Source organism: Nycticebus coucang, chromosome 13 (assembly GCF_027406575.1).
Source record: "Nycticebus coucang isolate mNycCou1 chromosome 13, mNycCou1.pri, whole genome shotgun sequence".
Lineage (NCBI taxonomy): Eukaryota > Metazoa > Chordata > Mammalia > Primates > Lorisidae > Nycticebus > Nycticebus coucang.
The window spans coordinates 49,119,391-49,191,479 of record NC_069792.1 but is presented as its reverse complement, the minus strand read 5'-3'; the positions used below and the strand labels follow the sequence as shown (position 1 = coordinate 49,191,479).

At 39.9% G+C, this 72,089-nt stretch overlaps 1 long non-coding RNA gene across 1 annotated transcript; it reads right to left on the bottom strand.

The window, feature by feature from the left end:
- Positions 1-31,478: 31,478 nt before the first annotated feature.
- On the bottom strand, positions 31,479-59,363 carry LOC128563142 (uncharacterized). Its single transcript, XR_008373749.1, has 3 exons — positions 58,951-59,363; positions 32,391-32,448; positions 31,479-31,511 (listed from the first exon to the last, which is right to left on the bottom strand). It is a non-coding gene; the product is annotated as an uncharacterized LOC128563142 (long non-coding RNA).
- Between the last annotated feature and the right edge of the window lie 12,726 nt (positions 59,364-72,089).

Sequence of the window (72,089 nt, the reverse complement as noted above, 5' to 3'; positions counted from 1 at the left end):
TTTTTCTTTATTACAGTGTCAGAGATGCAGTCATTTAAAGAAATTAGAGCATCCACTATGTTTTACAATGCCCTAGGCACGTATTAGATTGTTGCAGGGACAAAAATAAGATCCAAATGTTGCCCTTAAGGTTAGCGTCTATAGGAGGATCAGATATATAAATCGATAAATATAATACAAAGTGTCTAGAGATGTAACTGAAGAACTATGGGAACCCAGCTAAGCCTGGGAAATCAGGGAGGGCTTCTGAGAGGAGATGGAAACTGAGATGGATCTTGAAAGATGCCCTAGTATTTATTGAGAACAAAAGGGTCAAGGGCATTCTCAGACATGACAACAGCAGGTGCAAAGAAAGGCATGTGTGCCTGGAACAGGCGTGATGTGCTGGAACTCCCCAAGGAGTTTGATCCAAATGAAGCAGAGACTGCAAAGGAGGGAGGGTAGCCAGGGCACTGCAGGGGTACCTGGGCTGGGTCAAGGGGTCCACACCAAGGTGCATGGATCTATTCTCAAAGTTACCAGGGCCCATGGAAGTCACTGAGCTGGAAATCACGGGAGGGCAACTAGAGTGGGGACAATCTCTTAGAAGAGAATGACATTAGCTAGCTCCAACAACTGATTGGCACAGAGCTCATGAGCCCAGAACTAGACCAGCAAAGATGGAGATAGAGGAGTATTTCAAGAGTGGAAGAAACAGTATCCAACGTACTCAATACTATTATGAAACTAATATGACTAATATGTAATCACTTACACTTTCATACGAATGATAAAACACAAATATAGTCCAGTAAGAAAGAAGGAAGGTGGTAGAGGGGAGGGAAGAGGGAGGGTATTTGTCAGGATCTCACCTAGGGTACACAATGCAAGGGTACTTTGCAAACAACTGAGAGTATATTATAAATGTATTACCACAAAAATAAGTGAGGTGATGGTTGTGTTAATTAGTCTGGTTCAAGCATTCCACGCTGTATCCCATAAATGGAATGTGGATACAAATCATCACATTGTCCCCCGTAAATGTTTACAGTTATGATTTCATAAAAACGAAGTAAAAAAAAAAAATCTTAACAATTAACATTGTGACAGCTGGCAGGTCACCAAGCGCCAGTCACTGTTCCTGGAACTTTCATATGTGGTTTTAAATCCAGAAGCTGGTATAGACTGAATGAGGAGAGTGAGGCAATATCAGGAAGGAGACTTCTGGCTTGCATTAGTAGGACTACAGAAATGCCAGTTAATTGAAATATTAATTCCAGGAAAAGAAATCAGTGTTAAGCTGAGGTGTGAAGGAGGCAGGGGAAGACACTTGTATACCTATTAGTTTTGAGAGCTGCTTGGCACATACAAGTGAAGTAACCAAAATGCTGGGGACAGGCAGGAAGAAAATTGGAAATTCAAGTTAAAGAAAGAAAAAAAGAGGCATAAAAATATCTCGATAGTTAGATGCAAGCAGTCACCTATACATCAAAAAGTACCACAGTGCTTTCCAGAAAGTAGGAGGACAATGACGCCACTACAGCAGCATCCAATACCAATTTTAAAACATACAGACTCTCAAGTTAAATCTTAATTACCCCCAACTGGAAAATGTTCTATGTTTGGGGGCACGAATATAATGTGTTACGGTGAGCAGCTCTGGTGGAAATGGAAGTGCATTAGAGAAAACAATGTCTAATCCTGAATTGAGATTCTTGTCAAATGCTAGGAGATCAGAGGAAGACATTTTTGGTATGTGGATAATCAAAGCTCTTAATACATTGATTCTTTAGTCTAGCAAAAGGCAAGCTGATATCCAGGATATGCAGTTACATTTGGAAAGACTGCAGCCTTGAAAGGAGAACCAAAATGACCCTGACATAGCTCCTTGATCCCCTAAGAAGAAAGGGTTACTCTGGCAAGAAAAAGAATTTCTTGGTAAGTGAAAGGAAAGATTTAATTAAAAGACAGTGGGAAAAAAAACTCGGGAAGTTCAGACCAGTTGTACTCCTGTATTTCCAGCCCATAGAGGAATTGGATAATGATTTATGGTGGATATCCGTAAGTAAGGGCACAGAATTAGAGGTCTGTAAATCTTTTAAAAGTGTAGACACAATGCTTCGAATCTAGGATTCATCACAAAAGTTGATAACTCTGTAGTAAACTATTAATAACTACTAAAGTCAAATTTAGAATATCACTATTTTTACTTGGTCATTAGATTGAATGATTTTTTTCTGTATTTGGTCTGTTCACAGAAGATGGATCCAAAGTCATTAAGGAATTACTGATAGAGCTTTTATCATCAGCACAAAATGAGATTACAAATACCACTAATCATGATAACCACAAACACAGCCTCATACATTTTTGGTGATGGTGATGGCAGTGAGCACTGTATATACTATTAATCCCCCCATGAGGCTATTCAATCATTAGCCCCATCTCAAAGAGGAAAGAGGCTGAGAGAGGGTAAACATTTGTTCAGATTCCCAGAGGCATTACAAAGCAGAACCTGGGATGTGCGGACCACTATCCAGTGGGAAACACCATGTTGTCGGAAGCACACCCACTGGTGTCTCAATCTCTATGGCAGAAGACTCACAAAGCAAAATTCAAATTAGACTAGCGCAGACCTTGGAGGCGTTTCATCTTGCAAGCTGTGTGTCTGTAGACATATAACCCAAACAGAGCCTTTAATCAATCACTGATGCCTCCACACAAAGTTAAACTAAAGCCTCCCTCCCATAATGGACAATAATACAGAATAAATGAGATAAATGAATACCTTGAAATCACACTTTCCCAGCAACGATGTTGTGCCCAACTGCTGAAATAAGAGAACGGCTCTGTACTTTCTGGAAAGGAAATGTAAGAGGAAACAATTTCAAAATTATAAACCGGATTTCAAGTGTAACAAATGTAAAATAATCTTTTCATTTACCTATTTAAGTTTTGGTCAGTAAAGGAAGCAACTGAAAAGACTTGCTTAAACTTTAGCACATTAAAACTATCAAAAAAGAAGGCTAAAAAGCAAAAGTTAAAACTTGCTCTTAAAGTAGTCACAGACCTATATATTATCACAAATTGTATATATAGAAAAATAAAGGGGAGGGGAGACAAGATGGCGGACTGAAGCCAGCTTTCAACAAAGGCTCCCGTCCAGAAGGAGAGTTAAGGGACAGGAATTTAGTAAGTATCCTGGTGGACTTGAGCCTCACCAAGAGAGAAGGCTGAAGAACGCACATCAACACCGCTGAGGCAAGTTGTGATCACAAGGACGCAAACAAAAGGTACAAAATCCACCACCAAGCGGACGGGAGTCCCCCTCCCCCATGAGACCGGCTCTGGAACCCCACAATTGAACAAGCGGGCAGAAATTAAAGCCCCTCCCACTACACTCCACGGGAGAGACCTTCTAAAAACTGGACCTACCTCCCCTACTGGGGTGCCGTGGCGTTCTCCTGCCGGACATAGGGCTGAATAAAACTTTGGGAATCCTTTGCCGGCAACCCTGAATCCCCGGCGCTCCCCTCCCGCCCACTGAGGTCTGGAGGCCTGTCCCCCAGGACTTCGGATCCTTGAGAAATCATTCTCAAGGGGATTGGACAGTCCCCGAGTTGCGACTGGTCAGCATTGACTCTGAGGCGCGCGAGTGAGGAGAGGGCACCGGGCTGAGGGGGAGTCATGCCTCGCGGCAATTCCCTGCGGTGCAGTGCACCAACCCTCCCCGGGCATACGGGGCCCAAGACTGAATCAGACTCTGGCCTCCCCGCTGAGAGCTGAGAACCCCTACTCTCACTCGGGGTCTGAGGGCCTATCCCCCAGGAGTTCGGCTCCTTGGGTGATTTCTCGAGGGGAGTGCACAGTGCCTGAGCTGCGTCAGGTCAGCGCTGACTCTGGGATACGTGAGCGAGGAGAGGGCACTCTGCTGAGGGGAAATCAAGCCTTGGCGGCACTTCCCTGCGGTGCAGTGCAGCAACCCTCCCCGGGCATACGGGGCCCAAGACTGAATCAGACTCTGGCCTCCCCGCTGAGAGCTGAGAGCCCCTACTCTCACTCGGGGTCTGAGGGCCTATCCCCCAGGAGTTCGGCTCCTTGGGTGATTTCTCGAGGGGAGAGCACAGTGCCTGAGCTGCGTCAGGTCAGCGCTGACTCTGGGACACGTGAGCGAGGAGAGGGCACTCTGCTGAGGGGAAATCAAGCCTTGGCGGCACTTCCCTGCGGTGCAGTGCAGGAGCCCTCCCCAGACCGCAGTATTGCGTGAAACTGAATGAAACTCTAGCTTCCCCCCGCCCCACTCCCAATCCGGGTCTGGGGGCCCATCCCCCAAGAGTTCTGATTCTTGGGGGATCTCTTAAGGGGTGTGGACCCAGCACAAACTGCGGCCGCTCAATGCTGACTCTCGGGCACGGGACAGAGGAGAAAAGGGTCGCCTGAGTGCCCACACCAGAGCAGCAGTTCCCTGGAGGTAGATCAACAGCCGTTTTTTCTTTAACGGCAGAACGCTCACTTCTGGATATTCTGAGGCCACACCCCCTGTCTCCCTGGGCAACCAGAGGAGGCCACCGGTGACACGGCTCACAAACCCAGAAGCCTCCAGGGCGGGGCCGACCCAGAGAGGTGTTCAGACGCAATTCTCCAGCAGCAAAGACGTTTGAACTCAAAACAGCCCGTCTCCTGTAGGCGACGACAGGAACAGAGACAGAACCTCACAAAGTTGTCTGTTCTGTTCTGTTCTGTTAGCAGCATCCATCAGGGACGGGGCTAAGCCTGAGTGAACACCTCCTTCCCATCACCTGCATCAAACACTCAAAGATGTCAGGCCCCATCTCCTCCTGCTAGATAGCGGCAGTCTGCGGGGGCCTGGCAGACTTCCTCGCGATTCAGGCAGGTGCAAACCCCTGGAGTGTCTGTTCACTGCAGGCAACTGGGTTAGCCATCTGCAGAGATACCAGTGACTGGGTCCGACGGAGGGGCAAAGTGGGGAAGGAGACGTCAACCTTCCCAGACTGCTCTGTTTGCAGGGTGGCTCCTCCTGACTCCACGCTGCATTGGGGTGAGCTGTCTCAGAGGAGTCACCAGGCCCCTGTGATCCAGTTCCCAGAGACCTCTTGAACCCTTCCACCCGAGACAAGTGCCGATTGAGACAGTTGATTCGGACCTTTTGAACTGGGCTAATAGACTGAGGACTTTTCAGGTGGTGCCCTGGGTGTGCGATTGCAGGAAGGTTTGATTCTCCTTTTCCAACTGGGGCCAGAGGTGGGAAGGCGGGGTGACTTAATTGCTGATTTTTCCACACAGCTGAGACTTCAAGCCAGAGTAGAAGTTGCAATAGGATCGAACAGAAACCAGCTGAAAACAAGACAGAACCACTTTGCTCCACCACACCAGACAGGGCCCCAGTTTCTCAGGCCACAACACTGTACGGGCCCTCGATAAAACCCCAGGGGAAAAACCAAAGGGAGTAAACCATGGGGCGGAATCAGCGGAAAAACTCTGGTAACATGAATAACCAGAATAGATCAACCCCCCCAAGAAAAGATACGGCAGATGTGATTGAAGATCCCATTCATAACCAACTGGCTGAGATGTCAGAAGTCGAATTCAGAATTTGGTTTGCAGACAAGATTAATAAAATGGAATTAGGAATTCGAGGAGAAATTCAAAAACTGTCTCAAGAATTTAACGAATTTAAAGACAAAACCACCAAAGACTTAGACACACTGAAACAAGAACTTACAGCCCTCAAAGATATGAAAAATACAGTAGAATCCCTCAGTAACAGAATGGAGCAAGCAGAAGAAAGGATTTCTGACATTGAAGATAAAGTCTTTGAACGCTCCCAATCTCTCAAAGAGGAAGAGAAATGGAGAGCAAAAACGGATCACTCACTCAGAGAGCTCTCAGATAATTCGAAAAAAAATAACATAAGAGTTATAGGAATTTCGGAGACTGATGAAGTGGCAGCCAAGGGCACAGAGGCCCTTCTACATGAAATTATGAAAGAAAATTTTCCAGACATGCCTAGAGAATCTGAAATTCAGATAGCAGACAGCTTCAGAACCCCAGCACGATTCAACCCCAATAAGCCATCTCCCAGACATATCATAATTAGCTTCACTAAAGTTAACATGAAAGAGAAGATTCTCAAAGCAGCCCGGTGAAAGAAAACTATAACGTACAAAGGTAAGAATATTAGAATAACTGCAGATCTCTCTGCTGAAACTTTTCAAGCAAGAAGAGGCTGGTCATCAACTTTTAATCTCCTAAAGCAAAAAAACTTTCAACCCAGGATCTTGTATCCAGCTAAACTGAGTTTCATCTATGATGGAGAAATTAAATACTTCAATGACATTCATATGTTGAAAAAATTTGCCATAAGTAAACCAGCTCTTCAGGATGTTCTCAGACCTATCCTCCACAATGACCAACCCAATCCTATACCACAAAAGTAAACTCAATCAGAAACTTCGGATCAAACTCCAACTTCCACACTGGCGAAAGGATTAAAAATGTCCACTGGACCTTTGAAAAACTCGATACCCAAAATTCCACCAGACTTATCAATACTCTCCATCAATGTGAATGGCTTAAACTGTCCTCTAAAGAGGCATAGGTTAGCTGACTGGATACAAAAACTTAAGCCAGATATTTGTTGCATACAAGAGTCACATCTCAACTTAAAAGACAAATACAGACTCAGGGTGAAAGGATGGTCATCCGTATTTCAGGCAAATGGTAATCAGAAAAAAGCAGGTGTTGCAATTTTATTTGCAGATACAGTAGGCTTTAAACCATCAAAAGTAAGGAAGGACAAGAATGGTCACTTCATATTTGTTAAGGGTAATACTCAATATGACGAGATCTCAATTATTAATATCTATGCACCCAACCAGAATGCACCTCAATTTATAAGAGAAACTCTAACAGACATGAGTAACTTGATTTCCTCCAGCTCCATAATCGTTGGAGATTTCAACACTCCCTTGGCAGTGTTGGATCGATCCTCCAGAAAGAAGCTGAGCAAAGAAATCTTAGATTTAAACCTAACCATCCAATATTTAGATTTAGCAGACATCTACAGAACATTTCATCCCAACAAAACTGAATACACCTACTTCTCATCAGCCCACGGAACTTACTCCAAAATTGATCACATTTTAGGTCACAAGTCTAACCTCAGTAAATTTAAAGGAATAGAAATTATTCCATGCATCTTCTCGGACCACCATGGAATAAAACTTGAATTGAGTAACAACAGGAATCTGCATACCCATACAAAAACATAGAAGTTAAATAACCTTATGCTGAATGATAGCTGGGTCAGAGATGAGATTAAGAAAGAAATCACCAATTTTTTGGAACAAAATGACAATGAAGACACAAGCTATCAGAACCTCTGGGACACTGCAAAGGCAGTTCTAAGAGGGAAATTTATAGCACTGCAAGCCTTCCTCAAGAGAACGGAAAGAGAGGAAGTTAACAACTTAATGGGACATCTCACGCAACTGGAAAAGGAAGAACATTCCAACCCCAAACCCAGTAGAAGAAAAGAAATAACCAAAATTAGAGCAGAATTAAATGAAATTGAAAACAAAAGAATAATACAACAGATCAATAAATCAAAAAGCTGGTTTTTTGAAAAGGTCAATAAAATAGATAAACCTCTGGCCAACCTAATCAGGAAAAAAAGAGTAAAATCTCTAATATCATCAATCAGAAACAACAAAGACAAAATAACCACAGACTCATCAGAAATCCAAAAAATCCTTAATGAATATTACAAGAAACTTTATTCTCAGAAATATGAAAATCTGAAGGAAATAGACCGATACTTGGAAGCACGCCACCTTCCAAGACTTAACCAGAATCAAGTGGAAATGTTGAACAGACCCATATCAAGTTCAGAAATAGCATCAACTATACAAAACCTCCCTAAAAAGAAAAGCCCGGGACCAGATGGTTTCACGTCAGAATTCTACCAAACCTTTAAAGAGGAATTAGTACCTATATTACTCAACCTGTTCCAAAATGTAGAAAAAGAAGGAAGACTACCCAACACGTTCTATGAAGCAAATATCACCCTGATCCCCAAACCAGGAAAAGACCCAACAAGAAAAGAAAATTATAGACCAATATCACTAATGAATATAGATGCAAAAATATTCAACAAGATCCTAACAAACAGAATCCAGCAACACATCAAACAAATTATACATCATGACCAAGTTGGTTTTATCCCAGGGTCTCAAGGCTGGTTCAATATACGTAAATCTATAAATGTAATTCAGCACATAAACAAATTAAAAAACAAAGACCATATGATTCTCTCAATTGATGCAGAAAAAGCTTTTGATAATATCCAGCATCCCTTCATGATCAGAACACTCAAGAAAATTGGTCTAGAAGGGACTTTTCTTAAACTGATAGAGGCTATCTACAGCAAACCCACAGCCAATATCATATTGAATGGAGTTAAATTGGAATCATTTCCACTCAGATCAGGAACCAGACAAGGCTGCCCATTGTCTCCATTGCTTTTCAACATTGTAATGGAAGTTTTAGCCACCGCAATTAGGGAAGAAAAGGCGATCAAGGGTATCCATATAGGGTCAGAAGAGATCAAACTCTCGCTCTTCGCAGATGATATGATTGTGTATCTGGAAAACACTAGGGACTCTACTACAAAACTCCTAGAAGTGATCAAGGAATACAGCAGCGTCTCAGGTTACAAAATCAACATTCATAAATCGGTAGCCTTTATATACACCAACAACAGTCAAACTGAAAAAGCAGTTAAGGACTCTATCCCATTCACAGTAGTGCCAAAGAAGATGAAATATTTGGGAATTTACCTAACAAAAGACGTGAAAGATCTCTATAAAGAGAACTATGAAACTCTAAGAAAAGAAATAGCTGAAAATGTTAACAAATGGAAAAACATACCATGCTCATGGCTAGGAAGAATCAACATTATCAAAATGTCCATACTACCCAAAGCAATATATAATTTCAACACACTCCCTATTAAAGCTCCACTGTCATATTTTAAAGATCTTGAAAAAACATTACTTCGTTTTATATGGAATCAGAAAAAACCTCGAATAGCCAAGACATTACTCAGAAATAAAAACAAAACAGGAGGAATCACACTACCAGACCTCAGACTTTACTACAAATCGATAGTGATCAAAACAGCATGGTATTGGCACAAAAACAGAGAAGTAGATATCTGGAATAGAATAGAGAACCAAGAGATGAATCCAGCTACTTACCGCTATTTGATTTTTGACAAGCCAATTAAAAACATTCAGTGGGGAAAAGATTCCCTATTTAACAAATGGTGCTGGGTGAACTGGCTGGCAACCTGCAGAAGACTGAAATTGGACCCACACCTTTCACCATTAACTAAGATAGACTCTCATTGGATTAAAGATTTAAACTTAAAACATGAAACTATAAAAATACTGGAGGAGAATGCAGGGAAAACCCTTGAAGAAATTGGTCAGGGTGAGTATTTCATGAGGAGAACCCCCCGGGCAATTGAAGCAGCTTCAAAAATACACTACTGGGACTTGATCAAACTAAAAAGCTTCTGCACAGCTAAGAACACAGTAAGCAGAGCAAGCAGACAGCCCTCAGAATGGGAGAAGATATTTGCAGGGTATAACTCTGACAAAGGTTTAATAACCAGAATCCACAGAGAACTCAAACTCATCAGCAAGAAAAAAACAAGGGATCCCATCGCAGGCTGGGCAAGGGATTTGAAGAGAAACTTCTCTGAAGAAGACAGGCGCACGGCCTTCAGACATATGAAAAAATGCTCATCATCTTTAATCATCAGAGAAATGCAAATCAAAACTACTTTGAGATATCATCTAACTCCAATGAGACTAGCCTATATCACAAAATCTCTAGACCAGAGATGTTGGCGTGGATGCGGAGAAAAGGGAACACTTCTGCACTGCTGGTGGGAATGCAAATTAATACATTCCTTTTGGAAAGATATATGGAGAACACTCAGATCTAAAAATAGATCTGCCATTCAATCCTGTAATTCCTCTGCTGGGCATATACCCAGAAGACCAAAAATCACAACATAACAATGATATTTGTACCAGAATGTTTATTGCAGCCCAATTCATAATTGCTAAGTCATGGAAAAAGCCGAAGTGCCCATCGATCCACGAATGGATTAATAAATTGTGGTATATGTATACCATGGAATACTATGCAGCCTTAAAGAAAGATGGAGACTTTACCTCTTTCATGTTTACATGGATGGAGCTGGAACATATTCTTCTTAGTAAAGTATCCCAAGAATGGAAGAAAAAGTACCCAATGTACACAGCCCTACTATGAAACTAATTTGGGACTCTCACATGAAAGCTATAACCCAGCTACAACTTAACAACAGGGGGAAGTGGGAAAGGGGGGGGTGGGTAGAGGGAGGGGAATCGGTGGGATCACACCTGTGGTGCATATTACAGGGGTATTTGCGAAACTTGGTAAATGTAGAATGTAAATGTTTTGGCACAGTAACTGAGATAACGCCGGAAAGGCTATGTTAACCACTGTGATAAAAATGTGTCAAATGGTTTATGAAGTGAGTGTATGATGCCCCATAATCATATCATTGTATACAGTTATGATTTAATAAAAAAATTAAAAAAAAAAAAAAGAAAAATAAAAATGATGACACTAATCACCTGTGATAATCATGCCCCAGTTTTGTTTTAACTCACCAGCACCTCCTTTCTTTCTGACAGTAACTATGGGTTATCTTTTGCTAGCCCTGAAACCTCACACCTCAAACATGGACCCTTAGAGTAGTTCAGGCACGTGAACTAAGGCAAAAACAAAAATGGTTGTATGCTTCAAAAAGATGATACTCATGCCAGGGAAGAAAAATTGTAAAACAAAATTATATAGTAATCATATTACTTAGCTATATTATTTCATGTCTTCATCTTGAAATGTGCTGTATTTTTGTTAAGCATGGTTTCCTATGCTTAAAATAAAGCTACATCACTTATAAAGATCACTTCCTCTGAGAATAAGTCTGATTTGAGTTTGAGGAATTCAATCTCAAATCTAAAATTCTGTTTTTGTAGAACTGTAATCTAAGCAGACATCTTAAAAATATTCTATGTGGAACTAAAAAGCATGGATAGTAAAAGAATGACCTAATAACTAGACTGAATCCTCTCAGGAGAAATAGCCACTGAGGCAATTTGGTTAAGTTTAAAAAAGAAAAGAATTAGAAAGATATTTCTTAGAAAGAAATGAAAAGCAAAGCAGTGCTAGAGAGACCAAAGAGAAAAACAGCCAAGATGCCAGCAAGTCAGGTGAAGATCCCTCCAGAGCTGCCAGTGCCAGACTCTGCAGCAGCCAGAGACAAGAGCCCCCAGCCCCTGTCTTACCCACAGATCCCTGCCCATGCGGTCTGAGGGCCTGTTAGATGTGAGCAGCAAGAGAAAAGTGCAGCAGCAAGTGAGAGAACATTACACACCAGGAGAAGCAGGGAAATGGTGAGGATCAATCGTTACTACCTGCTTGCAACAAAGAAAGACAAAGGAAATTCTCTCCCTTTGGCTTCTTGTTGGGAAATTGCCCATCTAGAACTGTGAAGCATTCAGGTTCAACAACTTTGTGAGTTTTGGAAAGTTTCCATACCAGCCCTAAAACCCATCATTTATAAAACCAGGAGGATTCATTTCAAGCTCTAAGCAACTGAATCAGAACTCAGTACTTGGCAATGATCCTATTCAAAAAAGTAGAGACATAACTATTTTGAGAGGCTGCTAGTGGTATGCAAAACACTGCTAATTCTGTTTAATAAACACTCCCTGATAAACCTCTGTGCTACGGAGAAGAGGTACACAAAAGCACAGACGACAAGGCCCAGTCTGGGAGGCCAAGTTACAAGTAAATAGCACAATACAGAGAGACACCAATAATGAGGGAAGTGTGCACATGCTGTGAGCACAACAGAAAAGGGCAGGGTAATTTTGCCCTGGAGGGCCTCCATACATGCAGCTCTCTTGGGGTAAAACTCCAGTCCTGGGCACAGTGACAATCTCCCCATCACGGTGTCTGCTAGCCTGTCCAGTGTCACTTCATCATCCTTACCCTCCATCCTGAGTCCTCCATGCCTCTGCCATGGAGTCCGTATGTAGTAACAAATATCTAATAAGCACTGGTTTTTCACCTGCAAACTGCAGTGCCTTTGTAAAGTGTAAGTGGATCCAGGTACCTGGTATGTGGGTCCTTCAACTTGTCCCAACTTCCTATCCTACTGTGTCCTTAGCCAGTCACAGTCTTCTCAATCCTCTTCTTCCTTTAGAGTCTGGCAAAGAAACAAACAGTAAATACCAGTGTAAAGTACACATATGCTGTGAAACAGGGGTTTTCAACCTTGGCCCTGCCGGCATTTGGGGCTGGAAAGTTCTTTGTTTCGGAAGTATAGCATCTCCCATCCTGAACTATAACAACCAAACATGTCTCCAGACTTTGACAAATGTGCCTTAGTGACAAAATCACCACCAAGTTGAGATCGCTAGTCTAAAATGAACGACTTATTAAAACAGAATAATGTTCATATCATAACTTCCATTTCATGTAGGAAGATGGCAGTACATGCGGAGAGGGGCCAGGGGAAAGGGCACCGAAGGGGAGCAGTGAGGAAGGAGGTGCATGTACTGAGCACCTGCTGTATTCCTAGCCTTATGGGAAGTCAGTGTGCTCTCCACCCCCCAGAATCAGAGCTTGCTCAAAACCTTGACAGGCAATGGGTTAGTATGTGCTAACAATGTCATGAAAAACAAAACTCCTCAGGATAAAATTAAAATAAATTACTGCTAGAATTTCATATAGACATCAACCTGCCTTTCCTCCACTTTTAGTGGGCTAAATGCTTAACTTATCCTCCTTGAGAATGACCAGCAGGACATTCTTATGGCAAGGGTTCCATTTTGTGACTTCTTAGGACATTTCCTCTACCAACTTAAAATCCTGCAGTGTTTTCATGGTGGTAGGCCCACATGCAGTCACTAGAATGGCCAAAACCTCTCTTCTCCTGGAACCATAGTGAATGAGACATACTTAGCCTTTGGAACTATTAAATGCTCACTGGTGACCAGTCCTTGCCAGAGTCCTACAAGTTAACAACCCAGAGCAGTCCAGGACAGTATGGGCTGGTTAAGTCCTGTCTTAAACTATGAACCTCCCTGAAAGTGTTTAATGAGACAAGGGATAGAAATTCTCCGACACAATTTGATCTTGGCCACTTTCCCTCCTCATCTCTGAAGGTCCCGGAAGACTCAATCATCTTTATTAAATTCAGCACATTCAGGTCCTAAAGGGTCCCTGTCTATTCAGAAAGGACTGGAGTGGCTTTTTTTTTTTTTTGTAGAGACAGAGTCTCACTATACTGCCCTCGGGTAGAGTGCCGTGGCGTCACACGGCTCACAGCAACCTCTAACTCTTGGGCTTACGCGATTCTCTTGCCTCAGCCTCCCAAGCAGCTGGGACTACAGCCGCCCGCCATAATGCCCGGCTATTTTTTTTGTTGTTGTTGCAGTTTTGGCCGGGGCTGGGTTTGAACCCGCCACCCTCGGCATATGGGGCCGGCGCCCTACTCACTCAGCCACAGGCACCGCCCATGGAGTGGCTTTTTAAATACATGTGTTATATGTAGTTTTCCCTAATTGACCTTCTCTGATTCTGTTCTAATATAATCATATTGTCTACTCTCTTATCTATTCAAATACTTTATTTAAAGACAGTGTCTATATGTCAGCCACTATTGTCGGTGAGGTTTCAATATTGAACAGGACAAAATTCCCCGTCCTCATGGAGCTTTCTAGTGGAGGTGGGAAACAAACCAAACATCTGGCAGAACAGCGGAAGGAACCAGAAGCAGTGGGGAGTAGGACGGCTGGCAGGAGTGGGGCTCTTCTTTAAGTGAGGCTCTCAGAAAAGACATCACTGACAAACTGTTGGGTGAGCAGAGACCTAAAGAAGGTGGTGGAGACGTAGGTCAGAGAGGGGCTCATCCTGCTGGCCCTGCTGGCCCCTCTATGTGGCCATTTCATAGAGCCAGAGCATGCCCAGGGCTTCCAAGGCCACAGCAGGGGTGGGCTTAGCTGGCTGAAGGCACACCTGCACACATGGGCAGATCTATGGAGGCAAAGGGAAGAAGTTCTTCTTTTTCCTTTCCTTTTTTTTTTTTTTTTTTTGTTTGAGACAGACTCTCACTCTGTTGCCTAGGCTAGAGTGTCATGGCAGCAGCCTAACTCAAAGCAACCTGGGCTCAAGTGATCCTCCTGTCTCAGCCTCCCAAGTAGGTGAGACTGTAGGTGCCCCCCACCCCTAGGTCACCTGGCTAATTTTTCTATTTTTAGTAGAGACAGGGTCTCACGCTTCTTCAGACTGGTCTTGAACTTCTGACCTTATGCAATCCTCCTTCCTCAGCCCCCAGAGTGCTAGGATTACAGGCGTGAGCCACAATGGCCAGCTGAAATTTCTTTTCAAAGTCATGATACAAAGAAGAAAACAAGAAGCAAGGTTATCAGCTGAGAAAGCGGATGGAGAAGGGGGTATTTGAGGTTTAAGGAGACAATAGGAAGAGGTGCTCCAGAAGAGGAAAGGAATGACCAGAAAAGGGAACCAGCAGCCCTGGGGACTCAGTGAGATGAAAGTGAGATCAGTTAGCCCAGTGGTGTCTGCTGCTCAGACATACCCATCAGTAAAGGGGAAGATGCGCAGTGGAGAGAGTTGGGTTATGCAGGGTTGGGGTTTTGCCAGCTGAGCATAATAAGGAAAGAGAGAAAGAAAAAAAAAAAGGCAGATGCAAAGGCGTGCTTAAAGAAGAAATCAGGGACTTTCAGTTGGGTAACCAGGAAAGGAGAACTGGAGGGGTGACAGTAACAAGAAGTAGGATCAAAGGATTTTGAATACTGGCAGAGTCCACGATGCAGTTAAAGTCCAGGTGAGGGAAAGACAGGAGAATGGGCTGCTCGGAGAGGGAGCTGTTTAGACAATTGCTGTTGCAGGTTCTGCACTATTTAGGACTTATTAGAAATGCAGAATCTCAGACTCACCTCAGACCTACTGAATCAGAATCTGCATTCGTGTGTACACTACCTCTGGGAGAGAACTGCCTTGAACCACTGTTCCATCTGAGCCAAGGTGGCTCAGTCTCTGCTTGACTGAAGCCACAGACACCATATAAAAAGGTGTTAGTGAATAGGATTCTGAGGTTAGGGAATTCCCTGGGGCTCTGCTTCCCATTTTAGTTTCATAGGTTTCCCTCCAGCTGCCCCACGTCCTCACTCTGTCTTACATTCTTGCAATGTAGTTGGCAGGCTTTTGACTACATTTACCAAAGAACACTGCCCTCCCCTCTAATGCTGGCTTGCCTTCCTTCCCATCTGTAGGCAAAGGACATCCCCTACTTCCTGCAACTGAGTTCCAGACACCTTCCTCCATTCTCATCTGCTGCCAGGGGCCCTCAGTCCAGCCTGCAAAATTCCGTTCACCCACAAACATCTTTATATGACACTAATGCAAAAGGCATAGTATTGCCTTTAGCTTCCCGCTGTAATGTTGAATGTTTTGTATTTTCTTAATATGAGTAGACTGACTTCACTCTTAAGAGTTAACAGCTGTATGTGACATTACAGAATGGAAGATGAGGCTGAGCCCCGCCAGTGGAGGCTTTGCTTCCACACACCTTTACTCCTAATAAACAGAGGGTGACATTTTCACTGACCCAGACACAACCCCCCATAGAAATACCTGCATATGAAATAATATAAAAACAGCAAATTTAGAATCTCTAGCCCTTCTTTCCAGACAAATATTGCAGATGCTGCCACATATAAGAGTTTTACTATGAGTACCAACAATAATCGGCCGTAATCTCTTACTAGTCACAGACACCATGCTACACATTCCATACATCCTCATCTCATGGAATGCTCACAAGAATTCCATGGGATCCAGATTATTGTTATGCAGGTGGGGAAACTGGGGCTTAGAAAGGTATATAGCACAGAAAATGAGAGGTGGAGCTGAGTTTCAAACCCGAGTGTACCCGATTCCACGGAAGTTCCCCACTCACGCACACATTCTGGATGATACACAGCTACAGCCTAAGAGTGTGGCATGTACGGTTTCCTCTGTGTCTTTGTGCCTCTGAGCACAGTCACTACAAAATATTCTACGTGCTTGCTTGAATCAAGAAAGTATAAACCAAAGGTCTCTAATCTCATTATTGGTAAATACTTGATACTGGTTAGATGCGACCAGTTTTTAGATCCATAATAATCCTTTTAGCTCTCACTGAGCTAGAATCATCCATGAACTGGGCTATTCTGGCATCACTCTGCTAAACTGTGATATGGTTATAGCAAACTGGGGGGAATGGCATGGCCTCCAGGAACAGAACCTTCTCTGCTGTCAGGAGAAAATGCTGGTAATAGCCACTCATCTGGTCCCTTCCCACAGCAAAGGAGCCCAAGTCCTTGGGTAAGTTCAGCAAGTGCATGTGTGCACAGAAGAAATAGAAGTGAATGCAAACTTTCCTGTGTGAGTTTTCATGAGGCTTCGGACACACCAGTTTCCTTCTCTGCATCACTTAACAGCCCACCATTTGAAGATGACAATGTCTCTGTCTCCTTTGCTTCCCAAAGACACTGTGAGGGTGACTTAATGGAGCTAAGGTCCTTGGATAAGGAGAGCTGAGGTTAATTTAATGGTCCTGTGTATACACACAGTGCTGAAGACGCACTGTCAGGCCAAGGTACCTTGCAATGGTAATCAGGGTCAGGCATATGGAGACCATAAAATAATTCTTTTTCATGTGGTGAGGCCAAAATAAAGCAAACAACAACAAAAGCAGCATCAGAAACTGATGTTCCCATTCCCAACCCCCCTCTGCAAAAATCTCTTGTTTTAAAAAATATATAGGACAACCTTTTCAGTTTTAAAAGGAATAAAAGCTCAAAGAAAATAAATATCATAGAACCCATGCTAAATACATACCCTTTTTATTTTAACATGTATATTTGGATGAATATTTATCACTCAATGTTTATTGCTGCCTCGATATTTATTACTATCTCTCTCTCTCTATTTCTCCGTCGCAGGTTGTCAAGTCTGATAAGGCAATGACCAAAACTGTGTAGTTCTTTTTGTAAAGCATATGAAACCGTCATGCATAATTAGGCACTTACAGGGTTTTTGATGAGGATGATTATGAAGCATGAGAACAGCTAATACTATGGTAGGCATGTTTCCTGAAACCTTCCTGTATTTTCTGAAATGTGAGATGATCATGCTTTCACAGAATGGTAGCGTTAATGGAAGCCTGAGCTTAGAAATCGTGCAGAGCCTGCTAAACAGCATGTGGTCTGTGGAGCAGCACCAGCAATGCCTGGGAGCTTGTTAAAAATGCAAACCCCAGGCCCTACCCCAGAACCACTGAGTCAGAATCTGCAGTTTCACAGGATGCCTTGGTCATCTGTATGTGCATTAAAGCCTGAGCAGCACAGACCAGAGAATCATCAACTTCAGTGCTTCATCTTACAGCTGAGGAAGTGAAAGACCCAGACAGTGACTTGTAAACCGTTACTGTACAGATCCTGACCCAGGACTCGCCCCACCCCCCAACTCTAGTGCTCTCCAGCCTCCTCTTCTTCAGGAATATTCCTCCTTACATTACTCATACCTGGGTGGGTCAACAGGAATTAAACTGTAAGTAAATAACCACCTACAGCTTGCAGGGAGCACTGCAATACTGGGTGTATGTGTTTGCCTGGTGGTCTTTAGTTTTGAATACACTTGTAGAAACATAGAGAACCATTTTACGTACAAGCTTGCTCATCACACAGTGTGAGACAGGAGACCACGCTGTGACAGTGTGCGGATGTGGACACTACTTTTTGGTTGAGCTCTGGATCCCCACATTTCTGCCCATTTCAGGTCCAGTGAGGCTGTTCTCTAACCTCTATTTCCCTTTCATTAAATGCTCCTAAATTCTAACTTGCATGGGGCTCTGCCTTGGAGTTCTAGAGTCCAACCAAATGAACATAATTCTAATCCTCAAGGATATGTAATCCAAGAAAAGAGAAAATAGAACCATTTTAGAATCCCCCAAAACTTCTTTGAACTGCTGTTGATCTTTTAGCTTTTCAATTTGTCTTTTGAATGAGCTCCCTCCATGCTTTGCCAGTCTGGCTACGTTACATATTCTCTAACAAGGATTAGGAGCCATTAATGTATGATTGGGGGAATTTTATTATGGAATTTTCCCCTAGACTTCAGCCATCAAAAGTAGTCGGTAAAGAAGATTCAATAATATTCAAATTCCATCACTGTTTCCCAAAGCTGAAAAGGGCCAACATGTACTTTATTCAGTGTCTCTATATGGCAGACATGTTTTAACTCACACATGAATGCCAACTGGTACCCTCCCAACACACGGTGACTTTTGTGGAAAAAAACATTAATCTCTCCAGGGTTGACAACATTAGCTATACTTACATCCACAACTAAGTTTTCTTCTGCATACTTAGAAATCACAAAGGAACTTGTTGGCTATAAAAGAAAAGTACTGCATTGAAGAAGGTATGCCTTAAAACACAAAGGATTAATTAAATGAATACTTTAGAGCTGGAGTGCAGTTCTGGAAAGGATATGAAAACTTTCCTGCAAAGCAAAATTTTTAGATTTGTTGGACACAAGGACAGGTTGACCTATGTTCTGCCACCTCCTAAATAAACTTTGAGAGAGACAGCCAGATCAAGGCAATGGCCTTCATAAAAAAAAAAAATCAACCCATTATTTGGGGGAAAAGTACACAGCAAATATACTTCTGAACTCCATATGCCATGGAACCTATCATGAATTGAGTTGAAGTATCAAGTTTTAGAAAATGTTCACAGCAAGTCTCAGGTTGTGTTAGGTCAGTATACTTAGAATAGGGCCTTATAAAAGGTTAAGCAGAATGTGAAATCTACATCACTGGGCTCCCACTTCCACACTTTCCAAAAACAATAAGTGAATGAAAGAAACTATTCATCTAATGCTGCCCCATTAGATGAGCACGTGCTCCCTGTTTGCTGCAGTCCTTACCATTCCCTGTTGTCTCCCTGGTACTCTCAGCCAAGTGCCAGCTGCCTTGTATCACTGCATAGCATTGTTGTTCTTCTTTGAGTTAAGGAACAAGATGCAGCTTTGCCCCCGTCTCTCTCAAACAGTTGATCTCCTGAGAGGGCTTCAAGAGGCCCTTGCTGCTCACTTTGTTTATTTATGGTACCCACCTGAGTCTGTGGCTCTTGCTCTGGATACTACCAAGCTGTCACCTCTGCTGGAACTATGATCTCTTCCCCTTTCCCATCTGCCCAACTACAAGTCCTTCTTCAAGGCATATGCGGTCTTTCTGACATCTTCCATCAGAATCTACTGCTTTATTATTACGTGTACAAAAATTTTACAAGTGGGTCTCTGGAATAGATCATTTTAGATCAAGGGTTGAATCTTTTGGTCATGCCCGAACAATTTTAGGCCTTCCATCACTCACAACACCTGGCTACAGTTTCTCGAGCTCCTCTCACCATCCTTTCCCCCACACACCTCAGCACAGGAAGGGGGTCCTGCTAGCAGAGGAGATGGCCAAAAAGGGGGGAGGGTAAGGGGCCTTCCCCCAGTGGCTCTCCTAGCCCCATAGGACCTATTAAGAAATCAGTAAGTAATCAGGGAGACCAGAAAAGGGGAAGAAAAGAGTTACTTTACTCTCTCCAGCACTTCTAGAACATTCCTCCTCAGCTCAAACTCTGCAACCCAGTGGGGAAGTCAGGTCTACATGACAGCAGGATAGGAGTGAGGGGGAGGTGGCACAGGCAGGAGAAAGAAACGTCCCTACCTTTGCTCCTCATGACTTCGCAGCCACTCCCAAACCTTCCTCCCACTTCAGAGACAAAGTCAATAAAGTCAGTTACTGAAAGAACAGGAAAGAAAGAAGGGGTGGGTTAGGCTGGGGCCGGAAAGCTCCTCACACCACCCTGCCATCTCACAAGCATCTTCCTCCTTCACTCCTGTGCCCTCTTCCCAGCCCTGGACCTCCCTGGGCCAAAGGAATCCCTCCTTCCATGACTTATTGCCCCTGCTCCTGAATCCCTAAGTCCATCCCAAAGAGCTGCTTCCCAGGGCTGGAATAGGCCTCGCATCTTGTTCATTCTGTGTGTTACTCTGCCTGTATTCCATAGCTCGTGGCAACAACCCTTGTGAATGGAGCTGGATTCATGAAAATCCCTAAACTCAAAAGTACTTTTCCTAACAGGATCATTGCTGTGAAGGTACTCAGCAAACCTCTTGAGGTACAAAAACAGGAAAAATACAGAAGGGGCCTATTAGTTTATTTCTCTCAGTGCCAGAGTTTCTGGGTCCAAATTACTCAGTTGCGTATTATTTCTTATATACTTGTTCTTTAGGTGACGGTGACAAACTTTTAATTTGCCTTAAAAAATCTACTGCATAAATATTAAAATGTGTTATTAAATATTAAAATGTGTTATTATTGAAAACAAATACCCCAAATCTCCAAATTGAGAGGTTGATCAAATTTCAGTATAATGTGAAGGTTTGTCTTCTCTAGTCCTTAGTTAAGTGGGAATAAGGACTAAGGCATTCTATGTAAGACCAAAGATCTTTCTAACACCTTATAAGCCATAAACAGATATGTTTGGGAAATGAGTAGATATTTGGGTGTAGCACAAAGACACTCTGAAAAAACATGTAAGTTTGAAAACAGGTTTTCCAAAGAGACATCTGAAGCCATGTGTGCACTGACATGGGTCTTGAATGCAGGTTATCTGTCCTTATTTTATCTAAATTTCTTCCCAGGCTCCTGACTCCTTATACTAAGACACAGGATGTTTCAGATAACTTCAGATAACTTTGTAGGTATAGAATAAAAAGAGCAAGTGATAAAGAAAAGCAATTATCCAGTGCAGAAATGTTGTGACTCATGAAGGACTCTGCTACTTACTGCCTGCTCAGCTCAGGGGCAGCAGGCTTCTCTGTCCTTGTCCACCAAGCCTTCCCTCCCACACAGGGGACGCTGCAGGCTGACAACACACCAGGCACCATTCTGTGCATTTTTCACAAGGCAACAACTCTGTGTGGCAAATACTATTGCTCGTATTTTACAGATGAAGAAACTGAAGGATTGACGATGAATTACTTGTTCAAGGTCATGCCATTGGTGGGGTAGGAAGCACAACGCAGAAGCTGTATACAAATGGTCTGGCTCCAGAGTACGCTTCTGACCCTTTGAACCTTTCCTCTATTTTGTACACACCCTTTTGCTCCTCACCTGCAAATGATGGCGTCCCACCCACAGTGGCATTTTAAACTAAGAAGTCGCTAATTTCCTGGTCTCATGAAACCCTACCCAGGACCCAGCCTACACAGCCTCCCCTGTCAATAAAGTCTATGGAGTTCAGGAGCCAGAGGTAGGACAGGAAGAGTCTACCGACTGGATCCCACGCAGCCTTTTCACTTTTACATTCTCCCCACTCTCTTTCTATCAGCTCAAATGCTAATTTCTTCTATTAATATTGAAGCTAAAAAAGTGGTAGCCACTTCTTCAGGAATCCTATGGCTGAAAGGTCATGACACTGATGGAATTTTCAGTCATCCTTTAATCCCAACACAAGTTATGCAAACAAGACAGCCTGCTGTCATCTACTCCTTGATGAGAAAAAATTCCTTCTGATTATAATACAGTTTGCAATACCATTATCCTCAGACAATACTAAGTTAGTTAGGAGCTCAATATCAAACAATCAGTTTAATTCTGAATATCTACTCTGTAATGGAAATGTGCTAGGTCCTTCAAAGCATATAAATATGAATAACTTGTTAACCCTTCTCTCTGGTAAATTCCTCTTCCATGAAATCCTTTTATTTCCATTTCCTTCTTTTTTTTATTAAGTCTTTAGTACATAGATCATAAATACATTTATGCCATTTTCAGTGTGTTGATTATTTGTACAAATTGCTTACATCATACTAATCAACATAGCTTTCACCTCATTTACCCAATTATATAGCATTAGGACATTTGTGTTCTACACATGATAGATCCAAGGAGGGAAGGGGAGGGAGAGGGGAGGGGAGGGATAGTAGGGGATAGTAGGGCTACCACACCTATGAAGTCCATTTCCTTCTAGATTGACTATTTCAGACTGAGTTTATGAGACTCAGAAGAGATACTCAGAGAATCTGTCCCCTTACGAGAGAGATCAGTAGGTGGAGGAAGGGAGCTTTGAGTTGTAAAATTGAAAATACTTAATTAGAAAACCAGACACAGAAAAAATACTTTCTTACTATGCATATCACATGCCATATAGCAGAATGAACTTATAAGCATCTCATTGAAATGGGAAAAACTTCAGCAAAAAAAAAAAGAAACTTCAGATACACTTCTAGATAGTTTTTACCAAGGAATGTTAAAGTAATTGTAACAATTAACAAAGTAACTGCACAATACTCATAATTTCTAATTTAGGAAATGCCAAAGGAGACATTTTTTTTTATTTCATGCCTGTCTCTTTCATTTTAGTGAATAGCTTTCATAGATGGACTAGTAATATCAGCAATTCCAATTCTATGGCGTCTTAAGTTCAACAATTTCAAACTCACTAAAAATGGAGGTTTTCATAACTTTAAGTAGTTTATAATCAGGAATAATATCACCATACAAATCACTAAGATAAAAGGTAGAACATAAAAGTCATGAAAATGGCTTATAAGGTTAAAAATAATCAGTATAAATTAGAACAACAGATTTTTACTAAAAAGATCAGGAAGTGTGCATCAACCTTGTAGTATGAGACCTTTTTTCAGGATGAGACACTTGTATGGAAGGGAAGGAGAACACGGTGCTAACAGGGCTAACAGCTAAAAGTCCCCTTCTCTGCTTTAAGAAAAACAACAGTATTAAAAAAAAGAAAGAAAGAAAAACAACAGTATTATACAATCCTGCAGTTGAGGGTTGGCTGCAGTATTCTTGGAGGCAATAAGGACTGTGAGAAGGACTGTGGTAAACATACACAATCTATAGGGGCTAGTCCCCAAGCATCTACATGTAGCCTGTAGTAGACAAAGGAATTTGGGGATATGAACTCACTGTTGGGTGAGATTTTCTGAATGTTTTCCTAAGAGAAGGCAGAAATCTGGATTTTTAAATGATAACTCACAATATTTAAATATATGCCACTAGAGTCAAATTAAAAATAATACTCAACTGGCTAACACTACTTATGCCAACAAAATGCACTTTAGAATCAGTCTGAGGGCCATTTAGAATATGGCTTTTCTCAGGTGGGAGCAGGATCGGATTTGGATAGGAAAAGTTTGGAATTTCAATGCCAGATCTACCCTATGACCCTATGAAAAGTACTTAAACTTTCTAAAGTGAGTGTCCTGCTCCGGAAAGAAACTTGGATCCTAATGGCCTGTGCGAATCAGCAGAAGAGCGTTGTCATTAAGAAAGGAAGCAGGCTTTGGAATCAGACTGCTCAGTTGAAATGTGGCCCTGTACTCATCAGGGCAAATTATCTCACCTTTCTGTGTCTCAGAGTCCTCTTCTTTAAAATAGTGCTGACTACATAGGGTGTTGGGAGTCAACTACTAACAATTTTTTGATCCATACAATCAATACAGCAAAATTCCTTTCCTTCCTCCCCAATCTCAACCAAATAAAGAATAATTCTACTTTAGAAGAGCCAACTTCATGCTAATGTCTTTATGAATTTAGACACAGAAAGTTCTTTATAGTACGACATAGCATTATGTGGCCAAATTCATATGACTACAATAAGTAATAAAAGTTCCTAACTCTCCTTCTGTTTTTAAATTAATTAAAATTTTTTTTCAGATAATTATAGATTCATAAGCAGATACTTGTAATATAGGGAGATCCCATGTACTCACTGCTCAGTCTTTCTCACTGGTAACTGCTTGCAACATTACTGCACAATATTACATGCAAGATATAGACTAGACATTGAAAGAGTAAAGATATGGAACATTTCCATCACCACAAGGATTACTCAACTTACCCTCTGTAGCCACACCTACTTCCCTCCGGCCCCTACCATAACGTTTTCTCTGTCCACCACTAATTTAGTCTCTCTTTGTATAATTTTGTAATTCCAAGACTGCTGCTATATAAGTGGAGTCACACTACATATAATCATTTGGGCCTGGCCTGATTCACTTAGCATGATTCCGAAAGAGATTCACGCTAGCAGCTTCATGTATCAGTAACTTCTTCCTTTGTATTACTGAGTGGGATCCTACAATATGGATGTATCCCATTGTGATATTTCATTCTGGTTTTAAGTTGCGTTTTCCTAATGGCTCCAGATGTTAAACATCTTTTCATGTGCTTTCCTGCCATATGTATATTCTCTTCAGTGAAATATCTGTTATCATTTCCCCATTTTTTAATTGCAATTTTTTTATTGTTGGGTTTTACTAGTTCCTTACTGGACACATGGTTTGCAAATATTTTCTCCCACTCTGTCACTGACCTCATCCTCTTAACAAGGTCTTTTGCAGGGTAAAATGTTTTAATTTCGATGAAGTCCAATTAATCAGTTTTTCCTTTTATACATTAGGCTTTTGGCATCAAGCCTGAGAACTTCTAGCTTAGCTTTAATTCTTGAATACTTGCTCCTATATTTTTTCCTCAAAAGTTCTATAGTTTCAGATTTACACTTAGGTCTGTGATCCATTTTGAATTAATTTCTGCATAAGGTATGAGACTTAGATCAAGGTTCATTTTTTTCAACCTATGGATATTCAATTGCTCCAGCACCATTTGTTGAAAAGTCTAATGTTCCTTCATAGAATTTCTTTCTCATCTTTGTTAAAAATCATTTGGGCATATTTTTTATGTCTATATCTGTATGATCTATTCAGTTCCATTGCTGTATAGGTTTGTCTCTCTACATGGTACTGACAACCGCTGACCCTACACTAAAATATAATTACCACTCAACTCCATAGTTAACATTAAGGTTCACTCTTGGTGTTGCATTTTCAATTTGCTTACATATTCATTGGTAGCATATAAATAAATCTTAATTTTTGTATGTTTATATTATATCCTATTATCTTCTTGAACTCACTTTAGTTCTAGAAGAGTTTTTGGTAGATGCCTTGGGATTTTCTACTTAGACAATAATGTTATCTACAAATAAGCTAAGTTTTGTCTTTTCCTTTATAATCTGTATAACTTTTATTTCCTTTTCTTGCCTTATTGCACTGGCTAAAACTTCCAGCACTATAGTGAATAAGAATGGTGAGAATGGACGACCTAGCTTTCAACCTCTTAGGAGGAAAACATTCAGTCTTTCACACTGTAAATTTTTTGTTGATGTTCTTTATCAAGGTGAGAATGTTGCCCTCCGTTCCTATTTTTCTGAGAATTTTATCATGAATAGGCATTACATGTTGTGAAAAGCTTTTTATACACTATTGATTTGATCATGTGATTTTATTCTTTAGCCTGTTAATGTAGTAGATTTACATTTATATTGTGAAATTCTATTTGCTAATATTATGTTCTTTGTGTCTATATATTCCTGAAAGATACTGCTGGTGGTGTTATTTTTTTGTTGTTGTTGTTGTTTTTTGTACTACTGTCTTTGGTTTTGGTCTCACAGTAATAGCTTCATAAAACTGAAAGGGAAGTGTTCCATTCCTCTTTCTATTTTCTTAAAGGGATGGTATATAATTGGTGCTAATTACTCTTTAAATATGTGGATTTCACCAGTGAAATAATCTGGCTCTAGACAGTTTGGGAGAGTCAATTTTTCAATTAAATAGTCAACTTTCTTAGTAGTTATAGAAGACTATTCAAATTATCTCTGTCATACTGGGTGAGTTATTGGTAGTTTGTTTCAAGGAATTGATCCATTCCACAAAAGATAACTTTATTATGTAGAGTTTTTATATTATTTCCTTACAGTGCTGGTATCCATACAATCTGTAGTACGATCTCCTGACATTGATAAATTATATGTTCTCTTTTCTTTGTTAGTCTTTCTGGTAATTTGTCAACTTTACTGATCCTTTCAAAGAACCTACTGTATGTTTCATAGTTTTCTTTTTACTTTTTTATTTCCTTGATGTCACTCTTTATTATTTATTTCCTTCTTCTTGCTTTGGGTTTATTTTGGGTTTACTTTTTTAGGATCTTGATGTAGAAGTTTAGTTTCTTGATTGAAATGCTTTTTCCTTTTTAATGTATGCATTCAATGCTATACATTTCCTTCTCAGCACTGCTTTTTAGTTATGTTCCACAAATTTTAATAGCCTGTATTTTCATTTTCATTAAGTACTTAATTAATGTATTTTTTATTTCCCTTGAGATTTTTCTTTTTGATCCACGGATTATTTTGAAGTGTCTTGTTTACTTTTCAAGTGTTTAGAATTCGCCTGTTATTTTTCTATTAATGATTTTTAGTTTGATTTCTTTGTGGTCCGCAAACACACTCTGTATGCTTTCCTTTCTTCTAAACATGCTGAGGTTTGTTGTGTGGCCACAGATATGGTATATCTTGGCATATATTCTATGGGCACTCAAAAATAAAACATATTCTGTGGTTGTTGGAGGTGGTGGTCTAAAAGTGTCACTTAGATCTTGTTGGTTGGTGGTGGCATTTAAATCTGTATCTTTACATATTTTCTGTCTGATTGTTCTATCAACTGTGTAAGGAAAGATGTTGAAATATCTAACTGTAATTGTGGATTTATTAGTAATTTCTTCTTTTGGTTCTAAGTTTTTGCTTCACATATCTCACAGATCTGTTGTTTGGTACATATGCATGCCAGAATTGTTATGTCTTCTGGAAAGACTGATCCCTTTATCATTACACAGCATCCCTCTTTACCTCTGGTAATTTTCTTTGTCTGGTCTATTTCATCTGGTATTAATATACACTCCTGATTTCTTTTGACTGAATTTTTTAAGACTTACCTTTTTCCATCCTTTTAATTTCAACATGTCTATATCTGATATAGTTGTCACGTTTTTCAATCTACTCTATGATTATGTCTTTTAATAGATATGCTCGGGTTTAAATCTGCCACTTTCTATTTTCTGTTGGTTCTGTTTTTCATATCTCTGTTATTATTGTGCCTTCTTGTAGGTGATGTGAACATTTACTGGAATTCTATTTTGATTTGTCCACTGTGATTTTAAATGCATCTTTTGTATAGCTTTTTTCATGGTTGCTTTGCGTATTAAAATATATATACACCATTTATCACTGTCAACAGTGTCATCATTTTACAAGTTTGGGTAAAGTGTAGAACTTTTAATCCCCCCTTTATATTTTTATGTCCTTTTCCACACACATTTGTCTTAAACATGTCCTGTATCTATGTTTAGAACTCCATTAAACATTTATAACTTTTGTGTCAACCCTCAAACAAAATTTAGAAAATTCAAAGAGAAGGAAGGTGTAATATTTGAACACATTTGTCTTCATTGTGTTCTTTCTCTTTTGTCTCATTCTGTTTAGAATACAGGAGTCGGGCAGCACCTGTGGCTTATTGAATAGGGTGCCGGCCCCATATACCAAGGGTGGTGGGTTCAAACTTCGCCCCGGCCAAACTGCAACAAAAAATAGCCAGGTGTTGTGGTGGGCGCCTGAATTCCCAGGTACTCAGGAGGGTGAGGCAAGAGAATTGCTTAAGCCCAGGAGGTGGATGTTGCTGTGAGCTGCGATGCCATAGCACTCTACCAAGGGGGATAGAGTGAGACTCTATCTCAAAAAAAAAAGAAAAGAAAAAAAGAATACAGGAGTGTTTCCCCCACCCTCAATCTGTGGTGTTGTTTTTCTAGATTTCAGTTTCCTGTAATCAACTGCAGTCTGAAAATATTAAATGGAATATTTCATAAATGTACAATTGGAAGTTTTAAATTGTGCATCATTCTGAGAAGCATTACAAAATCTCACACTGCCCCATTCTGTCCTGCTTGGGACGTGAATTGTTCTTTTGTACACACTGTGTACACCACCTGCCTGTTATTTAGTACCTGTCACTACTAGCAGTTTTAAGAATAAAAAACTAGTATATTAGAATTCATTACTATCTAGTTTCAGGCATCCACTGGGGTCCTGAAACGTAACTTCCACTAATAAACGAAGACTAGTATACTTCTTTTTAGCCATATTTTGGGGGAGTTCTTCTGGTGAAAAAAATGACGTCAGCTTTTCTTCATCAGGTATCTTGATTTTTATTTAAGGATATTTTGACAGGAGATAGGATTATGAAACAATTTATACCAACTCTTTCTCTCATAGTTTCTGATGACAAATCTACCGTCATTCAATTGTTGGCCTTTGTTTGTTTTCTACATATGAAGTGTTTCTCATTGCTTTCAAGAGATTTTCTTTGTTATTAGTTTTAGAAGTTTGACTCTGTTGTGTTTTTGTGTGGGTGTCTTTGGGTATATCTTGATTGAGGTTCACTTACTGAATTAGTTTCCTGTTGCTGTTGTGACAAATCACACACTTGCTAGGTTAAAATATCTTAATTTATTATGTTACAGATATGGAGGTCACAAGACCCACTGTATTCCATCCAGTGAAACTAGCATAGAATTTCTTTTCTTTCCTTTTTTCATTTTCTAGAGGTTATCTCAAATCTTGGCTTGGGAGTCTGTATCAACTTGCCTTTTCTTCCCCTAATTCCATCATTACATCTTCCCTAACCCTCTTGCTGACCTTTATATGAATGTTTGTGATTATAATAGGCCCATCTAGGGAATCTAGGATATTCTCTTCATCTCAAAATTCTTAAATTACCTCTGCAAAGTCTCTTTTGCCCTGGAAAGAAACATATTCACAGGTTCTAGGAATCAGGACATGGAAATCCCTGAGGTGGGGAGGGGCATTATTGAGCCTATTACACTCAGCTTCTTATATCTGTAGGTTTATATCTTTTGCTAAATCTCACAAGATTTCAGTTATTATTTAAGTACTTTGTCAGCCCCTCCCTCATTCTACTCTTATGGGACTCTCACCAATGTTAAATCTTTAATATAGTCCTGTCGGTCTATGAGACACTATTATTTTTTTTCATTCTATTAACTCTTGTTCAGACAGGATTGTTCAGACAAGATATTAGGATTATCTTCTAATTCACTGATTATTTTTTTTGTCCTCTTAATTCTGCTATTCAGCCCATTCATTGAGATTTCTACTTAGGTTACTGTATTATTCTGTTCTAATATGTCTACTAGGTTCTTCATCATATTTCCTATTTATTTTCTATTTTTTCATTTGTATCCAACATGTGCAGCATTGCTCAAAGAAGCATTTTTATAATAGCTGCTTTTTTCTTTTCTTTTTTCTTTAGCAGGCCTGGGCCAGGTTCGAACCTACCTGCCCTCCAAGGAGCATGTGGCCAGCACCCTAACCACTGAGCTATGGGAGCCCAGCCTATGATAACTGCTTTAAAATTGTTAGTGGATTTCTAAATTCTCTGCCATTTTGGTGTTGACCTCTATAGATTGCCCTTTTTTTTTCTATTCAGTTTGAGATCTCCTGGTTTTTGGTATAATGAATAATGTTTCTCCATTGAAACCTAGACATTTTGGGTATTATGTTACAAAGCTCTAGATCTTAAGATTTCTTAGTTGCCTTTCTCTGATAATGCTCAGGCAAGGGAAGGGGAGACTGTAATTATTGCCAGGTCAGAGCTGAAGGGTAGAATCACATTCCCCACTATACCAACACAAATAACCAAGGGCATTTCAGTGGGAGAGGAAAAGGGCATACTTTATTAATGTCAGGAGTGGGTGAGGGTAGCTATGCAGGCCCTTCATGTGGTCTCTACTTACACAGGGTGAAGGTGAGGTTACCACTCAGAAGAAATTACAATCTTGGCTCCCCATTCGCAGTTTCTGTGACAATACCCATTGGGGAGGACTAGGGTGCCTCATCATACCTTGGCAAGGAAGGAATTCTAGTCTTCCCAAACCAGCCTTTGATGGCCGGGTGGGGCCACATTTTTTTCTGTGGGGCATGGCTGTAATACAATAGTTATTGTCAGAAAGTTTTCTGTCTTTCTAGGCTGTCCCCTTTCTGTTCCTCCAGCTAGACAGAACAAAGTTTTACTGGTTTTCATTTGCTTGCATGCATGCATTCATTCATTCACGCATTAAGGTATGCTGGTGTGTTTGTGTATCTCTGCCTATTGATGTACACTGGTGTGTTTATATGTCTCTATCTATTGATGTTTGTCTCTGCCTATTCATGTCACTGGTGTGTTTACGATGTTTTCTGCTTGTTACCTTCTTCAACTCATTCACAATCTGAGATACACCGGGCAAATAGAAAACCTGGTTAACTCATCACTGTCTCTGCCTATTCATGTATGCTAGTGTGTTTGCACTTCTCTGCCTATTCATGTACACTGGTGTGTTTGGACGTCTCAGTCTACTGATGTTTGTCTATGCCTATTCATGTTGCTGGTGTGTTTACGATGTTTTCTGCTTGTTACCTTCTTCAACTCATTCACAATCTGAGATACACCGGGCAAATAGAAAACCTGGTTAACTCATCACTGTGTTGTTCCTGGAGTCTGCCTTCTTTTCTCTACCTTTCCCAGTCTTCTTATATTTATTATATATATGTGTGTGTGTGTGTGTGTGTGTGTGTGTGTGTGTGTGTGTGTGTGTTATATGTATGGCTTAGATGTGTTTAGAGGGGGAACCAGGGAAGAATATGTCTACTTCATCTTCCTGGAAGCACAAGTGTTTCCTTTCATTTTGAGGTCAAAATTAGAAATCTTGTTAAGTAAGGAAATTGCATTTGCTATACTGAAAAAGCTAAATCAAATAGTACCAAAAGGTTATATGAAATCAATTTCAAATACTTTCAAAGAACTTTAAGAAAAACTTCAAAAACTATGCAATGACATTTAATCCTCAAGAAACTCAATTAAAAAAGAATACATTTTAAATGTTTGTTAAAAATACCCCAATGATGTTAGTTAGTATTTTGTTTGAAGACATTTCAAGAAAAAGAAAGGAAGTCCTGTACGGGTGATTTTTTGTAATCATTATCTAGAATACAGAAGTTTTGTCTTTTCTCTCTATTGTTAATTAATTGAAGGCTTCTTTCTTTCCTAAGCTATCTGTAAGAAGTAGCTAGCCACATCTTATATTTATTTTACTCAAAAGATTGTCTTCCCAATGGCTTCTTTACAGGATTTAAGAGAACTGTGTACACACTAAGAGTATCAGTCTCTTTTTTTGTTTAAATTTTAGATTAATAAGAGGATACAAATGTTGAGGTTACATTGTTTTCATCCTAAGGTAAAGTTCAAATTGTAGTTGAGCCCTTCACCCAGGGGGCATGCTGAACACCTCACATTGTACACACTGGGTGAGCACCCACCTGTCATCCACCTTCCTTTCTCCCTGTTGGTCACTATTAAAAGAGCAGACAGGGTCCAAATATTACATCTATTTTCCTATAACCAATCCTCAATTATAAAAGAAAAATGCAGAGAAGCAAAAGCACAGCTAAAAGCAAACATAATAGAAGTCTATCTAAAATAGATTGAAATGAAAAAAATATATATTTTGTATGCATTTCAACATGAAAGGTTACTCTTAAAAAGAAATTTAGTTGAGAGAAAGCATCACAGTCAAATAAGATACAGTAAATGGCAAGAAATGTGTAAATGAAAATAACCTTTGAATTGCTAAAGGCACTTTAGAACCGAGTATCTGAGTTAAGATGGTTGTTGGGATTTACACGGAATAGTTCTCAGAAGAATCAGGGCTCTGATCTTACGTTCTACGTACCAATTAGAAGCAGTGATTCCTGAGACTAGACTCTAAATTCAACTACATTATTGCTTCATATAGCTATTTTCTCTTCCTTGGCTGAACAGAAGGAAACTGCATGGTACAGTACTCAGTGAAATGTAAAAATAAGGATTAACAAGCCATTCTGGAGATTTAACCAAATTAGGCTCCATCAACCAGCTTGACTCACAGCAAAAAGCTCCCTAGAAAGAAAACGAACAGTAAAGTGACAAGCAGCACAAAAATTTAAATAACTCAGGCATTAAAAATCATGAAAAGGTGCATTGTACCCTCTGATCAACCAAGCCCATTACTAGATAACAAGAGCTCACTCTGTACTCAAAATGCAAGCCCGAACAGCCCACTGCCCCACTGTGAAATCTGCTTAGGAAAAAGATAATACATTTCTCTACCTATCTCCACAGAAGGAAATTTACCAATAGAGTGGGACATATAGGATTACATAAAGACTTATTTTCATGTAAAACGAACACACCAGACATCCTTGCACAGCTGAGGTATGACAAAGGCTCTCATCTTCAGCTGCCTGACACCTAGAAATAATATTGAATAAATATGAGTTTTGTTTGGGCAGAGCAAGTCTTCATATGCAAAATTGAATTGTTAACACAGTCAAGTAAACCTAAGTATACGGTCAATATTTGAAGTCTTTGAATGCTTAACACTACATAGTATGCATTTTGCTACATTATTATAATATAATATTTGGCTTATGATCTTTTCTCTATACAATTGTTTTTTGACTTATGATCTTTTCTATATACAATTCTAATTCTTCTAGCCAGCAGGCATACTTTTAATCTGGCTGGGTTTATATGGGCTATATAAAAAATAGAATTTTGCCTTATTTAATAATTAATACAAACTCTAAGTCAGAATTTTGAGCTGAGAGTATTAAAAAAAGTGATCTGGTTCATTTTCCTATCTTCAAGCCGTACTTCATTAAAATACTTCAGGCCCAATATAAGTAGTTCTAATTTTTATTGTTAGAGAAAAAGTGGGGATATAGTGTGTGTATATTTATTTAGCATGTGTGTGCTTACTTATTTCTTTAATTTCTATTTAACCTAGAATCTATGTGCTCTCACTTACACCTTTGCCAAGTGCCCATATTTCCTAGTGTGAGAATAAATAATATTATCCTTAAAATAGATATCACATAAAATACTCTAGCAACTGGCTACTCATATGTAATTACAGAAGATCCCATCTCACACCACATACAAACATTAATTTTAGGTAAGTTAAAACATTTAAATGTAAAATAAAATGAAAAACTGAAATAAAACTTTTAAAAGACAATGTGGAAGATTTCTTATGACCTCAGGGTCAGAGAAATTTCTTCAGACACGAAGGAATATAAGCTAAATGCGAAGAGACTACTAAAAATCACTAAATTGTCAAACTTTAAAATGGTAAACTTCATGATACGTGCACGTGTATGTACATTATGTCCCAATAAAGCTGTTCTTTTAAGAAAAAAAGGTACTCCATAAAAAGATGCAAACAGGCCACAGAAGTAAGAGGAAATGTTTGAAAGACATTAATAGCAGTGGAATAATATGTAGATTATATAAAACCCCTGCACAAAGATAAGAAAAACAAACAGACCGAATGAAAAATAAGCAAAAGATACAAATCAGCATCTCACCGGATAGAAAGCACAAATTTCTCATGATTGTGGAAAAAGATGCTCTATTTCATTGGCAATCAGAGAAATGCAAATTAAGGCCCATAATAAGATATAATTTCTTATCTACTATATAAATTAAAAGATATGGTAATGTCAGTTTATGCTGTGCATGAGAGACATCAGGAGATCTCACGTACTGCTAATGAGAGGATAAACTGACAAGACCACGTGGAAAAAAGTTTCTCATTGTCCATTAACATGAGCATGTCCATACTGATAGTGAGCAAGTCTGCTCTTCGGTATACATCTGAGAGCAGAGGTCAGAACTATGGTCCACGGGCTGAGAATGGTTTTCACATTTTTAAAGTGATTTTCAGAAAAAGAAAAAGAGGAAGAAGAATATGTAACAGGGACCATATTTGCCCTGTGGAGCCTAAAACATTTACCAGCAGGACATTTACAGAAAAAGTTTGCTGACATCTATTTTAAAGAAACTCTGACGTATTGTTTTTAGCACCATGTTCATAATAGAACAGAACAACAAAACCTAAGTGTTCATGCACTGGGGATGGATAAATCAACTGTGGAATATTCATATGACGGAATTCTATTACAATGAAAATAAACTATAGCTACATGCAACATACTTTAATCTCAAAAATACGTGAGTAAAAGAAACAAGTCACAGGATACAGAGTGTGATTCCACTTGCATAAAGTTACAGAACAAACCCAGCTATTATTTTGAGGATTTGTGCATGGGTAGTGAAATGGGTCAGTGCCGTACAGGCCCAAGCACTGTGGATCTGTGGCAGAGGAACAAACCCTCAAGCTGAAGGACGACACTGCAGTCAGTTACTTGGACTGGCTAGGCACCCTGCACTGGTCCACAGACCCAACAAGGCAATTCTGTATGGTGCTCAACATGATTTTAAGGATGTTAACAGCTATAGGAAAGGGAAGGTGTCATTTTAGGTGTCATTGGGCTTCTCCCAAACATATATCAAGAACAGTGATTTAAAGCTTACAATTCCTCAGAACCAATATTTGCCCTGCTTTGAAGATATTTTTATGTTGTCTATTTACTTTATCAAAAATAGCTCCTCAAAATCTATTATCTCAATAGAGTTTTAGAGTTGGGTGTGCTTCTTTGATTATATATTATTTACATACCAAATCCTTTTTAAAAGGATTTGAAATAGTTTGATTTGTAAGTTTATGAAAAAATGTACTAGACACAAGCAGAGCATTGTGTTTCAACAGTAGTTCATTAAAATTAGAAGTGGATATCAATGATATATTCATCATCTTTAATTCCCTGAAGTCCATCATCCTCCAAAAGAATAGTTTCTGACACTAAAATAGATATTCCATAATCATTATTAACTGGGGTTTTCTTACAGCTATTTTCTTCCCTACTGCATTTAATTTTATAATGTGTTTATACTTATTATGGACAAATAGGAAAATGACTATGCTATCTTTATGTGTAATTTTAGAGAGCGCTGAATAAAAAAAGACCTGGAAAAATACTTAGAAAGTACTAAGTCCTAAAAAAGAGCCTGAATGGATCTGCCTTGTCTGTGTAATACAAACAAATATTTATCAAATAAACCCCCCCCATCACACACATTTCAGAAAAAAGGCAGCTTAACATGCCAGCAGAAAGATCCAGAAATGCCAGATATGCTAAGCTCTAAAGGAAAGTTGTTATGGAAAATGTCAAAATGAAAGGCTTTAAACAAATTGAAGAGGTTAATTAGTCATCCTTAAGGAAAAAAATCTTAATTCAACAAAGAACAATTTCTTTCTTGGCAAAAATAGTTGGTCTAGTTGCTTTTAGCTTTTTGAGAAAGCATTTACCAAATTCTTATTGTTTGCTACTGTAATTCAATATGCTAAATTACATGTAGAGATTCTGTCAAGAACTACAAAAGATAGATGATTTCATCCAACTTGTAAGCTAACAAATTGACCTGCACAGTTTTACAGAGGCTAGAAAAAGATACAAAACTCCTGGGTCGGAGACAAAGGACTTAACTGCTTGTAGCATAGCAAATAGTCTATGTTCAATCACTTCTGCTTTTTGCTCTAATAACAGAGGTAACTGCTGAGGGCCTCAAGTGGATGCTGTGCATGCAGTGGGTTCACATCACATCCAAAGAATCCTGAGTATAGAGAACTTGAATTATTCACAGTGGAGCCTTGTCCCGTGGGGAGACATTATCTTTATTGTACTGGACAGTAAAAGGCCCTTCCCTTTGCTTTGGAGGGGAGAACTATCTCTATCTTCCACAGCTGTTCACATACAAACTGCCTTGAAAAGATAGATCAGAACCAAAGGGCCATTAGTACCTCTTCCTACAAGACATGCAGAAATGTGAGACTGTGGAGAATGGTCTCCCAAAATTCTCATTTAAAAAACAAAAACAAAATCCTGAGTACTTTGATCAAAATTACATTACAATTATAGATTAATCTGGGAAAGGGTTACATCTTTCCTATATTGACTCTCTCAATCCGTAAATACCATGTATCTTTCCACTTAGTTCCTTCATGTGTTTCAAGAGTTCTATAATTTTTTTTCACAAAAGTCAAATCTGTTCTCAGATCATTCATAGTTTATGTTGCTAATGTAGATGGTACTTTTATATATTTAAAACAATTATCTATTTCTCCTGGTACACAGGCACACAATAATTCAGACAGTCCGTGAGTTACAAAAATCTGACTTAAGTATAACTTGCATCTACAAACGGAGGCTATACAGTAAGTCCTCAAGTTAAAAACATTCAAGTGTGGTGGGAATGCAAATTAATGCATTCCTTTTGGAAAGATATTTGGAGAAAACCTAGAGATCTAAAAATAGACCTGTCATGTTCAATTCTATAATTCCTCGACTAGGCATATACCCAGAAGACCAAAAATCACATCATAACAAAGATATTTGTACCAGAATGTTTATTGCAGCCCAATTCATAATTGCTAAGTCATGGAAAAACACAAGTGCCCATCGATCCACGAATGGATTAATAAATTGTGGTATATGTACAACATGGAATATTAGGCAGCCTTAAAGAAAGATGGAGACTTTACCTCTTTCATGTTTACATGGATGGAGCTAGAACATATATTCTTCTTAGTAAAGTATCTCAAGAATGGAAGAGAATGTATCCAATGTACTCAGCCCTACTATGAAACTAACTTATGGCTTTCACATGAAAGCTATAACCAAGTTATAACCCAAGAATAGGGGGAAGGGGGAAAAGGTAGGGAGGGAGGTGGGCGGAGGGAGAGTGTTTTGTGGGATTACACCTGTGGTGCATCTTACAAGGGTATATGTGAAACTTGTAAATGTAGAATTAACTGTTTTAACACAATAACTAAGAAAATGCCAGGAAGGCTATGTTAACCAGTGTGATGAAAATGGGTCAAACGGTCTATAAAACCAGTGTATGGTGCCCCATGATCGCATTAATGTACACAGCTATGATTTAATAAAAAAAGAAAGAAACATTCAAGTGACATATGACTCACACTCACAAATAGAGGCTATTTGGGAAGCCTGAAAAGGAGGTAACAGGGAAATATACCTGTTCTAACTTACATACATATTCATCTTAAGAACAAACCTACAGACTTTCTCGTTCATAACCTGGAGACTACGTGTATAGCCCCTAATCTTTCTAAAATCTCGGGTAACTTGTGGAACTCCCTCCTTTGCTTTATTAATCAATAGCATTCTACAAATATTCAGTGAGTACCTTCCTATAGTTCATTGGGGTAGACTATAAAACAGGAGCACATTTATGGAGCTCTTATTGTGTGCCAGGCAACATACTGATGCTTTTTATACAAAGCTCTTTTTTTTTTTCCTCAAGAAATCCTATGAGATAAATCCTGCTATTTAGATTAGGACAATGAAGCAGATGTGATACATAATTTGCCCAATATCACAAATATGTAATTGGTTACTATAGACTAGATTCAATGCTAGACATTGAGGAAATAAATATCAAGATGTTAAGTCTGTCTCAAGAAACTCATAGTCCAATGGCAGGGAGGAAGACAGTAACCAGGTAATTATAGCAGAGTGTGAAAGGCTCTTTAAAGGGGATATAATAGAGCACTGTGGGAATGCAAATGAAGGATGTCTACACCAGATTAGATCCAAGTGGTTGGATGATCAGAATCAGCTTCTGAGAGAATGGGATACCTGAAGAAGGAAGCAAGAATTAGTCAGTTAAAGTAGTAAACTGTGATCCTGTTTTGTGAAAAGTGTTTTTTGAAAGTAAGAAAAATTAGACAAAAAAGAAAATGGCACTGTGTAAAAAAGGATCTTGTGGGGTAAATTTTGTCCTCAAATGAAAGGCAGGGCAAACCAGAAGGTTCAGAACAGTGGTTCTCAACCTTCCTAATGCTGTGGCCCTTTAATACAGTTCCTGTGGGTCACAACCCACAGGTTGAGAACCACTGGTTTAGAATGTTTGCAAATTGTCTGTGCAGGTTGAATAAGGTGCATAAGAGGGAATTTGTGAAGGAATTTTCATGTGATTCAGTTCACTATCCAGTATTGCCTTTAGAATTTTTTGGCTTGTAATCTTGCTAGAACAAATGTTTTAAGCCTTGTTATTTGACAAACCTTCTAAAATCAAAACTCTAAAGTTGATCTTTTTGAAATATTAAGACCACTTTAAGTCTAAGAATGACATATTAGGCTTATTTGGTATGTTAAATGTATAGGATATATTGTCAAATGTGAAATACTGGTAATTTTCTGAAGATTATGTTTATATGTATGTTCTAATATTATAAAATATTGCTCTGTCTTAGTGTAAAAATTAAAAGTATTAGTCAGTTAAGGGACTCAAGTGAGTAGTCCATGCAAAGTGTCAGGCCACATTTGAGGAACTCTGAGTTGCTATATAACTAGAATACTGAACACACAGGACTGTGTAAGAAATGAGTCTGACTGACCATCAGGGACCTGATTGCTACAGACTTTGTATGCCACACTAAGGAGTTAGAATTCTTTCCTGAAGAACATGTTCAGAAAAATCTATGGAGGATTTTAAAGAATAAAATGAGCAAAGAGGCATGGTAGAAAATTTATCCCTGGCACCAGGGTAGAAAATAATATAGTTCTGGCCAAGTCTGGCAGAATGGAGACTAATATAGGACCATGTGTCATTAGATGAGGAGACTCTAAACTCAAAGAATGGCAGAGGGATTCAAAATCAAAAAGCAGATTTAAGATTTAATTTAGTATACAGACCCTGATGATGAAGAGTGATTTCTTGTTTTATCTGCCTGACAATTAAATGGGTGGCAATAAGGAAGGCAAAGACTGCGGGAAGATAAGATGTGCCAGCGGGAAGCACACCCAAGCGGACAGATGAGTATTTGCATATGTTCAGTTAGAGTCCTAAATAGCAAAAGTTCATTGTGCCTCAGGCACTAAAGGGGAACTCCAAACAAAGCACTAAATATAATTTTTTTCCTCTATGACTAGTGGAGAATATACTTGCTTAACAACAGGGACACATCCCAAGAAATGCATAGTTGGGTGATTTTGTCATGGGAACATCATGGCGTGCACTTGTGCAAACCTAGATGGCGTAGCCTGCTACACACCTAGGCTCTAAGGTGTAGCCTATTGCTTCTAGGCTACAAACTTATACAGCACATTACTGTACTGAATACTTATGCAACTGTAGCACAATGGTAAATATTTGTGCATCTAACCATATCTAAGCATTAAAAATGGTACAGTAAAAATATGGTATTATAATCTTGTGGGGACACCACTACATATGCCTACAGTCCCCTATCCCTGCCAGTATTGGTCTGTGGCCTATTCGCAACTGGCCCACATAGTATCATCACCTGAATTCTGCCTCCTGTCCCATTTCCCTAATCCCCCACCCCACTCCATGCAAAAGTTATCTTCCACGAAACTGGTCCTTGGTGCCAAAAAAGTTCCAGGAACCTGTTAGGAACCAGGATGCATTACAGGTGGGCGAGGAAGTGAAGTTCATCTGTATTTACAGATGCTCCCCATTGCTGTATCACCTCCTGAGCCCTGTATCCTGTCTCCACCCCTGTCCATCCACCTTCCCTCATCTTTGGAAAAATTGTCTTCTATGAAACGTCATGCCAAAAAGATTGGGGACCAATGGTATATGCGGCCATCATTGACCAAAATGTTGTGTGGTGCATGAATGTGGATATACTGTACATGAATTAACAGTTCGTGGCAGGACTTAGTAAATACTGAGCCTTTCAGCAAATACTCCATGTCAAGCGTTAGCAATGGAATTTATCATAAAAGTTGTATCCTAGGTCACAGAATGAAGCAAAAACGAACAAACAAACAAAAAAAAACCCAAACGAGAACAAAACAAAAGAACCAAACCCCGATGATGTTAATTTAGTCATCTGAATAAAAATAAATCTATTCATGGGCAGTGCCTTTGGCTCAAAGGAGTGGGGCACTGGCCAGCCCCAGCCCCAGCCCCAGCCAAAAACAAAACAAACAAAACAAAACAAAAAAAAAACCTATTCATGAATATTAAACGACAATTCTATGATGAGGCTTTGAAGAAAGGTATTTATTCTGACTGTGATTTCATCTTTGTTAAATATGACAAATCCATACAATCTCTGCATCCCAGAATGAAGAGTTTCTAAATGTCAACCATTAACCATCATATGTTGATATCTCTCTATGGATTCAGCAATACTAGCTCGGTCCAAAATGTTATCCCTCTTTGTGGAACTGATTCAACAAACAAAACAGCATTATGACTTTGTAAATGAAGTTCATCATTGAACAGTATGATTTTTCCAACATCATAAAGAAAAAATAATGAAAATTACTTCTCAAGTCAAGTCAATAATACTAAACCGCTTTACCTACATCAGACAGAAATGTGATTTGATTTAATAATTCATATTTAATCCCTAACTGACCTTAAAACTAGTGCCTATTTTTGTGATGTGATCTTCAATGGAATAATCACAGGAAAATAGAAGGGGTGAAGCAAAGAACACAACTTAGATCAGATCTCCCTTTAAATCTCAACTCAGAACTTTCAAGATTCATGTCTCAGGCAAGTCACATCATCACTTCAACTACATTTCCTCGCTTACCATGTAGGAATTATGAGGCCTTAACAATATACATTGATGTGCTTGAAAAATAGACTTGGTTCTCAATAAATGTTTAACAAATGACGCCTGGAAGTTACAGACTAGAAACAATAACAACACCAACAATAACAATAAACCCCAGAGAAAATAATATGCTGACAGCACATAGCCTTTTTTAGCACCATCAAAACTTGCTACACAAAAGCAGAACTGGCTGTACACCTGGCCTGAATCTGCCCCACAGAAGTCACCTTTAGTGAGGGAGCCAGGAATCAAGGACACAGCTAGAATTGAGGAGATAATCTATCACAATTAATTTTAAAGAGGTGTGAGGTCATAAAGTCCAGAAATAGGTGAATGGCCATATAAAACAAATTAATATTACTTTATAATACACGATACAGTAATATTAAAGTATTAATATTACTTTATAAAACACAATATGTTCTAGGATACCTATATCTAAAGCTATATCTATGTTTCCAGGCTTTATGGATAACATATATTATCAACACATAAATGCTTCCACTACAATCACAAAGCTAAAGTCTCTCCTATGAACAAATCCACCTTTCTTAAAACTGCAGTTAACAGTTCAGTTTTCTTTTCCTTTTCAGATTGTCACAGAAATTCCTCTTTCACTTATACACAAATGCGGGCACAGATAGGAGACATGTTGCACTCTCAACATGACCCACCTTGTCTTGTATATACTATATACCCCCAGAGGTGGCCCACCTTCCACCATAAGATGGGCATGAGACTGACCACTAACACCAAACAGTGCAACATCCCTCCATACACAAGAAATCGTCCTCTCTAGATAATCATCCCCATACAATAGCAACTGAATTCGATTGGGCCACACCTATGGTGCATCTTAGAAAGGGTACAAGCGATTGCACTAATGTACACACCTATGATTTAACAATAAAAAAATAAATAAATAATAAAATAATTTAAGTCAAAAAAGAAAATAACTTCAGGAAGGAGTGTTCACCCAATGATCTGAAATTAACAAAGCAGCTATCTATACCTTGACAATCACAGTGTGGTCTGTAAACAAAAAGGCCCACCTCACACCCCTCCCAACAAAAAGGCCCACCTCACACCCCTCCCAACTCTGTTCTGGCAGGTCAGAACAGCCAGGCTGCAGGGAGAGACAGAGCCCTGCCATCAATTCCTGGACTCTCAGTCGAACTGGCCTCATGCCAAAGGCAAGTGGTTCACACCTTGGAGTCTGGTGTGGGGTGCTGGCTGACACTCTGGAGGATCCTGCACCAAAGCTGTGGTTCCAGACAAAATAGTGTGTGGATGAGGGGTGGGGGGGATCTGCTCTGAGAGAACTTTATCTGTCCTTTTTTTCATGTTCTTCCTCTCTTCCTACTCCCTAGGAGGGACACCTTCCTCAAAGTCAGGCCAAGCTTAACTTTATTATGAAATTAAATCTTCCAGATAAATATGTTCAATACCCCATTGACAGAAGCAAATTAAACTGGACCCTTCCTCACACACTCTTACAAGGGGGCAGGCAGGTAATATATTGAAGCAAATGTGTTTTCAAGCCAGCTTTTAAATAAGATTTCTTATTATCATCATGCTTTTCACTCAGCAACCCTCCTCCACCTCTTTAACACCATTTTCACAACTCTTAGTTCAAGAACCACTTAAGAAATAAATAATTCATGGCAACTGAAAGCATGAAAAATTTCTGTGAGGCATAAAGGCTGGGTTTCTAGGCCCATGGGCAATAAAAATGTGCTACCTCTGAGCCATCTCAACTTCTTTATGGAAAGTGACAAAAAGAGACCCAGAGAGACCAAAGAAGAGCAAATCTCATCTTTGCAACAAATGTATTTTTCCCTATCACTGAACATTCTAACTCTGAGGGACAAAATTAGGAACAAAATTAAATTCTTCCTTCAGAGAAGAGAAAAGCTAGCAAAAATGAGCATTTCAGGTTCTATTCTAAGATGTCGTGTATTGAGTCCTAAATTTGAGAGATGGATCATGTTCCTTCAGAGGGCACATCAACCAGCAAAGGTTTTCTGAACTTTTCAGGGCTCTTCTTACCATTTCCACACAGGCAGGACCACCTACAAAAAGGGGCAGATTGCTTGCCAGCCATGATATGCACCAACTATGTGACCCTGGGCTAGGGGCTTAATCATACTGAGCATGTTTCTTAATCTGTAGCTAGGAAAAATGCACCTCTCTTATGGGGTATGCGTTTTTTTGTTTTTTTTTTTTTAAGAATTAATGGGATATTAAACAGTACAATCCTAAGACACATTCTTTCCCAAATATTGGTCCATGAACTCTCTGCATCAGAGTCCCTTGAAGGCTTAATGAAGTCTTATGTGGCAATCTACACCATTAGATGAGGGCTGGGTCCAGCCCAGTTGGCATTTTTAATCAGTATTTTAGCGAGTGAATTAACGATCCAGGTGCGGTGCCTCATACCTATAATCCTAGCACTCTGGGAGCACTCTGGGATCCTCAAGAGGATAGCTTGAGGTCAGGCAAAAGAGCAAGACCCTGTCTCTAACAATAATAGAAAAATTAGCTGGACATTGCGGTAGGTGCTTGTAGTCTTAGCTACTCAGTAGGCTGAGGCAGGACGATCACTAGAACCAAGAGTTTGAAGTTGCTGTGAGCTAGGCTGAGGCCACAGCATTTCAGCTTGGACAACAGGATGAGACCGGCTCAAAAAAAAAAAAAAAAAAACCCAAACCCCAAAACCAGAAAACAAAAACAACAAATGAATTGAGGCTGGTTGGTGTACTCGCCAACCCACGAGGCCAAATCTGTGTTTGAACAGAGGACACAAGAGAGCGTGAGACCAGCATTTACCATCAAGCTGGCAGCTGATGGCAGCTTCTCAGTTCCCAGCATCTCAGCCTCTGGCTCCAATCTGCCTTTCATGCTGATACCAGAGTGATTTTCCAAAAATGCAAACCTGGCTACTCTGCTCCCTGCTCTTGACTACAGGCACCCAACATCAAATCTTTGCCTTTCCAGCCTCCTTCAACTGCCTGGGTCTGCTCTGCCCAGGCTGCTCTCAATTCCTGCCAGTCTTTATTCTTTTGGTTACATTTCAACTTAAATGTCATCTCCTCAGAGGGTCTTTCCCTAACCACCCAGTGATTCTCAATGACACAAATGTACTTCACTCTCTGCTAAAACCTAACACCTGCTATACTACCTTGTTATTTCATCCTCTCCTCTCACCAGGAAGAGCAGGTAGCATGTCTGTTTCTACATCCTCTACCTATCACAGTGCCTGGGACATAGTAGGTACTCAATAAACATCCGATGGATGCCCACCTTAATTAATTATTGGTCTACACTACCAGCCCCGGTTAATGAATAGAAAGTTGCATTTCTTACCATGCAAAAGGGAACTCCAGCGTAGAGAGTTTGCTTTGTGCAATATCTGTGCTTGGCAAAAACTGATACATAACTAGAATTTCTGTAAACTGATTCCATACTTCATTAAAGAAGGCTGGCATTTTAAGAATTCTTATGAAGAACTTTGTAAAGAGAACCATTTTGTCTTTGTAGAACTAGATTTTCACATAAATTTCACATTGGACTTCCTTAAAACAGTTAGCTCTAACTAGTTGTTATTAATACCAAAGTCACCTCACTTAAATTTTACTACTTAATTATAAAAATATTGTCTTTGGAACAAAATATCCCTGAGTTGTAAAGCATAGGGCCCAGAGAGTGTCGTGAAGCTACAACAGCAAAGCACATGATGGGCCCTCTAGAAAATTAACACACATTCTGACCACAGAAAGTCTGGAAAAGAGACTTGTTGAAAAGCACTTTATAAAGAAACCTACCATCCGCCCAGGTCCTGGACTTGTTAATATATAAACAAAGATTTTAGAAACTTGTAAGTGCATTAAGTAAGAATAAAAGAAACCTATAAATAGATGATAGTTCTATTTTGGCAGCGGTTTCCCCTCTCCACTAATTCAGAAAAATTATATTTTATACAAAAGTTTTCCAGCAAAGACTTGGCCTTTCATCTTTCTAGCAAGCGAAGATCTCCACTTGAGAACTTAATCAGTTCTGCTGTGTGTGCCTTTTAGCCAGGGACTTTCTAAGTGAACTGATGGCAGGTGACAGATGGGGAGGGCTCATGGCTCTGGTTTACAGAGCCTTACAAAAACAAAAATGGAAATACCAGGTTGCAAGGAAGGAGGCTCAAGTTCAGAAAGGAGAATCAGGTGCCGGGTGGCCAGTCTCATGAGGAGGTAAACAGAGGATTCGCCTGGAATGGTTTCTGGCCTGCTAGGAACTTACTGATGAGAATACAAGCCCAGAGGGGCAGGAGTCACCCCAGCCAGGTGGGCTTGCCAGAACCCATTCTCCTGAGTTGAAACTGAAAATTAACTGAGGGATGAAGTATTATTTTCTAATCCCCTCCCATCCTTTTTCAAAATTCCCTGCTACTGCTTCCACAATGGCTCCCTTACTACCTACACTAGACAGGTTGCACCCTCTGTATCAGGGGTTCTCAATACTGGCTGCATTCCTGGGGAGAACTTCTAAAAACCACCAAGGTCCAGTCCCCACTCCAGGGTACTTCAGTCTGGTATACCCTGGGCATCAGTATGTTTTAAATCTCCCCAGACAATAGTAAGCTGTAGCCAGCAGGGAGAACCATGGCTCCAGGTAGGGTGCAATGACTCACTCCTGTAATCCTAGCACTCTGGGATGCCAAAGGAGGTTGATCCCTTGAGCTCAGGAGTTGCAGACCAGTCTGAGCCAGAGCGAGACCCTGTCTCTATTAAACATAGAAAATATTTGGTGAGTGTTGTGGGGACACCTATAGTCCCAGCTACTTGGGAGGCTAAGGCAAAAGGATCACTTCAATGCAGGAGTTTGAAGTTGCTGTGAGCTAAGCTGATGCCAAGGCACTCTAGCTGGGCAACAGAGTGAGACCCTGTCTCAAAAATAAAAAAAATAGAAACATGGCTCCATAGAGCATCATGAGAGCTGTGGCAGGGCAGGGGCAGAGGGTGTATTTAAATTGGGAAGGGGGTGCAGCAGTGACAGGGTGAGGCCATCAGTTTTTTAACAACAGGAAATGTGGTAACAAGAAAAATGTGCAAACTCAGGAAGATGCCTGGCAAGAGAAGGCAGGTGTAGTATCAAGGTGAGATAAGTTTAGCTGTTTAAAGTTGGGAGACAGAAGTGAAAACGATACTTAGAAGCGCTGTTAAGACCTGTAAAGAGACAACTGGCAGAGGCCGGCATAGGAGGTGGGTGTACACCAACCAGGACACCCAGTAGAGAGGTCTGTGGGTAGGAAAGGTGGGGTTCATACTTCTACAACTGAATGGCAATGATTCAACGTCACTTCATCAGATGGTTCCCTTTCAGACAGATTTTGGTGGCACACTTAAAGCAATTAAAAACTTTTTAAAAAGAGGTCACAAACAGTACCAATGTAGTTTCTACTGCATGTTTCTGCGTTCCTATGAATACATCCAGAATTCCCACCTCTCTTCCTTGCCTGACCATTAGCATCGTGGTGCTCTTTGACAACTTATTACTGCCTTGAGGCTGCTCTGAGTCTCTAGGAGCCAACATTGTTGGCTGTTTCTATAAATGTGCAATTTTTTTTTTTTTAATCTCACGTTGGTGCTCTACTACACTCTGCTCTTTCTTCCAATTTATGGAAACCGGATCCCCTTGCATGCAAATGGGTCCCACAATCTGTAGTACATTCTGCCTAGTGTATAATAACATTGCCCACACAAGTATACATTTCACTTGCAACCAAAGCAAATTTTACAAATCAATCAAAATATTCAATCACATTCATGATGGGTAGCAACTTAGAAGTGGTATGGGAAACAAGTTAAGACCCACTGGCCTGCATTTACAGTTTTTCTAAGTACTGCTGTCGGAATCTAGAAATCAACACAGATGTGAAATTTATGGTTAAAAGACTAATGAGGCTTCCTAAGTACCATTAGGCAAATTATATAAGATGATTATGCAGAATTTAACAATTTCCAACAAATCTTTACTATCTTGCTTTGGATTGCTGTCTTACTTCTGAGTTGCAGGCCCACTAGAGAATCCCATGTAGTTTTCTTCACATCTTTATCTTCCTTGAATTCTAGGCATCTTTATCTGAAGAAAATTTACTCTAGTGGAGTCTCATCCCTGGTTTTGATCTCTTTCTATAGCTGTGTAGTTTCACTTCCTGGGATTTTGCCAGGGAAGTGAAGATTGCCAGGCCTGAGGCTGGAGCTAACCAGGATAACAGTGGCCATTGCTACCTTTGGGTTTTTCTCCGTGAGTATCTTTTTGATCCAACAAAACCATCTTATTCTTTCTGGGCCTGAGGGCTGGAGCAGATGAACATGGCTACAGTCCAGAGCTACAGCAGGGAGGTAAAGCCACAAACCACAAATCTGGCTGGCCATAACACATCCATACCTGGCTTTCTTCCACCAAAACTGACCAGCTAATTTGGCATTTTGTCAAACCCAATGGGAAAAATATGTCCATGGCTAAGTTATATGAGGACAGAGCCATTATTTGAAATGCAATTTCCTGGGACATGGTAGGACTGTCTTGCAAACCTTTATCTACAATTTTGAAAAGCAAAACTTTCTGAACACAGTTGCTTTATGCTACCAAATGAACTTAGGCAAAATCTGGCATGAACTGGCATGAGGTTATTTAGTCTTTTTCTATCCAAGTAAAGGTGAACTTTCATCTACTTTGCTAAAGAAATTACTGTGTATTCCCTGTATCCCATGAGGATATTACACTAACATACAGTATACAACAAACTATAAAAGCTGAATTCTTAAAGACATTTGGCCCCAAAGGGTTTGGTAACGCATGGTTGACCCATATACAACTCATAGACAGGTGAATTTTCTAGATTTAATCCTTTTATAGTTTCCCCATATCATATAGGTATTTGCCTAACCTCAGATTTTCAGTGATTTCTGTAACATTATTTTAGTAGTTCACAAGTGTAACTAGTATAATTCATGGAGGGGGGGTCACTGACACAGGAACAAAGCAGGACACAGTTGGAAAACAGCCACTCTGTACACCCTTTTATGTAGAACATGCTGCATTTAACACACACACTCTTCTCCTTTGCTGTATTTTTCACTTTATCAGTCTAAGAGTTCCGATAACTAAGTGTACCCAAGCCCATACCATAGCATGTGTATGGTATGAGCAATATAAAAAATTCAAAGGTGGTGATGATCTTGAAAAAGAAGGTATTAAGCTACATTTTTGCTGCTAGACATTATATCCCATATGAAACGTCGAGAGATTTGCTAAGGTATACAGACAGAAAGTGAGACAGAAAAGAGAAAACAATGCAAAGATTAGTGGTTGTCTGGGGATGGCAGTGGGAATGAGGATTGATTGCCAATCTGATCTTCTTGGGGTGACAGAGAAGTCCTAAAACTGAACAGCGGTGATAGTTTCCACATTCTGTAGGTTTACTAAAAATCAGCAAACTGTACAGTTAAAATAGAAGATTTTTATGGCATGTAAATTATATCTTAATGAAGATGTTAAAAAATTTCATTTCCTGCTTCTCCTATGTACTCAATTTTGATATGAGGACAATTAATGACAATTAAGGTTATGGCGGGGGGAAGCAGAAAGAGGGACGGAGGGAGGGGAGTGGGGCATTGGTGTGTGTCACACTGTATGGGGGCAAGACATGATTGCAAGAGGGACTTTCCCTGACAATTGCAATCAGTGTAACCAGGCTTATTGTACCCTCAATGAATCCCCAACAACAACAAAAAAAATTCATTTCCTAAATTACTAAAGTAATACATTTTTATTTTTTTTATTAAATCATAAAGAAGTATGTCATGTACAATGGGCTGATTTCATATACGATTTGGAATGCTTATATCGTACTGGTTAATATATCCCTCACCTCACTTAATTATTGTGTTAAGCAAGGGTACACGTTGGATCTATTAAGTATAGACTAAAGTAATACTTTTTATATAAACATCTATGCTATTCAAATTAGATTACTAATTTAGACATGTTCTATCATGACAAGTATACACTAACTTTAAAATGTCTGAGTAAAATTCAATGCCAGTAAGGAAAGAGAGGAAAAGAAAATTTAATGACATTTTAGAAAATTAGCTCCTAGTTCATAATATAAAAATATAAACTCATGAAAAGACTAGTAGGAAATGCAGCTTAACTGTTCATCTTAGTAGTGAGTTAATACTAACTCTAGGCCCTTCATTATAACATTGTCATTGGAAGAAACTGAGACACACGAAACATGAAATGGACAAATTAACCTTTATTTTACTTCATTTGAGTTTTCTCACATATTATTATAAATGCAATAAAATCATATGTAAAATATCCTATTACTCTATATTATTATTAAAATTTCCATATGTCTACATTGTAATTTCTCAAATGCAGTGGACTAAGGCTACTCTTAATACATCAGGCATGGTAATAGCTAACAGAACGAAAGTAGCTGCTTGACATTTTTTAAAACTTCTAAAATTTTATAAATGTAAAGATACTTTTGAAAATCAGCATCAATAGCAAAACAGCAAGTCACCAAATGTCACAAATGCGTAAGCCCCTTTGGATTCATCTTTTCCTACTGGAGCTAAAATGTAAAATTGGCACCATGAAGCTTGAAATCGAGATTTAGGGATAACATTGGCACCAGCATTTTGGCACTTGCTAGAAATTGCTTTCATCTGGAAATTGCCATTTAGTAAGCCTCCTAGATATTTTTTTGTGAAATAAAAAAAAAAAATGCAGCCCCATAAAATTTCCCACAGCCATAACGTTCCATGTACATGTCATGATTTTAACATTACTATATATTTGTAGCTAATATCTGCTTTAACAGTAGCTAAATTAGGTAATCAAAAGACCAGCAGGAGCCAAAATAGAAGTTGTAAACTAAAATAAATCTTTCAGATTTATCCTGTGTCATTTTACACTGCTTACAAAAAAGACAAAAACTTCCAACACTTTGGCATTAAATGGGTAATATGATAGCTGCTTTGGCAAGACAAAGCAAGCTACATCATTTAATGCATTTGGGGAATTCATGCATGTTAATAAGGGAAAACCAGTAGTTCACAATTTAGCTGATTTTTATTTTATATACACGAACATGCACATGCGTGTGCACACACACACAGAATGCTTCTTATATTCAACAGCAATTGCAACTGCTGAAAAAAAAATTTCCATTGCATTACAAATAGCAAGTTTAACTACAATACTTTTACAATTTAAAATATCAAAACCTTGCCTTTAATACTCAGTTAAGTGCTGTTTCCGATAACGAAAGATGTGATTTTATAAAAAAACAGATTTTGTTCCAGTCTAACTTAATCACATATATTTGCATAAATAACCTGTGGCTCATCAAATGTGGTAATTGAATTGACAGTTTCTATCACATCTTTGAGCAGACCATTAAAAAAGAACTCTTAAACATCCCACCCCTTAATTTTTCTTTAGTAGCTATTCACAAACATCCAAGAACCTTCACAGAGTGGTATGAACCCAGGATCTGAAGTCCGAATGTCTCATTTTGGGCCCTGGGAGCTCTACTAATTACCAGGTGTGTTGTCTCCACCGAATCATCTTTATATCTCCACCCACCCTCTCAGTTTCTTCATCTCTATAATAGGCCTTTTTCACTTTATCAGTCTGGGAGTTCTTATAACTAAGTGTACCGAACCCTACACCATAGCATGTGTATGGTATGAGCAATATAAAAAATTCAAAGGTGATGCTGATCTTGAAAAATAAGGTATTAAGCTACATTGTTACTGCTAGACATGAATATCCCAGATGAAATGTCCAGAGATTTGCTAATCGGCCTTCAAGTCAAAATTAGAAGACAAAATGTTTGAGGACTGAAATGCATGATGTGAACTAAAACACACAGTACTTATTTCCATCCTCTCCAAATATTTCAGTTGTCTATAACAACAAGTTCTATTTTTATAAGATGGGTGAAAATTATAGGACATTGTATTCAACATACGTCACATAATCCAGTGAGCCACAAGTCTCATTAACAGTTGTAAAAGGATTGATTCAAAGGTCCAGGTCCTCTAAAGATGCTATGGACATGATAAAAGCATAAACTTAAAAATAAAGAAATAAATAAAAGCATAGTTTCTGTAAACTGGCAAATAATGTATCACTTATTGCTTTTCTCCTCAGGGTGCTCATCCATGGACACATCTAGATGCGGCTGCTATGGAGAAGCAGTTTATACACCAGCAAAGTGATTTCTTTCATGCTTCCCATACTCTCATTTGCCTGTGTCCTGATGTCAACAAAGGAGAAGAATGAATGGAACAGAAAAAAAAAGCATGATAATTCTATAAGCTGCTGGAGAACCAAGATCACACTTTTTTTGTAATTTTATTTCTTTCACCACTACCCTCCACATAATGGGTCGTTTTTTTTTTTTTTTTTTTGTGGTTTTTGGCCGGGGCTGGGTTTGAACCCGCCACCTCCAGCATATGGGACCAGCACCCTACTCCTTGAGCCACAGGGGCCGCCCCACATAGTGGGTCTTAACGTTTATTGAGAGGAACTGAAACTCTATGACAAACAGTCACCATTATCTGTGTAGATAAACACAAGTTAACAGTCAGATCCGTCTCTTTGCTCTCTGCCTTTTCTTTCTATTTCATTTCTCTTATCACTCAGTTCCCATTCAGTCAAGCACTTCATTCTGCTTTGCCTCTGGCTTCTGCCACTTTATGTCCAAGCACCCATCAAGAACTTTTTCTCACTTAATCTTACTATCCTGGCCAGCCTGGTGGCTCATGCCTATAATCTTAGCACTATGGGAGGCCAAGGGGGATGGATTGCTTGAGCTCTGGAGATGAAGACCAGCCTAAGCAAGAGCAAGACCTTGCTTTGAAAAATAGAAAAACTAGCTGGGCATTGTGGTGAGTGCCTATAGTCCCAGCTACTCTGGAAGGTAAAGCAAGAGGATGGCTTGGTGAGGTTGCTGTGAGCTATGACTCCCGGGCACTCTACCCAGAACAATAGAATGAGACTCTATCTCAAAAAAGAATAATAAAATAAAAAATGAAAGAAAGGATAGGAAAGGTGGGAGGGAAGGAGGGAGGCAGACTCAGGGTGGGTCAGTGCATTTGGAAAAAACACTTACTATCCCATCTCCTTTTCTGTAAACTGACAAACACTGTTATCACTTCTGCCACCTTGGCCTTTATCAGTTCCTTAACTGCACATGCTCTCCCAGGCAGATCACAACCTGAAAAACAATTTCAAATGCGCAGAGCACCTACAAACTTACATTTCCAGGACAGCCTCTGTCCTGAATTCCAGGGCACAAGCTGTACAACTGTCAACTGCACCTCAAGCCCAGATGTTCCTCTGGTGTGTCATACTGCATAAACCCACGACTTGTCATGTTCCCCTACAGAGTGCTCCATCCTCGGAATTCACCACCATTACCAATAGCACCTCTGTCTATTCAAAGCCAGAAATCTGAGAGTCATCCTGAAAGTCGCCATCCCCTCCCAGATTCTCTGCTAATGTCTGAGTTCAGACCTTAAATCCACACAAAGATTCAAAGTTTTTTTGTTTTTTTTTAACATGGCTTTCCTGTTCTCTTCTCACCTTATCCACTCTGCGATACACCCACAATGATTATTTTAAAAGGATAGCCTCAAGTATTCAAATTTATCTACAAGATCAAATATGGCCTGCAAGACCCTTCTTCCTGAAGTGGCTCTGGCCTCCAATCTCTGCTTCTAGCCTCATCCCTCCCCACCTATGTGCACCGGTCACACAGAATGACCAGCTGTTTCACAACACACCCTCCTCATGAGTACCTTTGTTACACCATATTCCCCATTCCCTGTGCTCAGAAGAATTTCCCCCAGCCCACCTCCATCCTCAGCTTCCTGGTACCCTCCTATTTGCTCTCCCAGACTCAGATCACCGATCCTTAGAGAAAGCCACTTCCTTGGAGTCAGCATCACTGACAGAACCCAGCACCTCGTAAAGTACTGGTTACAAACTCAGTGTCTCTTCCCTCATGAGACTGAGATTCTTAAGGATAGAGAGAGGGATTTTCTTATGTTTGAGGTCTTATCTCACAACATGCTTGGTATCATACCAACCTATAACATATCTGGTGAATATATAAATAAATAAATATCACCCTAACTAAACCTGATTCAAACACAGCCAAACTGCTAATGATTATGTGTAAATTAGAGGTTCATAGCTCTCCTTAGAAGGTGTCAGGGACAAATTAGTAAGGCTACTCTGGTCGCAACACCCAACTGCTGAACGCTGAGGATGTGGTGTTTTTGTACATAGCATAGCTATTTCAGGGATTGGTTTTTCTTAATTAAAAAAAAATAACACATTGTGCTGTATGTTTTTACTGCCTCTGGCTTAGAAAATGAGCTGCCTCAATGTTAAGGCTTCCCCAATAGCTGTATCATGTTCTACCCCAATGGGGGTAATGAAGGAATGGTGTGTTTCAGGGTAAAGGGCCAGAGTGGGCAATGTAACATTAATAGTAATGACACAAATACAGTGAGATGAGATGCCTGAGGACTTAGCTGATCAACCCTTATTCCTCAAAGGATAAATTCACATAAAAGCTTACACAGGCAGACCTGGAGCTCTCTAACCCTGAAGATGGTACATGATGGTAATGTTGATTTAGTCATACCTCTTGAAAAGCAAGTACAGGTGATCACTTGCAAATGAATACGTGATATGGAACAAAAGGTATAGGTTAGCTGGAGATTGTGAAACTGGAGAGGGAGGAACAAAACTGCTAGCGACCAATTAAAAAAGGATGATTTTTTGTAATGTCAGGTTAATGTGAAGATACAAACAACTAGAAATAAAGAATGTTTCTTTACTTGCCTGCTCCATGGGTTCATAGAGTTTCAAAAACTACTTTTTAGCAAAGGCCCCCAGTAAGGCCAAATTTCTCTACTTCTGCAATGCAGTAAACTTTTAGGAAACTGAATTTCTAAAAATAAAATTATAATTACTTTCTGATTTAAAAATCATACAGTCCTATAACATCAAGGATCAGAGTGAATAAGACATCAAGATATGCCAGAATATTACAATAACAAAGTTCTTTTACGATTTTAACTCTAGGGAATATGAACAAATATTGGCTCTCATGTGCAATCAAGAAAAAACTACAGGAAGCAGGGTTTAAGGGAAGGGTTTTGAAAATATTATAAGATGGTTTTAAGTTTTTTTTATTCTAGATTGGGCTGGAGTTAGAGAGGCTATAACATGTACATGGAAGAGTTGACACAGTGTTCTCACTATGAAACAACACACTTGAACCGTATTTGTTGGTTCTAAGTATTCATTTCCTTTAAAAACCGTAGTCTCGTGGGAATGACAGACAACACTGCTGTACTAATGTAGTACTCCTGTGACAGTTCACTGCTGACACTTTTTAGATTTAAATAAACATTTAAAATAAAAATAAAAAATCTCAGGTCACCACACTTCTCCTTTAGTTAATGAGAACAATGCAAGTATATGACCCCAAACCCAGATAAAGTTAACATGCCTCTCCACTATCAGTTGAAGCCTTCATGCTTCCTACTTCACAAAACGGACATGTGTTTTTCTTTTTTGAGCTCACCCCATGAACTAAGCTTAAGCTCTTCCTCCACCAAGATACGGAGATGATGCTTCCTGTGCAGTCAATTCCTGCTGCTGGGGCAAGAAGGCTGTGGGCAAGAAGGTGGGTGTGCACCTTCCCACGGGGGCGCAAGGAAAATAGCGACCAAGTGAGGGTCCTTCATATAGGGACTAAGTGAGATTGCACAGGATTCTTTCAGAAAGCGTGATACAGTACACCTGTATTATAATGCAACATATTAACAGAGGTAGTAGAATGTTCTATCAGAAGCACTGGCCCTATCATACAGCTCCAAACTCCACTTAGAGGAAATAGCATGTGTAAAGTTTGCAGCATGGCAGCCAGTGTGTAGTGATTGCCCCCTGCCAGCTATTCATTCCCATTCTTATGCAGGGGGATAGCCAGCGAAGGACTAGAAAGGCAGTCAGATAAATCATGCTCAGAGCTGTGCTCCCCTCATATCCACCCCCTGCCCTAAAACTCACGATGACTCATGCTCAATGGGCTGGTTGAGTATGAACTGCTCGCTTGTATAAGTTGTATAAACCTCCAATACACCCCTCAAAATGCATAGGACAAGCATTTTAGAAATATTCGCTCCAAACTCCCCAAGCCTAAAGTAAAAATTCCAAATAGTACATACGACTGGGAAGAGTAAATGACTTCATTCGCTTATATCCGTATTAAAGTTAGTTTGCATTTCCTATGCATGAATCTTCTGACAGCAAAAGAAAGCTGGATGTCCGAAGAATGTTATTTAGAGATTTAAAAGTCACCATGCATAGGCCACTTAACAGATAAGGGACAACACAGACAGGAAATAAAACAACTAGATGTAAATTCTAAAGCATTAGTAAATAATTAATTATGGAACTAAGTGGCAAAAGTGATCAAGGGGGCCTTTTATTATAGAATAACCCAAAGCAGAAGAACATTTGAAATGTAAATAATGACTGGAAAAAGAGAATATCTATTCTCTGCAAAGAAGGGTTAAACTTGAAGTAAAAGATGTTTCAGAGAGATGTGACACGTCTCTGTCCATGGCGGAGGCTCTTTTGGCACCTTGCAACTGTGGTATTGTATCCCCAGGTACACTGAAGTAGACAATTAGAAGCCTGTTCCCAGGGAATTTTTATTTTATAAAAAGAAAGGCAACCTGAAGTCTGTCTTGAAGTGGCTTTCAATGGTGGGATACGTAAGCTCAGAAATTTCATTAAACATTACATCAGTCTGTGTGCCTATGGTGCCTAGGTGCCTAATACAGCAATTAGATTTTAATTTCTAGAAAACAGAGTAAAGATTTGCCAAGGGCCAGAACACCATCTATAAAAGAAAGCCCCCAAAATAGCCTTTCAATCATTCCCAACATCTGGGCCTCAGGCCCGAAGTTCAACAGGCTATGGAGAGAAGTTTAAAAAAGTACTTCGTGTAGACCCTTAAAACTGCTTCCTGTGACACTGGTACTGAGGCCTCAAGGAAGCGTGCTTATTTAATGTGAAGGAATAATCACTTCGATTTCTGAACACACAGTTTAACATGAAGCCAAGTGCAAGATCTCTCTCTCTCTCTCTCTGCCCAAGGGGAGCTCTCCTGCTGGGGCTGACTTCATACTCAGGGAGGATGCTGTCTGTGGATTGATTACCGCTGCTCGCAGTGGTTTTCTTGAGTGTGTGAGGTTTGCTGCAGCTACATGTGCAGGCAGAAAGCAAAACAGAGAGCATCAATCTCCAGTGTAAACTCTGACATTATACCAATTTTTCTTTTTGACCCTGTGTATATATGATCAGAGAAGTAAAGGCAACAGAATTCACCTCAGGGTGGCACCTGTGGCTCAGTGAGTAGGGCGCTGGCCCCATATGCCGAGGGTGGCGGGTTCAAACCCAGCCCCAGCCAAACTGCAACAAAAAAAAAAATAGCCGGGCGTTGTGGCGGGCGCCTGTCGTCCCAGCTGCTTGGGAAGCTGAGGCAGGAGAATCGCGTAAGCCCAAAAGTTAGAGGTTGCTGTGAGCCGTGTGACACCACGAAACTCTACCCGAGGGCGGTACAGTGAGACTGCGTCTCTACAAAAAAAAAAAAAAAATTCACCTCAAATTGAAGGAGAAAACTAACTTCACCTTCTGGTGCATCTACTACATACTAGGAGGTATGGAACTATGGGTGAATTAATTAACAATAATTATGATGATAATAATCGTTCCCAGTCATGGAGATCTCAGGGATGGATGCCATTCTGCAAACTTTCATCCTTAAGCTTAGATTTCCTCATCTGTAAATTAAGGATAATAATGCACCTATCTCATTTACAAGTTGAGGCAGCAGGGTCACAAAGGTCAGTTTGAACACAGCCATGAATTAAAATCCTAGCTCCAATTTCTACTATTTGATCTCAATGAGCTTCCATTTTCTCATCTCTACAGCAGAGATGAAGCCACCTACCTCAAAGAACTGGAATGAGGAACTGAAGGGGACAGTAGGTCAAACACCAGCTGGTGTCTGTATCTCCAGGTGGTACCCAATAAATATGTACGCTTTCTCTCCTATTATACATGTGAACTGCTTCTGTTAACCTCCGACAGCAGCTGTGAAATGTTCATAGTATCCAAGGATGCATTTCCCTTCATAATGATGTTAACTTTACCTAGAGCAAGCTTAATATGCCAGATTACTGGCTCAAAGCTTTACATCTATGAACTCACTTATTCCTTACCACAATCCTGTAAGATAGATACTACTGTTATTCACATTTTAAAGATGAAAGCATGGAGGCAAAGAGTTTGGGTAACAAGCCCAGTGCCAGACAAATGGTACTGGAGCCAGTCCCCTTAAGCAGGATGCAACAGTACTTACTGGGTCAATTTCTTTGAGGTTCCATACTTAGAAGGACTCTTTTCCAGAAATAGGCACTGGCTTCTCTCATAAACAGCAATGTGTTGACTTGACTAACTTCTCAACTTCTGAAATAACATTTTGTGTATTTTCTTAGAATTCCATAAAAAAGCCCTACATTTAAAATAAGGTGCCTTAACTAGTTCATCTTGTTCTAGATGCTGGAATACCATAAATAAATGCACTTCTCTCTCTAAAGATTACCTAAAAAATCTTACATTAAAATACACCACTGAGTTTTGCTTTAAACAACAATTTCAAGTCCAAATTAAACAGATCATAGTTTTAATGTGACCTGTTGTGTTAAACTCATGATTTCTATGCAAATATTCCACTTAGTTTTTTTTTTAATATTCACTATCTAATATACAGTACACTGTAGACTGTTTACCATATGCTGTACGGCATTTTAAAGCACTATTCCTTTTACAAATCTAATCAACTCAAGTATTAAACATCAATGATGATAATCCATTGCTCTGCTTAAAAGGAAAAGCTCTAGGGGACAGCTGGGAAAGTAAGGTTAAAGATTGCTATCCTTCACAGTGGAACACTGAAGCTACCTATAAACGCTGCTCTTTGTTTATTAAGGTAATTAAGCCCATCAGTACACTTAACTTTCAGACTCAACAACTGTTTGGCCTGAACAATTTCCACTTTTTCTAAAACAAAGGGCATGTGTTCAAAAAGGGGTCTTCTGCATGCTCTCTGCACAATGCATGCTATTTTAAAACTTGATTTATGTGTCTAATTCCTGGACCTGCCTTGAAAAATACATTGGGGTTCTTCCTCCCATGCACCCTATTAGGAGAAGACACTCCAATTTGAAGAGTGCACAGTTTCAGATTACAGGCAGCTATATCATGTCAGCATTTCATTAAACACTGTTCAAGCTGGACTTTGAACAAATGTTATGAAGAACCACGGCTGCAGCCACTGCAGAGAGACAAAGTTATCCAGCCAGGAAGCTTACATAAGAGGTGCAGAGCAAGCACAGTGAAACCCAACTGTCATCATCTGATTTCTATTTCTTTGAGACTTGCCCACATTCTTTAAGTGTATGAAATCACACGCACAGAGCGCTTTTTCTCATTTCATTTGCCTTAGAGCACAAAACACCAGGTTGGTATATAAATTGTTTTTTTTCCCTAAAGGACTAGCCTCCAATTATGGAAACGCTGGCAACTTCTGCCTAGGGGAAGCCTGCAGGCCTGAAAGGAGGGGTTTAGCTCTTCTTCCCAAAGATACATAGCAGCGCTGGGCATCCAAGGAGAGTCATTCCCCAGGACTTAGGATGGAGGTGAGAAGACCTCTTGGACCCCTCCCCCAAACACACACACACACACACACAGACACACACTCTTAAGGAGCTCAGAATGTGCTATTAACAAGCAGCAGGCGAAATGCCCTCAGAGCACCTGTCCTCTCCCAGCACATTTCCAACTGGCATATTCCTCAGAGGCTGGGGCCAGCCAGTCCTGGACTCCAGACTCTCCCTATGTCTGAGTGCAGTATCTCGTTTTCTCCCCACTGCACTTTCTCACCAAGCTGGAACATTTCTAACAAGAGGTGCCACCCCCGCTTCCCACAACAGAAAGATAATAAAAACGAACCTCTCCCTCCCACGGCTCCCCTCCAGCTTCAGAAACTTTAGTCAACTTACCGGGACTCAGGAGGCAGGGAGTCTTCTTGGGGGAACGGCGCTCCGAGGCAGCCTCGCAAACGCCAGTGCGCAGCCCGACCGCCCGGCACTGCCCGCAGCAGCGGTGGGTGCAGGACGAGGAGCTGCGTCTCTGCACCAGCCACCTCAGCTCAGCCGTGCCTACCGCCCGGCACTGGCCTCGGCGCACCGCCCTGCGACCGCGGCAGCAACTGAGGCTTCAGCCGCCGCACTGACCGACCATTGCGGCTGCCGCCAGCCCCGGAGTGGGAGCCCCTGGCGTGTGTCTGCAGCTCCAAGGAAATCACGGCTCAACTGGAAAGCCAGTCCGAGAGAAACCGACGTGCCACCGCCAGCAGACCGCCAGCCTTCTGCCAATCGTTGGTCGCGTCGTGGACGCGCAGGCGGGCGAGCGAGCAGGCCGTTATGCAGTCCGCTCTCACCTCCGCGCCGCGGAGGATGACGGGCGGCGAGGCGGAACGGCAGCGCGAGGCGCGAGTGCGCATAATCGGGGCACATCACGGGGAGGCGGGCCAGCCGGCAGCGCGGGGTGCGAGCGCGCATAATCGGGGCACATCACGGGAAGGCGGGGCGGGGAAGGAACGAGCGGGCGGGGTCGGCGTGGGGGGCGTCGAGGGAAGCTGACGACCCGTGTGGGCTGCTCTGCAAGAAGACTTCCTCCTCGGTTACTGTAAACCTAAACCTCTGTGGTTGAACTTGCTTTTCTCTGGAGTCCATCGTCCCTTGAAAAGCACCATTTACTTTAAGCGGTCCTTAAGGTTGTGGGCCAGCTTACAAAAGCCAATTTTACTAAGCTTATAGCTTACCCATAAAGAGTAGTGATTTGAGGGACAATGGTCCTCTATTGTGGCTGTACATTAAAATAAGTTGGGAAGCTTGTAAGAGCCCTTTGTCCTGGACATATCCCAGAAGTACAGGAGACTCTGGGCAGGGTCCGGGTATCAGTAGGTTGTAAAGCTACCTCAAGATGCCAAGGTCCAGCAGTGCTTCTCAAACTAATGTGGGACATAACCTCCTGGGGATTTTGCTAAGATGCAGATTCTGATTCAGTAGGTCGGGGAGCGAGAACAAGAGGCAATTCTTTCTTTCTAACAAGCTTTCACACTTCAAAGTGTGGTTAGAATGTGGAGCACCGCTACTGAAATTAAAAAGAAAGAAAGAAAGAAAAATGCAGAGCAAATGGCCAGCCCCTAACCACTGTGGTAATGGTTCTGGGTTAATGGTTGGGAATGGTTGAGCTCTGGTATTCCATGTGTAATAAGCACTCTATATAACCCTATTAGGTGTTTTGTTTGGACCAAACTACAGGTTTACACCAGCAACCTGGTATTGAGAACAGACTTGTGTGTGACAGAGAGCCAAGCTAGGTCTAGAACTCAGAACAACTAACTCCAAATCCAAGGTGTTCTAGACCAAATGGTGCTTCACCTGACTAGTCCCAGTTATATACAATTACTGTGAATTACTTAGCAGGAAAAAAAAACAGACATAAATGGTATTAAACATACATACATAAACTCTGTTGAACACTAGTTCCACATATCATTAGAGGAGACTTGAAATTGGAGAAGAGGTTCACTTGGGAGAGAGTAGGGAGCAGAGTGATGAAATAAGGGATGGTAGTGTGTTGCAAAGAGTGTGGAGGAGGAAACCAACTTCAGACTCAACCTAAAGCTTGGACAGGCACTTTGTGTAAGAAAAGCTAGGGACCAGACTTCAGAACATGGTGTGAAATTCAGGCGTTCAAGAGCTTATAAAGGCATGGCATTTCACATCTTTTACCTCATTGAAATCTTACAATATTCTCTTAAATCAAGTAAAAAAAGAAATTATGCCCATTTTACACATTAAAAGTGGCACACTTTGAACATTAGTTGACTGTTCGAGTGGAACTTGAATAAAAGCAAGGATCTTAGTGTAGAACACAGCTCCTATAACTCTAAGGAAAACAACAATTCAGCTCTTAAATAAAGCAAATGGTTTCTGAGTTTGCTAGTCTCATCTTTTAAAGGCTGTGCCTATATTTTCTGTTCAGAAGGCTTTCATTCTTGTAGGAAGGAAATACATCTGTGTCTTCATCCCAGTTTTGCAGCTCCACATCTTGGGTTTGGGAAATGCCTTTCTAGTCCTAGGACATTGCAGTTACACAATGCAGGATTTATCGAGGACTTTGAAAGGGACATATTCTGGTGACAAGTATAATGACCCTCCTTATTTTAACCAGGCCTAGAAGCTAAATAATTGAGACAAAATCACTAATCTGAGCAGGGGCCAGTCTCAAGCCTCTGTCCTTTTCTTTTGCTCTTTTCATCAAATGATATACTGACGATTATTTTTCATTTGTAAATTTTTCATACCAAGATTTGCCATCAGTATATTAGAACCCAAATGCACTTCAAAGCCATAACTTAATATAGAACCAGAAGTGTCAGGAACAATTATGTGCTTGTGATATAAACTGTATTTCCAATCTGAGTAAGGTATCAGAAGAAAGTATGTGGTATTTATTTGCAGTCTTCTAATCCAGAGGTTTGCCTTGAAATGCTGTATTGCTAAAATGCTGTCACCCACTTGCCTCTTTACTTCTCTTATAACTCTTCATTAGAGCTATTCTTTTGTGATTTTGTGTGATGATGAAGTAAAAATAAATAAATTCCTAGTAGAAAGAGATTCTCAGTAAATGAAGGAGCTGGCACAACATACGTTATAGTATTTAGCACATTTTTTAATAAGAAATATTTAAGATAAGCCAGGTTCGGTGGCTCCTGCCTATAATCCTAGTACTTTGGGCAGCTAAGGCAAGAGGATCACTTGAGGCCAACATAGCAAGACCCTGTCTCTACCAAAAATTAAAAAGAAAAAGATAGTTAGGGATGGTGGTGCATACCTGTAATCCCAGCTACTCAGGTGGGAGGCGTGTTTCACCCCAGGGGTTCAAGGTTGTAGTGGGCTAATCAAGAGTCAACCTGGGAGACGGAGTGTGACTCTATCTCAGAAATAAGCAAACAAACAATAGAAATAGTTTAAATAAAAAAACTATTAAGTTGGTGGAATAGTGACCTTGGGACTTCTAGAAGAAGAAACCAAACTCGTCATTTGGATTTTTTTTTTTTTGATACTAGAAACTCCAGTCAAAATATTTATGTCTATAATATTTGAATTCATTCACATATTGGCTTGAAAAGATTTAAGATTTAATTACATAAATCTTTGCATGTATGTAAGATTTAATTACATAAATTTTAAATTAGTATGTCCCACTGCCATTTTATTTGCATCATTATTATTAGCATTGAACATATAATGTTACCTTGATACTGTATTGACTGTCTGCATTTAGAATTTGTTTTGCTTTAGCTGCTGTTGTCTGGCACAAATAGCGGCTACATTTTTGTTTTTTTTTTTTTTCCTCTGAGGTCTGTATTTCTTATGGGTCAGCAAAGCCTTCTCTTTGGCTGAGAATTTCTTCAATGCCTCTGAAACTCCAGTAGTGAGGTTTTCAATTACAGACACATATGACTCCACTGAACCCCATTAATCCCCTCATTCAAGAAGCTGTTCCTAGGATAGGTAAATTCTTTCTGCTAAAAATCATAGACTCATTCTTTCTGCTAAAAATCATAGACTCATCACTAAGCTGGAAAGTTTTGTCTCAAAAATTCTCAACCTTTATTAAGTACATATCTTTTTTTTTTCCTTTATTTTATTGTTTGGGATTCATTGAGGGTGCAAAGAATTAAGTTACACTGATTGCATTTTTTAGATAAAGCCCCTCTTATAATTGTGTCCCATCCCCAAGGAGGTGTGCCATACACTGTGACCCCCTTCCCCTCCCTCTTCCTCTCTCCCCAAATGCTCATTCCCCTACCCCCCCTTGTATTAGCTCATCTACTGCCTTCATATTAGAATAAAGTACATTGGATTCTTGCTTCTCCATTCTTATGATGCTTTACTGAGAAAAATATATTCCATGTTCATCCAGGTTAATACAAACATTTCTTTATCCATTTCCTTAAGGTGATTCTTGACATGACAATCCTCTGTCTCTTCCTAATCCATAGACAAAGTCCAGAAGATAGGAGAACTGTGGGAAGTCCAAGATGACTGGTGAGGCTGAGATGGATAGAATCAAGAGCTAAGAATTAGATGCCAGTGGTGAAAAATAAGCTTGCCATAAAAATTAATACAAATTATGCTTGATTTTTGGACATGGCTTATTATGGAGTTTGCCTTGTTAGAACACATGCAGCACCTGATAACTTCACTGGAAACTATAGCTGAATCCCTGGTGGGTGGTAGGGGCCAAGTGGGGAGATTAGCATTCTATCTTTTTTTCCAGAGAAACTTTAGAAAACTATTGGAAAGTGCAATTCCTGTTCTAACACAGGACACTTATGAAGTGCCTGCATTTCAAATGTTCATGTCAAAATTAGTCCATTTAAAAGTTAGAGCAGCCAATACAATGAATAATCAGGATTTTCAGGTTAACTCCAAAATGCTTTTTAAAACCTCTATTAACAAATAAGCTAACAGAGTGTGAATTATAATGCCAAGCCTGAAAAGAAGTGGTTGTTGGGTAAGGATTCTGGCTGGAGGTAAGAGTGGCATTAGGGCCAGGGGAGGGTGGAATTTAGAAGTGGAGAAGATGATTAAAAGTGGCCTTTGGTGGCTGAGAAGTGGAGAGTGATGGAGACTAAATATCAGCAGCTACTGAGATCAGGTTGGGAGATGACCTGAGACCAAGAAGAGAAATAGCAGTGAGACTGCACTGGCTACACAGGGTTTACCTGTAATGAAAGCAATGAGAATTCCATGTTTGACTTGATTTATAGGAAGGAATAAACAGAGATCAACAAATAGATGATAAATTCCTTAAAATCTGTTACACATGCATCAAAGAATGATTACAGAAATGTACATCTAATTTCAGTCTCTAAGAACTACCTACTCCTTCCTTCTAATGGTGTTCCCCACTAGTAGGAGAGAGCAGCCTGAGGGAGAGGCCAAGCAGCCCAGTGTGAACCTCCTAGGCTGTCTGGAGATGGCTGTCGCCATCTCTCAGCTGCGTGCACGTGGCTGCCATCTTTCATTACTGAACACAAAGTGACAAAAGCTGAAGCACATATGAGGCTCCTAATAAATAAATGTGCTGTTAGTGGTGATCTTTCCCTTTTTATCCCCCCCCTCAGTTAAAATTTGTAGCTAAACATCTCTTAATGTCCATTTTATCATTTTAATGTAAGCCATGATTGACTGTTTTTAAGAGAGCACTTTTCTGAAAGAAGACTTAAAAGTTACTTTAGGGCTCCTCTGAGAGCAAGAGAATCATGTAGAAAAGGCTTTCAGGGGAGATTAAGGCAAAGCCTACTAATGTAACTCTGTGGCTTCTGTACTGCAGAGGAAAATGCAGGGCTTAAGGACTTGACACGTCTAGATCTTTCTACTGGGAGAAAGAAATTATAGTGGCAAGAGAGACGGTACTTATAAAAGTGAAAACAGAGAGAGCTTTAAGGCAATATCTTTACATTACAGATTAAAGAACGGGCTTTCCCATTGCCCTTTGTCATCTTGACCTTACATACTCCTTAAAGTTTTATACTGACATCAGCACTCAGGATTTGTGCCTGGAGAACTGTTGCAGATTCTCAGGATGTTGGTTGAGACTCTTTAGGTTCACTTTTAATTCTTCTGCCTTTAGTGCGTGAATATAATACACTTTTTAGAAACATATTTCAGGTAGGCATCTGAGAAAACTTTGTATTTCATTAGTCATCAACCATTTAAAAGCCCAACAAGCAAAACTTCAGAATGGAGGCTGAGAGATTCAATACCAGAGAAGCTAGTTGTACTGTCTCCAATGTCACAAAGATGTGAAAGGCTTTTAGTCACTAAAGCATTTCTGTCATTTTTTTTCCCTGTCATATATCTTCCTGCAGTCTCACCCTCTCACCACTTTTTTGGCAAATGGAATCTTCTGCTCTTAGTCTTACACCCTCCCGGGAATGGAGGTTGTCTCTTGTTATATCTCAACAACAGAGGACGAGGAGAGGAAGGTCAGCAGAAACCAGCTCTCCCTTTTACCCAGTGGCCCATTTAGAAGTGGAAGAATACTCATTGTTTCCACAGCTTCTTTCTAAATCTGGGTAAGGTGCCTTACCTGGCAAATGGAGGCAACAGTAGTAGTTAATATCATTCTTTGAAAGAGTTAGACATTTACCTAGCTTTACTTCCCCATGATAAGAAGCATCTAGTTTCTGCTGAATTCCCTTCTTTTGTTCCCCACTCCCAGACAAGAGAACCCTGAGAGGGCTAGTGAGGGTGAGGGCTTCCCAGAGCTTCTAAACACTTGTTACTGGTCAAATCTCCAGTTCTGACAAAACTCTGGTATTTCAGATGTTATTCGTATGGCTCATAACCAAAACTTCTGGTATTCGAGATGTTACTTCAATGCCTAGTGGTCAGACCAGAGCAGAGCCTCAAATACATTATTCCAGGAATGAATAAAAGCACAACAACAGCCTGATAGGAAGGCAAGGGACCTCAGAGATTTCACAGCAATTCAAATAGTGAGAAGAATTCCCAGAGGCGAAAGCCATAAAATAAGCCATGACTCCAAATATCTTGTAAAAACAGTAGTTGCTTTTAGAAATATTTAATCCCACATTCCACTGAAGTGTTCATGGTATTCCCTGTTTCTAGAAACTTAGAGGAAAATTAAACTCTTGCTTGAAAGAAAGCAAGCAGAGCCACTGTGGGTAATGTGGTGTGGGTAATGATTTGCCCAGCCTAACATGCATGTGGCAGCAGTTGGGAAAAGGCATGACAGCTGTCTGAAGCCATGGGAGCCTAATTTCTCTTGGCTAGGAAGGAAACAAACTGGAGGAGTGTTTTGTTTATATATACAAGGGGACAGCTGAATCCAAGAGACGTTATTTTGTTTTGCAGATCCAGAAACAGCAACTTAAAATATTGTTTTTAAAATATTGTTTCTAGGCGGCGCCTGTGGCTCAGTCGGTAGGGCGCCGGCCCCATATACCGAGGGTGGCAGGTTCAAACCTGGCCCCGGCCAAACTGCAACCAAAAAATAGCCGGGTGTTGTGGCAGGCGCCTGTAGTCCCAGCTACTCGGGAGGCTGAGGCAAGAGAATCGCTTAAGCCCAGGAGTTGGAGGTTGCTGTGAGCTGTGTGAGGCCACAGCACTCTACAGAGGGCCATAAAGTGAGACTCTGTCTCTACCAAAAAAAAATAAAATATATTGTTTCTATTTTTGGACTGTCCTGGACTTATGCCAATGAGGCAAGGGAGACCAATTCTTCGATTAGAAGATTGAAACTTTCATACCCACCTTCAACCTCTAGGGTTGTCTGGCCGATGATTTAACCAGTCATGCTAACATAATGAACCTCCAATATAAAACTCAGGTCATTGAGGCTTGGGGAGCTTCCTTGTCGGGGATCATATTGGTGTGCTGGGAGGGTGATAGACCCTAGCTCCACGGGAAAAGATGCTCCTGCACTCAGCACCCTTCCAGTCTTTGCTCTAAGTGTCACCTCATCTGGCTGTTCATTTGTATTGTTATAATGAAAAAAATGGTAATCATAAGTACTGTATAATGCTTTCTGAGGTTCTGTGAGTCTTGCTAGTGAATTATCAAACTTGAGAGGGGTTATGGGAAAATCTTGGAATTTGTAGCCAAGTCAGACAGAAGTGCCTGGGGTGCCTGCTTGCAGCTGGTGCCGGAAGTGAGGGTAGTCGTATGGCAATCTTGCCCTCTACTTTGTGGGACCTCACCCTCACTCTGGGTTGTTGGCATCAAAATTGAATTGAATTATAGGACACTTAGTATGTCAGAATTAGGGTTGGAACATAATATAACATTCTTTGTGTGTCTGATTTTTGTGATGTCTCTTTATAGTGTTGATTAACACAGAGAAGAAATGATATCACCATCTCAGGATGAAGAAGGGAGCAGTGATACCAGGTGATTATGTCCATACCAGTCAATCCGCATGTGATGACTGATGGTCTCTCCCACTGCACTGTAGACTTCTGGAAGTTAAGTCCACATATTCCTTATCTTAGTACTTCAGTGTAGCTTAGTGTGTTATTATTTTGTGTGTGCTTGTGTGTAGAGACAGAGTCTCACTTTACTGCCCTCGGTAGGGTGCCATGATATCACATGGCTCACAGCAACCTCCAGCTTTTGGGCTTACACGATTCTCTTGCCTCACCTTCCCGAGCAGCTGGGACTACAGGCGCCCGCCACAACGCCCGGCTAGTTTTTGGTTGCAGTTTGGACGAGGCTGGGTTTGAACCCACTAACCTTGACATATGGGGCTGGCGCCCTACTCACTGAGCCACATCCTAAATTCTACTGAAATGCTTATGGGTGACATGATGATGTAAAAATGTACCTTTTATTTATAATATTCACCTTGCATTTCATAACTACTTAATAGTCATCTCTCTGGACATTACTTTAACAATTCATTTTTTTTACCTTCTTATTTCACAGATAGGGAAAGCTAAGCCAAAGGTAAATATCTGGCCTAGGATCTCTGGAAAAGTTAGGACTAGTCCTAAAATAGCTTGTTACACCTGAGGATTATACCTAGTCCTTAAGTATCAAGAACTACTGGTCATGTTGTGTTCTGACCATCGTGTGGAAGATGATAGGCAGTGAAATACTTACTGATGCTCAGAATTAGGTTCTATTACACGTAGTACATGTGGGAGGACTTTGTCATTCATCTTAGAATTGATCATTTAGCCTTACATTTATGCTGGCAGCTGAACTCGGTGTCTTCTCGCCAAATTAAGTTAGTGAATCATTTATGCTAATAGGAAAGCTTAGAAATTGCACTTCATTTAGGATAGGCTGAATTAAAAAGAGATAGACTTCAGGCAATAACAAAACAAACAGAAACAAAAAAACACTGTTTAAAAAGAAATCTCAGAGTGTAAAAATTATTGTTTTGCTTATCTAACAGGTTAAGATGTAATTAACCCTAATGAGTTGTAGGTGGGCTCATTCTTTGAATCTTCTTTGTTATAGATCATAATTGAAACAGTAACTTTGCAACTAGAAGTATTTTTAATGTCTGGGCTATACCAGCCAATACTTTCTTTCAGATGGGAAAGCAGAGAGAGAAATCTCATTTTATTTTATCTGATTTAACTTTTCAGAAGAAATTACTTGCTTTTCTAACATACCAAACATTTCTTTATTGCTAACAAGATCTCTAGAAATGACAGAAACTGGAGTTAGGCAATAGTCATTACTGTGATGTTCTATTTGACAACATGTAATCATGTCCATTAAGAGCTCTAAACTCTCCTCAAACGTGGTAGTAAACTTCAAAGTTTGTTTAACTTTGAGCAGAGTATATAACAAGCTCAATAATAGACACATATTGATAGATTCTCAACACATTTCTTAAGGAGCTTTATCTAAATGGCAAACAGTGACAGAAATGATTGTTTCCTGGAGTCTTACGTTTAGACATACTTGTGACACGTTTTAAGATGAAGCAGGTGATTTTATTGGCTATTTCACAGTTAAGGGAAATGGTCACATTCATTCCATTCTACCTCAGGCCTTATTCCCAGAAGACATGGGGCAGATGCTGACACACACCTGTTCCATACAAACTCTCATACGTGTGTGTGCTGTTGATGGGGGAGGGGCATCTGGGTGACTTGACTTTTCAAAAGAAATTCTCAGAGATTAGCTTGAATTTGATTATTTCAAGGGCTTTTAATTCCACAGGAATCCAGATTGGTTCTGTTTTGAGATCCACTTATAGTAATAAGTGGAATTCACTCCCTGAATTCTGCAATAGTTTTCCAGCTAATCTGGATTCTTCTGGATTTGGGATAATAAGGTCCATTCTCCAGGACAACCCTCCTATTGCCAAAGGAAAATTGGAAGCTTGGTTGGGGGAAAAAATGATGGCTTGGTTACAGAGTTCTATGTCTGCTGCAATAGGAACTACAAAGCAATTTTTCTTGTGTCATGGTGGAGAGAGAACCATTGATGAAATTCAGCCTCCAGCACAGAGGTTAACAGTGTGGGTTTGGAGGGAGATTTATATGCCTTCTGACAGGGACTAGAATCTTAGGCAAGTTGTTTCTCCTCTTCATGTATATCTTAAGATTTCTTGTTTGTAAAATATAGTAATGGCTTATCTTATTTAATATTTAGCAATATGCTAAATACATATGCTAATAATAAACCTAATGATTTTTAAACACCTGGCATAGTCTCTGGATTGTAGAAAGTGCTCAAATCACCACCACCATATAGTGTTTAGTTTATGCCAAGCACTGTCTGTGCATGTTATATCTTTAACCTATTTTATTTTCACAAAGGCAGTATGAGACAGCTCATTCTCATTTTACAGATTAGTAACCTGAGGTCCCTATAGGCTAAATTAGTGTCCAAGATCACAGCTAACAGCTAGCAGGTTGCCTCTGTGCATTTTAACCCAGGCCGTGTGGTTTCTGAGTCCATATACTGAACCACTATTTTTCTGCTGCTTGTCTAATAAATAAATATGATGTTTTACTGTAGTTATTTTCCTTCCTGTAAGTCTTTCCAACTCTGTGACACAGCTATGACCTCTGCTCCCCCTGGTCTTATGTCCCAGGAGAAGCAGCACCTGACTCCTCCCATTGCTGAATCACTGATTCCCCTGGAGAAGGGAAGGTAGCAGGAGGAAAGGAAGGTCTGCTTATGAGGAGTTACATTTTTGTTTGGATTCTGACACTCTCTTAGCTTAGCTGTGTAAACTTGAATATCTTCTTTGGGCCTTTTATTGAAAACTAAAAACATTGATGAATACCAAGAACGATCCAGATTTGACAGATTTGAATCTGTCAAGCTGGAACATTTCTATACATCCTCCATATCTAGAATTTCACAATAGGTAGTCTATTTACTTACATTCAATTAACATTGTTGAATATCTGCCAAGCACAGAGCATTGTGTTCTTTGCTGTGTATTGAAATGAATGAATGAATAGAAGCCATGATCTCAGTCGCAAAAATGTTTTATCTAGGATGATAGACAATTGTATAAGTAACCAAGATGGAGAGCCCATTATGAATTGCGAAGAGCTGGGTTCAAATACAATTTTTCATTTTCTAACTGTGAATCACCTTAAACAAATTACCTTTCTGAACCTTAATTTGCTCATTTATACCATGGGCTTGATAATAGTTTTATTCTGAGATTTGCATCATTGTTGGTATTCATAAATGTTACTGGACGTTTTCAACAAATGCTTTGAATAAATGTATTATTAGAAAGAAAACAGGGATGTCAGCAGGAAAAATATATAATACAGTGAGAATATTAAAGTGCATATAGAATTATGGACCAAATTAATTTTCTTTGTCCATTTTCAACATAACCTAAGCAAGAGGTTAGACTTCAATATCCTCTATGAACTGGTTTAAGTATTTAAAGCTGAGACTCTTGGGCGGTGCCTGTGGCTCAGTCAGGAGGGAGCCGGCCCCATATACTGAGGGTGGCAGGTTCAAACCCAGCCCCAGCCAAACTGCAACAAAAAAAAAGCCAGGTGTTGTGGTGGGCACCTGTAGTCCCAGGTACTCAGGAGGCTGAGGCAAGAGAATCATCTAAGTCCAAGAGCTGGAGGTTGCTGTGAGCTGTGATGCCATAGCACTCTACTGAGGGTGACAAAGGGAGACTCTGTCTCTAAAAAACGATAAATAAATAAAAGAAAAATAAAAATCTGAGACTCCGAACATAATTTTCAATTAGGACCTCTTTATCTCTCTCTCCTTCTTTCTTTCTTTTAAAGAACAGACATTTATTTTCGCAGTTTTGGAGGCTACAGGTCCAAGACCTAGGTGCCAGCAGGATTCGTTTTTTTCTGAGGCTGTTCTCCTTGGCTTGTTCATGGCCCTGTCTTCACATGGTCTTTCCTCTGTGTCTGGGCGTGAGTGTCCCCCTAATCCATCTGTCTGTCTCTCTCTTATAAGGACACCACTCATATTGGATTAGGGCCCACTCTACTGGTCTTATTTTCACTTAATAAACTCTTTAAAGACCTTAACTCTATTATGTTACATTCTGAGTTAATGGGGGTTGAAATTTCAATACGTGAATTTTCAGGGAACACAATTCAATCTGTAACAGGAATGATGAAAACGTTTGAAAATTAGTGATCATGCAGTAAACTTCTTGGAATATATGAAAAAAATCTTAAAATGAATGGAACACTTGAAGAGTGAATTTTTTGGCATATGAATTATAGCTGAATAAAGCGGTTATGAACAAAAAATAAAAACTAAATTGGAACCACAAAGACTCAACCACAAGACTCCTAGAAGTCATCAAAAAATACAGTAATGTTTCAGGATATAAAATCAATGTCCACAAGTCAGTAGCCTTTGTATACACCAATAACAGTCAAGAGGAGAAGCTAATTAAGGACACAACTCCCTTCACCATAGTTTCAAAGAAAATGAAATACCTAGGAATATACCTAACGAAGGAGGTGAAGGACCTCTATAAAGAAAACTATGAACTCCTCAGAAAGGAAATAGCAGAGGATATTAACAAATGGAAGAACATACCATGCTCATGGATGGGAAGAATCAACATTGTTAAAATGTCTATACTTCCAAAAGCAATCTACCTATTCAATGCCATTCCTATCAAAGTACCTACATCGTACTTTCAAGATTTGGAAAAAATGATTCTGCGTTTTGTATGGAACCGGAAAAAACCCCGTATAGCTAAGGCAGTTCTTAGTAACAAAAATAAAGCTGGGGGCATCAGCATACCAGATTTTAGTCTGTACTACAAAGCCATAGTGCTCAAGACAGCATGGTACTGGCACAAAAACAGAGACATGGACACTTGGAATCGAATTGAACACCAAGAAATGAAACTAACATCTTACAACCACCTAATCTTTGATAAACCAAACAAGAACTTACCTTGGGGGAAAGAATCCCTATTCAATAAATGGTGTTGGGAGAATTGGATGTCTGCGTGTAAAAGACTGAAACTGGACCCACACCTTTCCCCACTCACAAAAATTGATTCAAGATGGATAAAGGACTTAAATTTAAGGCACGAAACAATAAAA